Source organism: Salvelinus alpinus, chromosome 29 (genome assembly GCF_045679555.1).
Source record: "Salvelinus alpinus chromosome 29, SLU_Salpinus.1, whole genome shotgun sequence".
Classification (NCBI taxonomy): Eukaryota; Metazoa; Chordata; class Actinopteri; order Salmoniformes; family Salmonidae; genus Salvelinus; species Salvelinus alpinus.
The window spans coordinates 2,882,238-2,954,326 of NC_092114.1; positions in this window are offsets into that span (position 1 = coordinate 2,882,238).

Below are 72,089 nucleotides of genomic sequence, written 5' to 3' on the forward strand. Positions count from 1 at the left end.
AAGAAGGGCTATATAAAAACATTTGATTTGATACTGTAGACCTCTTACTAAGATACATAATGATCAGTAAACTTGTTGAACAATTACACACACAAGCACACATCATACAGTATGTTTTTTTAACCTGCTCTCTTGTCAGTGGAGACTTCATGTTAACATATTGTTAAGTGCTGCTCTTCAGAAGTCTGACTGACAACTAACACTTATGCCCAACGTATCATTGAAATTCTTCTCAGAATATCCTACTAGCTTTTAGACTTTTTGAGCTGCATGTCTGTCTTGTATTTGATTTGCCTTTGTGGAACCAATCCACTGAAGAAAACTGTCTATACCAGCTCTCTCTCTCTCTCTCTCTCTCTCTCTCTCTCTCTCTCTCTCTCTCTCTCTCTCTCTCTCTCTCTCTCTCTCTCTCTCTCTCTCTCTCTCTCTCTCTCTCTCTCTCTCTCTCTCTCTCTCTCTCTCTCTCTCTCTCTCTCTCTCTCTCTCTCTCTCTCACTCTCTCTCTCTCTCTCTCTCTCTCTCTCTCTGTGTCTCTCTCTCTGTCTTTATCTCTCTCTCTCTCTCTCTCATCAAATTGATGCCTCTCTCCCCCTGAGCATATGATCAATTACACTGCATAAGTTTCATTTTCAGGTTGTCTTCAATTGAGAAACATTCATTCATATTCTCCATGCACCACCCAGGCACATCAGGGCTTATATTGAATAGTATTAACATTGACTTCTAATATAAAAGCTCTTTCCTTCTCCCCATTCTCACACTCTGGTAGGCAGAGCTCTTCCCTTCTCCCCACATTCTGGTGGGCAGAGCTCTTTCCTTCTCCCCACATTCTGGTGGGCAGAGCTCTTTCCTTCTCCCCATTCTCACATTCTGGTGGGCAGAGCTCTTTCCTTCTCCCCATTCTCACATTCTGGTGGGCAGAGCTCTTTCCTTCTCCCCATTCTCACATTCTGGTGGGCAGAGCTCTTTCCTTCTCCCCATTCTCACACTCTGGTAGGCAGAGCTCTTCCCTTCTCCCCACATTCTGGTGGGCAGAGCTCTTTCCTTCTCCCCATTCTCACATTCTGGTGGGCAGAGCTCTTTCCTTCTCCCCATTCTCACATTCTGGTGGGCAGAGCTCTTTCCTTCTCCCCATTCTCACATTCTGGTGGGCAGAGCTCTTTCCTTCTCCCCATTCTCACATTCTGGTGGGCAGAGCTCTTTCCTTCTCCCCATTCTCACATTCTGGTGGGCAGAGCTCTTTCCTTCTCCCCATTCTCACATTCTGGTGGGCAGAGCTCTTTCCTTCTCCCCATTCTCACACTCTGTTGGGCAGAGCTCTTTCCTTCTCCCCATTCTCACACTCTTTCCTTCTCCCCATTCTCACACTCTTTCCTTCTCCCCATTCTCACACCCCTCTCCATGCCACCTTGCTGTTGGGGAACCCGTTGAAATCTCTCCGGGTACTCATTGACTCTAAGGCCGATGAGAGTTTTATGGACACTACCATGGTGTCAGAGCTGGTCATCCCCACTCAGCCATGCATACAGATGTTACAGTACTGGACGGGTGCTCTATAGGCAGGGTCACCCACAATCCCACTCCCATCAAACTGCAAGTGTCAGGGAACCACAGCGAGGCTATACAGGTCATGCTTAATAAGTTTCCTCAGGTTCCCGTGGTACGTGATCATCTGATGATTTATCACTCCAGTGTTAATCTGCTAAATTGTAATTATTCGATTTATTGCCTACCTCCTCATGCCTTTTGCACACATTGTATATAGATTCTCTTTTTTTCTACCATGTTATTGACTTGTTTATTGCTTACTCCATGTGTAACTCTGTGTTGTTGTCTGTTCACACTGCTATGCTTTATCTTGGCCAGGTCGCAGTTGCAAATGAGAACTTGTTCTCAACTAGCCTACCTGGTTAAATAAAGGTGAAATAAAAAATAAAAAACGTCTTGTTGTGGGCTTGAAAGTAGCCTCGAACCTCTCCGCCGTTCCTGCGGAATACCAGGACCTCCAGGAGGTTTTCAGTACTTGCTTCTACACCTGCATTACTAGCTGTTTGGGGTTTTAGGCTGGGTGTCTGTACAGCACTTCGAGATATTAGCTGATGTACGAAGGGCTATATAAAATAAAATTGATTGATTGATTGATTGATTGAGTAAGGCCCGGGCCACTTCGCTTCATTCGCATCGACCCTATGACTCCGGGATCGATCTTCTCCCGGGCTGCAGGGTGTATCCGTCCCTCTTCCTCCCCTGCCGGCGCAGGGTACTTCTTTGTGGAGAAGAGGGACAAAACCCTGTGCCCATGCATCGACTACCGGGGCCTCAACGACATCACGGTTAAGAGCCGCTACCCTCTACCACTCATCGTCTCGACCTCCAGGGGTCCATCATTTTCTCCAAGTTGGTGCGGATATAGGAAGGGGGGCGCCAGGTAGCCTAGTGGTTAGAGCGTTTGGCCAGTAACCGAAAGGTTGCTAGATCGAATCCTCTAGCCGACAAGGTAAAACTCTGTCGTTCTGCCCCTGAACAAGGCAGTTCACTGTTCCTAGGCCGGCATTGTAAATAAGACTTTCTAACTGACTTGCCTAGTTAAATAAAGCTTAAATAAATTTTAAAAAAAAATTAAAAAAAGGGGACGAGTGTAAGACAGCCTTCAACACGGCCAGTGAACACTACAAATGTCTGGTTGTGCCATTTTGTCTGACCAACGCTCTAGCCATATTCCAGGCCCTGGTTAACGACGTTCTCCGCGACATGTTGAATCGGTTCGTGTTCGTCTACCTCGACGACATCCTCGTCAGCCCAAGAACACGTCCGACAGGTCCTCCAGCACCTACTGGAGAAACATCTTTTTGTGAAAGCGGATAAGTGCGAATTCTATCACACCACCATCTCCTTCCTTGGTTACATCATTGCTGCGTGTTAATGCGCAGATCGATTCCGGAAAGGTAAGAGTGGTGGTGGATTGGTGATGGCAGATCCTGGAATATCTCCGCACCGCCAAACATCTCAATTCCAGGCTAGCTCGGTGGGCCCTGCTTTTCACCCGGTTCAACTTCTCCATCTCCTACCGCCTGGGGTCCAAGAATGTCGAGCCGGATGTGCTTTCATGTCGCTATAGCCCCGCGGCCACACCCTCACCCCGAGACCATCCTTTCTACCTCGTGTCTGACGGTGCCACTCATCTGGGGAATAGAGAACCAGGTCCTTGAGGCGCGGAGTTCCCAGCCAAACCCCGGTGGGGCCCGGATAACTGGATGTTTGTTCCAGACGCTGTCCGCTCCTTGGTCCTGGAGTGGGCTCACTCCTCCAGGCTTGCCTGCCACCCAGGTTCCCATCGAACCCTGGCCTTTGTGCGACAACGCTTTTGGTGGCCCACCATGGTCCCTCACGTCTTCGCCTTTGTCACCGCCTGCACTATCTGTGCTCAGAAAAAGACTCCTTCAACCACTTCCTGTCCCTCAACATCCCTGCTCACATATATCCCTGGACTTTAACACTGGTCTACCCCCGTCTGATGGCAACACCGTTATCCTTACAGTTGTGAACCGGTTTTCCAAAGCCACCCATTTCATTCCTCTCCCCAAGCTACCCTCAACCAAGGAGACGGCCCAGCTCATGGTCTTCCGGATCCATGGACTTCTGGTGGACATGGTCTCCGACCAGGGTCCTCATTTCTCATTCCGGTTCTGGAAGGCGTTCTGCACGCTCATTGGGTCGTCGGCCATCCTGTCCTCCGGGTTCCACCCCCAGTCTAACGGCCAGTTGGAGCGAGCCAATCAGAACCTGGAGATGACTCTTTGCTGCCTGGTCTCCGCCAACCCCACCGTCTGAAACCAGCAACTCGTGTGAGCAGAGTACACGCAGAGTACACCTCAATCGCATTTTGAGTGCTCCCTGGGATATCAGCCCCCGTTCTTCCCGGAGCAAGTGGAAGAGGTCAGCATTCCCTCGACTCAAATGTTCATCCGCCGTTGTCACCTGGAAGAGAGCCAGGTCGGCTCATCTTAAGACCACCTCCAGGTATCGAAGACAGACAGACCGCCACTGGCCCCCTGTATCTGGGTCTTATCCTGAGCCGTGATAGTGAATCTGTTCACTTCAGTTTGATCAGTGAAAAAAAGGAATGGCAACGTAATAAAATGGTGGTCCGATAGTCCAGGATTATGAGGAAAAACATTAAGATCTACAACATTTATTCCATGGGACAAAACTTGTTAATCTCTTTCTCTGAGAAAATGTATTAGCGTACAATATTTACAAAACAAGTCAAGGTTTATCATCTGTTTGCATGTATTTAGTTTCCTATCATGTCTATGTGCAAGTCTGAGAAACCTGTGTGTATGGATGAGTGAGTCTGTGTGTCTGACTACAATAGAGTGGGATTGAGGGGTCTGTCACACCCATCACTGTCACCTTTAATGATGCACTACCTGCAGCCAGTCAGCCAGTCAGTCAAACAGCCAACCAGCCAGCCAGTCAGTCAGTCAGTCAAACAGCCAACCAGCCAGCCAGTCAGTCAGTCAGTCAAACAGCCAACCAGCCAGCCAGTCAGTCAGTCAGTCAAACAGCCAACCAGCCAGCCAGAAAAACACACACCTCTACACCGCTAGCCAGCCAGCCACCCACAGATCCACAGAGAGAGAGAGAGAGAGAGAGAGGTGACCTGGGCTGTTCATTTACCTGTCAGCTTGCCTCTCCCCCTCAGGCATTCTTCCTTTCACGCTGCCCAGCCATCCATGCAGCCGCCTGCTCCCCACCTCCCCTGCTCCCACCGCCCGGCTCAGCCTCCGATGAGGGATGAAGCCCATGCTATGGATGATGAATCACCCAGGAAAAGTGGATACCTGTTGGGTAGAGTGGTGGCGGAGGTGAGGGGGCGAGAGCTGTGTATGAGTGTGTATGTATTTGTAGAGGACAAGTGGCTGCATCACAGAAGGCTCAGCCCGGGGAATGCCAAGTCAAGCCCTGTCCATGATGAACCTGTTGCTTCAGACTATTACAGAAGAAGTGAAGTGTGAATGTCGAGAGATAGAGAGAGATAGTACCTTGTCTCCAGCCCCTCTGGGCCTGTTTTCTCCTATTCCTCTTTCCAGAGTCCACCCCTAGGCCCTCCTTCACTACATTTATATCCCTATACAGCTGGTAAAACTACAGCTGGTATAGATACAGCTGGAATAACTACAACTGGTATAACTACAGCTGGAATAACTACAACTGGAATAACTACAGCTGGAATAACTACAGCTGGAATAACTACAACTGGAATAACTACAGCTGGAATAACTACAGCTGGAATAACTACAGCTGGTATAACTACAGCTGGAATAACTACAACTGGAATAACTACAGCTGGAATAACTACTGGTGGAATAACTACAGCTGGTATAGATACAACTGGAATAACTACAACTGGAATAACTACAGCTGGAATAACTACAGCTGGTATAACTACAGCTGGAATAACTACAACTGGAATAACTACAGCTGGAATAACTACAGCTGGTATAACTACAGCTGGTATAACTACAGCTGGAATAACTACAACTGGAATAACTACAGCTGGAATAACTACAGCTGGAATAACTACAGCTGGAATAACTACAGCTGGAATAACTACAGCTGGAATAACTACAGCTGGTATAACTACAGCTGGAATAACTACAACTGGAATAACTACAGCTGGAATAACTACAGCTGGAATAACTACAGCTGGTATAACTACAGCTGGAATAACTACAACTGGAATAACTACAGCTGGAATAACTACCGGTGGAATAACTACAGCTGGTATAACTACAGCTGGAATAACTACAGCTGGAATAACTACCGGTGGAATAACTACAGCTGGTATAGATACAACTGGTATAGATACAGCTGGTATAACTTCAGCTGGTATAACTACAGCTGGTATAGATACAGCTGGTATAACTTCAGCTGGAATAACTACCGGTGGAATAACTACAGCTGGTATAGATACAACTGGTATAACTACAGCTGGAATAACTACCGGTGGAATAACTACAGCTGGTAAAACTACAGCAGGTATAGATACAGCTGGTATAACTACAGCTGGAATAACTACAGCTGGTACAACTACAGCTGGAATAACTACAGATGGAATAACTACAGCTGGTATAACTACAGCTGGTATAACTACAGCTGGAATAACTACAGCTGGTATAACTACAGCTGGTATAACTACAGCTGGTATAACTACAGCTGGTATAACTACAGCTGGTATAACTACAGCAGGTATAACTACAGCTGGAATAACTACAGCTGGTATAACTACAGCTGGAATAACTACAGCTGGTATAACTACAGCTGGTATAACTACAGCTGGTACAACTACAGCTGGAATAACTACAGCTGGAATAACTACAGCTGGTATAACTACAGCTGGTATAACTACAGCTGGAATAACTACAGCTGGTATAGATACAGCTGGTATAACTACAGCTGGTATAGATACAGCTGGTATAACTACAGCTGGTATAACTACAGCTGGTATAACTACAGCTGGTATAACTACAGCTGGTATAACTACAGCTGGAATAACTACAGCTGGAATAACTACAGCTGGTATAACTACAGCTGGTATAACTACAGCTGGTATAGATACAGCTGGTATAACTACAGCTGGTATAACTACCGGTGGAATAACTACAGCTGGTATAACTACAGCTGGAATAACTACAGCTGGTACAACTACAGCTGGTATAACTACAGCTGGTATAACTACAGCTGGTATAACTACAGCTGGTATAACTACAGCTGGTATAACTACAGCTGGTACAACTACAGCTGGTATAACTACAGCTGGAATAACTACAGCTGGTATAACTACAGCTGGTATAACTACAGCTGGTATAACTACAGCTGGTATAACTACAGCTGGTACAACTACAGCTGGTATAACTACAGCTGGTATAACTACAGCTGGTATAACTACAGCTGGAATAACTACAGCTGGTATAACTACAGCTGGTATAACTACAGCTGGTATAGATACAGCTGGTATAACTACAGCTGGTATAACTACAGCTGGTATAACTACAGCTGGAATAACTACAGCTGGTATAACTACAGCTGGTATAACTACAGCTGGTATAACTACAGCTGGTATAACTACAGCTGGTATAGATACAACTGGTATAACTACAGCTGGTATAACTACAGCTGGTATAACTACAGCTGGTACAACTACAGCTGGTACAACTACAGCTGGTATAACTACAGCTGGTATAACTACAGCTGGTACAACTACAGCTGGTACAACTACAGCTGGTAAAACTACAGCTGGTATAGATACAACTGGTATAACTACAGCTGGAATAACTACAGCTGGTATAACTACAGCTGGTACAACTACAGCTGGTACAACTACAGCTGGTATAACTACAGCTGGTATAGATACAACTGGTATAACTACAGCTGGAATAACTACAGCTGGTATAACTACAGCTGGTATAACTACAGCTGGAATAACTACAGCTGGTATAACTACAGCTGGTATAACTACAGCTGGTATAACTACAGCTGGTATAACTACAGCTGGAATAACTACAGCTGGTATAACTACAGCTGGTATAACTACAGCTGGTATAACTACAGCTGGTATAACTACAGCTGGAATAACTACAGCTGGTATAACTACAGCTGGTATAACTACAGCTGGTATAACTACATCTGGTATAACTACAGCTGGAATAACTACAGCTGGAATAACTACAGCTGGTATAACTACAGCTGGTATAACTACAGCTGGTATAACTACAGCTGGAATAACTACAGCTGGTATAACTACAGCTGGTATAACTACAGCTGGAATAACTACAGCTGGTATAACTACAGCTGGAATAACTACAGCTGGTATAACTACAGCTGGTATAACTACAGCTGGTATAGATACAGCTGGTACAACTACAGCTGGTATAACTACAGCTGGTATAACTACAGCTGGTATAACTACAGCTGGAATAACTACAGCTGGAATAACTACAGCTGGAATAACTACAGCTGGTATAACTACAGCTGGAATAACTACAGCTGGAATAACCACAGCTGGTATAACTACAGCTGGAATAACTACAGCTGGTATAACTACAGCTGGTATAACTACAGCTGGTATAACTACAGCTGGTATAACTACAGCTGGAATAACTACAGCTGGTATAACTACAGCTGGTATAACTACAGCTGGTATAGATACAGCTGGAATAACTACAGCTGGAATAACCACAGCTGGTATAACTACAGCTGGTATAACTACAGCTGGTATAACTACAGCTGGTATAACTACAGCTGGTATAGATACAGCTGGTACAACTACAGCTGGTATAACTACAGCTGGTATAACTACAGCTGGTATAACTACAGCTGGAATAACTACAGCTGGAATAACTACAGCTGGAATAACCACAGCTGGTATAACTACAGCTGGTATAACTACAGCTGGTATAACTACAGCTGGTATAACTACAGCTGGTATAGATACAGCTGGTACAACTACAGCTGGTATAACTACAGCTGGTATAACTACAGCTGGAATAACTACAGCTGGAATAACTACAGCTGGTATAACTACAGCTGGTATAACTACAGCTGGTATAACTACAGCTGGTATAGATACAGCTGGTACAACTACAGCTGGTATAACTACAGCTGGTATAACTACAGCTGGTATAACTACAGCTGGAATAACTACAGCTGGTATAACTACAGCTGGAATAACTACAGCTGGAATAACTACAGCTGGAATAACTACAGCTGGTATAACTACAGCTGGAATAACTACAGCTGGAATAACCACAGCTGGTATAACTACAGCTGGTATAACTACAGCTGGTATAACTACAGCTGGAATAACTACAGCTGGTATAACTACAGCTGGAATAACTACAGCTGGAATAACTACAGCTGGAATAACTACAGCTGGTATAACTACAGCTGGTATAACTACAGCTGGAATAACTACAGCTGGTATAGATACAGCTGGAATAACTACAGCTGGTATAACTACAGCTGGTATAACTACAGCTGGAATAACTACAGCTGGAATAACTACAGCTGGTATAACTACAGCTGGTATAACTACAGCTGGAATAACTACAGCTGGTATAACTACAGCTGGTATAACTACAGCTGGTATAACTACAGCTGGTATAACTACAGCTGGTATAACTACAGCTGGTATAACTACAGCTGGAATAACTACAGCTGGAATAACTACAGCTGGAATAACTACAGCTGGTATAACTACAGCTGGTATAACTACAGCTGGTATAACTACAGCTGGTATAGATACAGCTGGAATAACTACAGCTGGTATAACTACAGCTGGTACAACTACAGCTGGAATAACTACAGCTGGTATAACTACAGCTGGTATAACTACAGCTGGTATAACTACAGCTGGTATAGATACAGCTGGTACAACTACAGCTGGTATAACTACAGCTGGTATAACTACAGCTGGTATAACTACAGCTGGAATAACTACAGCTGGTATAACTACAGCTGGAATAACTACAGCTGGTATAACTACAGCTGGTATAACTACAGCTGGTATAACTACAGCTGGTATAACTACAGCTGGAATAACTACAGCTGGTATAACTACAGCTGGTATAACTACAGCTGGTATAACTACAGCTGGAATAACTACAGCTGGAATAACTACAGCTGGTATAACTACAGCTGGTATAACTACAGCTGGTATAACTACAGCTGGTATAACTACAGCTGGAATAACTACAGCTGGTATAACTACAGCTGGTATAGATACAACTGGTATAACTACAGCTGGAATAACTACAGCTGGTATAACTACAGCTGGAATAACTACAGCTGGTATAGATACAACTGGTATAACTACAGCTGGAATAACTACAGCTGGTATAACTACAGCTGGAATAACTACAGCTGGTATAACTACAGCTGGAATAACTACAGCTGGTATAACTACAGCTGGTATAACTACAGCTGGAATAACTACAGCTGGTATAACTACAGCTGGAATAACTACAGCTGGAATAACTACAGCTGGAATAACTACAGCTGGTATAACTACAGCTGGTATAACTACAGCTGGAATAACTACAGCTGGTATAGATACAGCTGGAATAACTACAGCTGGTATAACTACAGCTGGTATAACTACAGCTGGAATAACTACAGCTGGAATAACTACAGCTGGTATAACTACAGCTGGTATAACTACAGCTGGAATAACTACAGCTGGTATAACTACAGCTGGTATAACTACAGCTGGTATAACTACAGCTGGTATAACTACAGCTGGTATAACTACAGCTGGTATAACTACAGCTGGAATAACTACAGCTGGAATAACTACAGCTGGAATAACTACAGCTGGTATAACTACAGCTGGTATAACTACAGCTGGTATAACTACAGCTGGTATAGATACAGCTGGAATAACTACAGCTGGTATAACTACAGCTGGTACAACTACAGCTGGAATAACTACAGCTGGTATAACTACAGCTGGTATAACTACAGCTGGTATAACTACAGCTGGTATAGATACAGCTGGTACAACTACAGCTGGTATAACTACAGCTGGTATAACTACAGCTGGTATAACTACAGCTGGAATAACTACAGCTGGTATAACTACAGCTGGAATAACTACAGCTGGTATAACTACAGCTGGTATAACTACAGCTGGTATAACTACAGCTGGTATAACTACAGCTGGAATAACTACAGCTGGTATAACTACAGCTGGTATAACTACAGCTGGTATAACTACAGCTGGAATAACTACAGCTGGAATAACTACAGCTGGTATAACTACAGCTGGTATAACTACAGCTGGTATAACTACAGCTGGTATAACTACAGCTGGAATAACTACAGCTGGTATAACTACAGCTGGTATAGATACAACTGGTATAACTACAGCTGGAATAACTACAGCTGGTATAACTACAGCTGGAATAACTACAGCTGGTATAGATACAACTGGTATAACTACAGCTGGAATAACTACAGCTGGTATAACTACAGCTGGAATAACTACAGCTGGTATAACTACAGCTGGAATAACTACAGCTGGTATAACTACAGCTGGTATAACTACAGCTGGTATAACTACAGCTGGAATAACTACAGCTGGTATAACTACAGCTGGAATAACTACAGCTGGTATAACTACAGCTGGTATAACTACAGCTGGTATAACTACAGCTGGAATAACTACAGCTGGTATAACTACAGCTGGTATAACTACAGCTGGTATAGATACAGCTGGAATAACTACAGCTGGAATAACCACAGCTGGTATAACTACAGCTGGTATAACTACAGCTGGTATAACTACAGCTGGTATAACTACAGCTGGTATAGATACAGCTGGTACAACTACAGCTGGTATAACTACAGCTGGTATAACTACAGCTGGTATAACTACAGCTGGAATAACTACAGCTGGAATAACTACAGCTGGAATAACCACAGCTGGTATAACTACAGCTGGTATAACTACAGCTGGTATAACTACAGCTGGTATAACTACAGCTGGTATAGATACAGCTGGTACAACTACAGCTGGAATAACTACAGCTGGTATAACTACAGCTGGAATAACTACAGCTGGTATAACTACAGCTGGAATAACTACAGCTGGTATAACTACAGCTGGTATAACTACAGCTGGTATAACTACAGCTGGAATAACTACAGCTGGTATAACTACAGCTGGAATAACTACAGCTGGTATAACTACAGCTGGTATAACTACAGCTGGTATAACTACAGCTGGAATAACTACAGCTGGTATAACTACAGCTGGTATAACTACAGCTGGTATAGATACAGCTGGAATAACTACAGCTGGAATAACCACAGCTGGTATAACTACAGCTGGTATAACTACAGCTGGTATAACTACAGCTGGTATAACTACAGCTGGTATAGATACAGCTGGTACAACTACAGCTGGTATAACTACAGCTGGTATAACTACAGCTGGTATAACTACAGCTGGAATAACTACAGCTGGAATAACTACAGCTGGAATAACCACAGCTGGTATAACTACAGCTGGTATAACTACAGCTGGTATAACTACAGCTGGTATAACTACAGCTGGTATAGATACAGCTGGTACAACTACAGCTGGTATAACTACAGCTGGTATAACTACAGCTGGAATAACTACAGCTGGAATAACTACAGCTGGTATAACTACAGCTGGTATAGATACAGCTGGTACAACTACAGCTGGTATAACTACAGCTGGAATAACTACAGCTGGTATAACTACAGCTGGAATAACTACAGCTGGAATAACTACAGCTGGAATAACTACAGCTGGTATAACTACAGCTGGAATAACTACAGCTGGAATAACCACAGCTGGTATAACTACAGCTGGTATAACTACAGCTGGTATAACTACAGCTGGAATAACTACAGCTGGTATAACTACAGCTGGAATAACTACAGCTGGAATAACTACAGCTGGAATAACTACAGCTGGTATAACTACAGCTGGTATAACTACAGCTGGAATAACTACAGCTGGTATAGATACAGCTGGAATAACTACAGCTGGTATAACTACAGCTGGTATAACTACAGCTGGAATAACTACAGCTGGAATAACTACAGCTGGTATAACTACAGCTGGTATAACTACAGCTGGAATAACTACAGCTGGTATAACTACAGCTGGTATAACTACAGCTGGTATAACTACAGCTGGTATAACTACAGCTGGTATAACTACAGCTGGTATAACTACAGCTGGAATAACTACAGCTGGAATAACTACAGCTGGAATAACTACAGCTGGTATAACTACAGCTGGTATAACTACAGCTGGTATAACTACAGCTGGTATAGATACAGCTGGAATAACTACAGCTGGTATAACTACAGCTGGTACAACTACAGCTGGAATAACTACAGCTGGTATAACTACAGCTGGTATAACTACAGCTGGTATAACTACAGCTGGTATAGATACAGCTGGTACAACTACAGCTGGTATAACTACAGCTGGTATAACTACAGCTGGTATAACTACAGCTGGAATAACTACAGCTGGTATAACTACAGCTGGAATAACTACAGCTGGTATAACTACAGCTGGTATAACTACAGCTGGTATAACTACAGCTGGTATAACTACAGCTGGAATAACTACAGCTGGTATAACTACAGCTGGTATAACTACAGCTGGTATAACTACAGCTGGAATAACTACAGCTGGAATAACTACAGCTGGTATAACTACAGCTGGTATAACTACAGCTGGTATAACTACAGCTGGTATAACTACAGCTGGAATAACTACAGCTGGTATAACTACAGCTGGTATAGATACAACTGGTATAACTACAGCTGGAATAACTACAGCTGGTATAACTACAGCTGGAATAACTACAGCTGGTATAGATACAACTGGTATAACTACAGCTGGAATAACTACAGCTGGTATAACTACAGCTGGAATAACTACAGCTGGTATAACTACAGCTGGAATAACTACAGCTGGTATAACTACAGCTGGTATAACTACAGCTGGTATAACTACAGCTGGAATAACTACAGCTGGTATAACTACAGCTGGAATAACTACAGCTGGTATAACTACAGCTGGTATAACTACAGCTGGTATAACTACAGCTGGAATAACTACAGCTGGTATAACTACAGCTGGTATAACTACAGCTGGAATAACTACAGCTGGTATAACTACAGCTGGTATAACTACAGCTGGTATAACTACAGCTGGTATAACTACAGCTGGTATAACTACAGCTGGTATAACTACAGCTGGTATAACTACAGCTGGAATAACTACAGCTGGAATAACTACAGCTGGAATAACTACAGCTGGTATAACTACAGCTGGAATAACTACAGCTGGTATAACTACAGCTGGTATAACTACAGCTGGTATAACTACAGCTGGTACAACTACAGCTGGTATAACTACAGCTGGTACAACTACAGCTGGTATAACTACAGCTGGTATAACTACAGCTGGAATAACTACAGCTGGTACAACTACAGCTGGTATAACTACAGCTGGTATAACTACAGCTGGAATAACTACAGCTGGTATAACTACAGCTGGTATAACTACAGCTGGTATAGATACAGCTGGTATAACTTCAGCTGGAATAACTACCGGTGGAATAACTACAGCTGGTATAGATACAACTGGTATAACTACAGCTGGAATAACTACCGGTGGAATAACTACAGCTGGTAAAACTACAGCTGGTATAACTACAGCTGGAATAACTACAGCTGGTAAAACTACAGCATGTATAACTACAGCTGGAATAACTACAGCTGGAATAACTACAGCTGGAATAACTACAGCTGGTATAACTACAGCTGGTAAAACTACAGCAGGTATAACTACAGCTGGAATAACTACAGCTGGAATAACTACAGCTGGAATAACTACAGCTGGTATAACTACAGCTGGTATAACTACAGCTGGAATAACTACAGCTGGTATAACTACAGCTGGAATAACTACAGCTGGTATAACTACAGCTGGTATAACTACAGCTGGTATAACTACAGCTGGTACAACTACAGCTGGTACAACTACAGCTGGTATAACTACAGCTGGTATAACTACAGCTGGTATAACTACAGCTGGAATAACTACAGCTGGTATAACTACAGCTGGAATAACTACAGCTGGTATAACTACAGCTGGTATAACTACAGCTGGTATAACTACAGCTGGAATAACTACAGCTGGAATAACTACAGCTGGTATAACTACAGCTGGTATAACTACAGCTGGTATAACTACAGCTGGAATAACTACAGCTGGAATAACTACAGCTGGTATAACTACAGCTGGTATAACTACAGCTGGTATAACTACAGCTGGTATAACTACAGCTGGAATAACTACAGCTGGTATAACTACAGCTGGTATAGATACAACTGGTATAACTACAGCTGGAATAACTACAGCTGGTATAACTACAGCTGGAATAACTACAGCTGGTATAGATACAACTGGTATAACTACAGCTGGAATAACTACAGCTGGTATAACTACAGCTGGAATAACTACAGCTGGTATAACTACAGCTGGAATAACTACAGCTGGTATAACTACAGCTGCTATAACTACAGCTGGTATAACTACAGCTGGAATAACTACAGCTGGTATAACTACAGCTGGAATAACTACAGCTGGTATAACTACAGCTGGTATAACTACAGCTGGTATAACTACAGCTGGAATAACTACAGCTGGAATAACTACAGCTGGTATAACTACAGCTGGTATAACTACAGCTGGAATAACTACAGCTGGTATAACTACAGCTGGTATAACTACAGCTGGTATAACTACAGCTGGTATAACTACAGCTGGTATAACTACAGCTGGTATAACTACAGCTGGTATAACTACAGCTGGTATAACTACAGCTGGTATAACTACAGCTGGAATAACTACAGCTGGAATAACTACAGCTGGAATAACTACAGCTGGTATAACTACAGCTGGAATAACTACAGCTGGTATAACTACAGCTGGTATAACTACAGCTGGTATAACTACAGCTGGTACAACTACAGCTGGTATAACTACAGCTGGTACAACTACAGCTGGTATAACTACAGCTGGTACAACTACAGCTGGTATAACTACAGCTGGTATAACTACAGCTGGAATAACTACAGCTGGTATAACTACAGCTGGTATAACTACAGCTGGTATAGATACAGCTGGTATAACTTCAGCTGGAATAACTACCGGTGGAATAACTACAGCTGGTATAGATACAACTGGTATAACTACAGCTGGAATAACTACCGGTGGAATAACTACAGCTGGTAAAACTACAGCTGGTATAACTACAGCTGGAATAACTACAGCTGGTAAAACTACAGCAGGTATAACTACAGCTGGAATAACTACAGCTGGAATAACTACAGCTGGAATAACTACAGCTGGTATAACTACAGCTGGTAAAACTACAGCAGGTATAACTACAGCTGGAATAACTACAGCTGGAATAACTACAGCTGGAATAACTACAGCTGGTATAACTACAGCTGGTATAACTACAGCTGGAATAACTACAGCTGGTATAACTACAGCTGGAATAACTACAGCTGGTATAACTACAGCTGGTATAACTACAGCTGGTATAACTACAGCTGGTATAGATACAGCTGGTACAACTACAGCTGGTATAACTACAGCTGGTATAACTACAGCTGGTATAACTACAGCTGGAATAACTACAGCTGGTATAACTACAGCTGGAATAACTACAGCTGGTATAACTACAGCTGGTATAACTACAGCTGGTATAACTACAGCTGGTATAACTACAGCTGGAATAACTACAGCTGGTATAACTACAGCTGGTATAACTACAGCTGGTATAACTACAGCTGGAATAACTACAGCTGGAATAACTACAGCTGGTATAACTACAGCTGGTATAACTACAGCTGGTATAACTACAGCTGGTATAACTACAGCTGGAATAACTACAGCTGGTATAACTACAGCTGGTATAGATACAACTGGTATAACTACAGCTGGAATAACTACAGCTGGTATAACTACAGCTGGAATAACTACAGCTGGTATAACTACAGCTGGAATAACTACAGCTGGTATAACTACAGCTGGAATAACTACAGCTGGTATAACTACAGCTGGAATAACTACAGCTGGTATAACTACAGCTGGTATAACTACAGCTGGTATAACTACAGCTGGAATAACTACAGCTGGTATAACTACAGCTGGAATAACTACAGCTGGTATAACTACAGCTGGTATAACTACAGCTGGTATAACTACAGCTGGAATAACTACAGCTGGTATAACTACAGCTGGTATAACTACAGCTGGAATAACTACAGCTGGTATAACTACAGCTGGTATAACTACAGCTGGTATAACTACAGCTGGTATAACTACAGCTGGTATAACTACAGCTGGTATAACTACAGCTGGTATAACTACAGCTGGTATAACTACAGCTGGTATAACTACAGCTGGTATAACTACAGCTGGAATAACTACAGCTGGAATAACTACAGCTGGAATAACTACAGCTGGTATAACTACAGCTGGAATAACTACAGCTGGTATAACTACAGCTGGTATAACTACAGCTGGTATAACTACAGCTGGTACAACTACAGCTGGTATAACTACAGCTGGTACAACTACAGCTGGTATAACTACAGCTGGTATAACTACAGCTGGAATAACTACAGCTGGTACAACTACAGCTGGTATAACTACAGCTGGTATAACTACAGCTGGAATAACTACAGCTGGTATAACTACAGCTGGTATAACTACAGCTGGTATAGATACAGCTGGTATAACTTCAGCTGGAATAACTACCGGTGGAATAACTACAGCTGGTATAGATACAACTGGTATAACTACAGCTGGAATAACTACCGGTGGAATAACTACAGCTGGTAAAACTACAGCTGGTATAACTACAGCTGGAATAACTACAGCTGGTAAAACTACAGCAGGTATAACTACAGCTGGAATAACTACAGCTGGAATAACTACAGCTGGAATAACTACAGCTGGTATAACTACAGCTGGTAAAACTACAGCAGGTATAACTACAGCTGGAATAACTACAGCTGGAATAACTACAGCTGGAATAACTACAGCTGGTATAACTACAGCTGGTAAAACTACAGCAGGTATAACTACAGCTGGAATAACTACAGCTGGAATAACTACAGCTGGAATAACTACAGCTGGTATAACTACAGCTGGTATAACTACAGCTGGTATAACTACAGCTGGAATAACTACAGCTGGTAAAACTACAGCAGGTATAACTACAGCTGGAATAACTACAGCTGGAATAACTACAGCTGGAATAACTACAGCTGGTATAGATACAACTGGTATAACTACAGCTGGAATAACTACAGCTGGTATAGATACAACTGGTATAACTACAGCTGGAATAACTACCGGTGGAATAACTACAGCTGGTAAAACTACAGCTGGTATAACTACAGCTGGAATAACTACAGCTGGTAAAACTACAGCAGGTATAACTACAGCTGGAATAACTACAGCTGGAATAACTACAGCTGGAATAACTACAGCTGGTATAGATACAACTGGTATAACTACAGCTGGAATAACTACAGCTGGTATAACTACAGCTGGAATAACTACAGCTGGTATAACTACAGCTGGAATAACTACAGCTGGTATAACTACAGCTGGTATAACTACAGCTGGTATAACTACAGCTGGAATAACTACAGCTGGTATAACTACAGCTGGAATAACTACAGCTGGTATAACTACAGCTGGTATAACTACAGCTGGTATAACTACAGCTGGAATAACTACAGCTGGTATAACTACAGCTGGTATAACTACAGCTGGAATAACTACAGCTGGTATAACTACAGCTGGTATAACTACAGCTGGTATAACTACAGCTGGTATAACTACAGCTGGTATAACTACAGCTGGTATAACTACAGCTGGTATAACTACAGCTGGTATAACTACAGCTGGTATAACTACAGCTGGTATAACTACAGCTGGAATAACTACAGCTGGAATAACTACAGCTGGAATAACTACAGCTGGTATAACTACAGCTGGAATAACTACAGCTGGTATAACTACAGCTGGTATAACTACAGCTGGTATAACTACAGCTGGTACAACTACAGCTGGTATAACTACAGCTGGTACAACTACAGCTGGTATAACTACAGCTGGTATAACTACAGCTGGAATAACTACAGCTGGTACAACTACAGCTGGTATAACTACAGCTGGTATAACTACAGCTGGAATAACTACAGCTGGTATAACTACAGCTGGTATAACTACAGCTGGTATAGATACAGCTGGTATAACTTCAGCTGGAATAACTACCGGTGGAATAACTACAGCTGGTATAGATACAACTGGTATAACTACAGCTGGAATAACTACCGGTGGAATAACTACAGCTGGTAAAACTACAGCTGGTATAACTACAGCTGGAATAACTACAGCTGGTAAAACTACAGCAGGTATAACTACAGCTGGAATAACTACAGCTGGAATAACTACAGCTGGAATAACTACAGCTGGTATAACTACAGCTGGTAAAACTACAGCAGGTATAACTACAGCTGGAATAACTACAGCTGGAATAACTACAGCTGGAATAACTACAGCTGGTATAACTACAGCTGGTATAACTACAGCTGGAATAACTACAGCTGGTATAACTACATCTGGAATAACTACAGCTGGTATAACTACAGCTGGTATAACTACAGCTGGAATAACTACAGCTGGTATAACTACAGCTGGTATAACTACAGCTGGTATAACTACAGCTGGTATAACTACAGCTGGTATAACTACAGCTGGAATAACTACAGCTGGTATAACTACAGCTGGTATAACTACAGCTGGTATAACTACAGCTGGTATAACTACAGCTGGAATAACTACAGCTGGAATAACTACAGCTGGAATAACTACAGCTGGTATAACTACAGCTGGTATAACTACAGCTGGTATAGATACAACTGGTATAACTACAGCTGGAATAACTACAGCTGGTATAACTACAGCTGGTACAACTACAGCTGGTACAACTACAGCTGGTATAACTACAGCTGGTATAGATACAACTGGTATAACTACAGCTGGAATAACTACAGCTGGTATAACTACAGCTGGTACAACTACAGCTGGTACAACTACAGCTGGTATAACTACAGCTGGTATAACTACAGCTGGTACAACTACAGCTGGTACAACTACAGCTGGTATAACTACAGCTGGTATAGATACAACTGGTATAACTACAGCTGGAATAACTACAGCTGGTATAACTACAGCTGGTACAACTACAGCTGGTACAACTACAGCTGGTATAACTACAGCTGGTATAGATACAACTGGTATAACTACAGCTGGAATAACTACAGCTGGTATAACTACAGCTGGTATAACTACAGCTGGAATAACTACAGCTGGTATAACTACAGCTGGTATAACTACAGCTGGTATAACTACAGCTGGTATAACTACAGCTGGAATAACTACAGCTGGTATAACTACAGCTGGTATAACTACAGCTGGTATAACTACAGCTGGTATAACTACAGCTGGAATAACTACAGCTGGTATAACTACAGCTGGTATAACTACAGCTGGTATAACTACAGCTGGAATAACTACAGCTGGTATAACTACAGCTGGTATAACTACAGCTGGTATAGATACAACTGGTATAACTACAGCTGGAATAACTACCGGTGGAATAACTACAGCTGGTAAAACTACAGCTGGTATAACTACAGCTGGAATAACTACAGCTGGTAAAACTACAGCAGGTATAACTACAGCTGGAATAACTACAGCTGGAATAACTACAGCTGGAATAACTACAGCTGGTATAGATACAACTGGTATAACTACAGCTGGAATAACTACAGCTGGTATAACTACAGCTGGAATAACTACAGCTGGTATAACTACAGCTGGAATAACTACAGCTGGTATAACTACAGCTGGTATAACTACAGCTGGTATAACTACAGCTGGAATAACTACAGCTGGTATAACTACAGCTGGAATAACTACAGCTGGTATAACTACAGCTGGTATAACTACAGCTGGTATAACTACAGCTGGAATAACTACAGCTGGTATAACTACAGCTGGTATAACTACAGCTGGAATAACTACAGCTGGTATAACTACAGCTGGTATAACTACAGCTGGTATAACTACAGCTGGTATAACTACAGCTGGTATAACTACAGCTGGTATAACTACAGCTGGTATAACTACAGCTGGTATAACTACAGCTGGAATAACTACAGCTGGAATAACTACAGCTGGAATAACTACAGCTGGTATAACTACAGCTGGAATAACTACAGCTGGTATAACTACAGCTGGTATAACTACAGCTGGTATAACTAGAGCTGGTACAACTACAGCTGGTATAACTACAGCTGGTACAACTACAGCTGGTATAACTACAGCTGGTATAACTACAGCTGGAATAACTACAGCTGGTACAACTACAGCTGGTATAACTACAGCTGGTATAACTACAGCTGGAATAACTACAGCTGGTATAACTACAGCTGGTATAACTACAGCTGGTATAGATACAGCTGGTATAACTTCAGCTGGAATAACTACCGGTGGAATAACTACAGCTGGTATAGATACAACTGGTATAACTACAGCTGGAATAACTACCGGTGGAATAACTACAGCTGGTAAAACTACAGCTGGTATAACTACAGCTGGAATAACTACAGCTGGTAAAACTACAGCAGGTATAACTACAGCTGGAATAACTACAGCTGGAATAACTACAACTGGAATAACTACAGCTGGTATAACTACAGCTGGTAAAACTACAGCAGGTATAACTACAGCTGGAATAACTACAGCTGGAATAACTACAGCTGGAATAACTACAGCTGGTATAACTACAGCTGGTATAACTACAGCTGGAATAACTACAGCTGGTATAACTACAGCTGGAATAACTACAGCTGGTATAACTACAGCTGGTATAACTACAGCTGGAATAACTACAGCTGGTATAACTACAGCTGGTATAACTACAGCTGGTATAACTACAGCTGGTATAACTACAGCTGGTATAACTACAGCTGGTATAACTACAGCTGGAATAACTACAGCTGGTATAACTACAGCTGGTATAACTACAGCTGGTATAACTACAGCTGGTATAACTACAGCTGGAATAACTACAGCTGGAATAACTACAGCTGGAATAACTACAGCTGGTATAACTACAGCTGGTATAACTACAGCTGGTATAGATACAACTGGTATAACTACAGCTGGAATAACTACATCTGGTATAACTACAGCTGGTACAACTACAGCTGGTATAACTACAGCTGGTATAGATACAACTGGTATAACTACAGCTGGAATAACTACAGCTGGTATAACTACAGCTGGTACAACTACAGCTGGTACAACTACAGCTGGTATAACTACAGCTGGTATAACTACAGCTGGTACAACTACAGCTGGTACAACTACAGCTGGTATAACTACAGCTGGTATAGATACAACTGGTATAACTACAGCTGGAATAACTACAGCTGGTATAACTACAGCTGGTACAACTACAGCTGGTACAACTACAGCTGGTATAACTACAGCTGGTATAGATACAACTGGTATAACTACAGCTGGAATAACTACAGCTGGTATAACTACAGCTGGTATAACTACAGCTGGAATAACTACAGCTGGTATAACTACAGCTGGTATAACTACAGCTGGTATAACTACAGCTGGTATAACTACAGCTGGAATAACTACAGCTGGTATAACTACAGCTGGTATAACTACAGCTGGTATAACTACAGCTGGTATAACTACAGCTGGAATAACTACAGCTGGTATAACTACAGCTGGTATAACTACAGCTGGTATAACTACAGCTGGTATAACTACAGCTGGAATAACTACAGCTGGAATAACTACAGCTGGAATAACTACAGCTGGTATAACTACAGCTGGTATAACTACAGCTGGTATAGATACAACTGGTATAACTACAGCTGGAATAACTACAGCTGGTATAACTACAGCTGGTACAACTACAGCTGGTATAACTACAGCTGGTATAGATACAACTGGTATAACTACAGCTGGAATAACTACAGCTGGTATAACTACAGCTGGTACAACTACAGCTGGTACAACTACAGCTGGTATAACTACAGCTGGTATAACTACAGCTGGTACAACTACAGCTGGTACAACTACAGCTGGTATAACTACAGCTGGTATAGATACAACTGGTATAACTACAGCTGGAATAACTACAGCTGGTATAACTACAGCTGGTACAACTACAGCTGGTACAACTACAGCTGGTATAACTACAGCTGGTATAGATACAACTGGTATAACTACAGCTGGAATAACTACAGCTGGTATAACTACAGCTGGTATAACTACAGCTGGAATAACTACAGCTGGTATAACTACAGCTGGTATAACTACAGCTGGTATAACTACAGCTGGTATAACTACAGCTGGAATAACTACAGCTGGTATAACTACAGCTGGTATAACTACAGCTGGTATAACTACAGCTGGTATAACTACAGCTGGAATAACTACAGCTGGTATAACTACAGCTGGTATAACTACAGCTGGTATAACTACAGCTGGTATAACTACAGCTGGAATAACTACAGCTGGTATAACTACAGCTGGTATAACTACAGCTGGAATAACTACAGCTGGTATAACTACAGCTGGTATAACTACAGCTGGTATAACTACAGCTGGAATAACTACAGCTGGTATAACTACAGCTGGTATAACTACAGCTGGAATAACTACAGCTGGTATAACTACAGCTGGTATAACTACAGCTGGTATAACTACAGCTGGAATAACTACAGCTGGTATAACTACAGCTGGAATAACTACAGCTGGTATAACTACAGCTGGAATAACTACAGCTGGTATAACTACAGCTGGTATAACTACAGCTGGTATAACTACAGCTGGTATAACTACAGCTGGTATAACTACAGCTGGTATAACTACAGCTGGAATAACTACAGCTGGTATAACTACAGCTGGAATAACTACAGCTGGTATAACTACAGCTGGTATAACTACAGCTGGTATAACTACAGCTGGTATAACTACAGCTGGAATAACTACAGCTGGTATAACTACAGCTGGTATAACTACAGCTGGTATAACTACAGCTGGAATAACTACAGCTGGTATAACTACAGCTGGAATAACTACATCTGGTATAACTACAGCTGGTATAACTACAGCTGGTATATCTACAGCTGGAATAACTACAGCTGGTATAACTACAGCTGGAATAACTACAGCTGGTATAACTACAGCTGGTATAACTACAGCTGGAATAACTACAGCTGGTATAACTACAGCTGGAATAACTACAGCTGGAATAACTACAGCTGGTATAACTACAGCTGGTATAGATACAGCTGGTACAACTACAGCTGGTATAACTACAGCTGGTATAACTACAGCTGGTATAACTACACCTGGAATAACTACAGCTGGAATAACTACAGCTGGAATAACTACAGCTGGTATAACTACAGCTGGAATAACTACAGCTGGAATAACCACAGCTGGTATAACTACAGCTGGAATAACTACAGCTGGTATAACTACAGCTGGTATAACTACAGCTGGAATAACTACAGCTGGTATAACTACAGCTGGTATAACTACAGCTGGTATAGATACAGCTGGAATAACTACAGCTGGAATAACCACAGCTGGTATAACTACAGCTGGTATAACTACAGCTGGTATAACTACAGCTGGTATAACTACAGCTGGTATAGATACAGCTGGTACAACTACAGCTGGTATAACTACAGCTGGTATAACTACAGCTGGTATAACTACAGCTGGAATAACTACAGCTGGAATAACTACAGCTGGAATAACCACAGCTGGTATAACTACAGCTGGTATAACTACAGCTGGTATAACTACAGCTGGTATAGATACAGCTGGTACAACTACAGCTGGTATAACTACAGCTGGTATAACTACAGCTGGAATAACTACAGCTGGAATAACTACAGCTGGTATAACTACAGCTGGTATAGATACAGCTGGTACAACTACAGCTGGTATAACTACAGCTGGAATAACTACAGCTGGTATAACTACAGCTGGTATAACTACAGCTGGAATAACTACAGCTGGAATAACTACAGCTGGAATAACTACAGCTGGTATAACTACAGCTGGTATAACTACAGCTGGTATAACTACAGCTGGAATAACTACAGCTGGTATAACTACAGCTGGAATAACTACAGCTGGAATAACTACAGCTGGAATAACTACAGCTGGTATAACTACAGCTGGTATAACTACAGCTGGAATAACTACAGCTGGTATAGATACAGCTGGAATAACTACAGCTGGTATAACTACAGCTGGTATAATTACAGCTGGAATAACTACAGCTGGAATAACTACAGCTGGAATAACTACAGCTGGTATAACTACAGCTGGTATAACTACAGCTGGAATAACTACAGCTGGTATAACTACAGCTGGTATAACTACAGCTGGTATAACTACAGCTGGTATAACTACAGCTGGTATAACTACAGCTGGTATAACTACAGCTGGAATAACTACAGCTGGAATAACTACAGCTGGAATAACTACAGCTGGTATAACTACAGCTGGTATAACTACAGCTGGTATAACTACAGCTGGTATAGATACAGCTGGAATAACTACAGCTGGTATAACTACAGCTGGTATAACTACAGCTGGAATAACTACAGCTGGTATAACTACAGCTGGTATAACTACAGCTGGTATAACTACAGCTGGTATAGATACAGCTGGTACAACTACAGCTGGAATAACTACAGCTGGTATAACTACAGCTGGTATAACTACAGCTGGTATAACTACAGCTGGAATAACTACAGCTGGTATAACTACAGCTGGAATAACTACAGCTGGTATAACTACAGCTGGTATAACTACAGCTGGTATAACTACAGCTGGTATAACTACAGCTGGTATAACTACAGCTGGTATAACTACAGCTGGAATAACTACAGCTGGAATAACTACAGCTGGTATAACTACAGCTGGTATAACTACAGCTGGAATAACTACAGCTGGTATAACTACAGCTGGTATAGATACAACTGGTATAACTACAGCTGGTATAACTACAGCTGGAATAACTACAGCTGGTATAACTACAGCTGGAATAACTACAGCTGGTATAGATACAACTGGTATAACTACAGCTGGAATAACTACAGCTGGTTTAACTACAGCTGGAATAACTACAGCTGGTATAACTACAGCTGGAATAACTACAGCTGGTATAACTACAGCTGGTATAACTACAGCTGGTATAACTACAGCTGGAATAACTACAGCTGGTATAACTACAGCTGGAATAACTACAGCTGGTATAACTACAGCTGGTTTAACTACAGCTGGTATAACTACAGCTGGAATAACTACAGCTGGTATAACTACAGCTGGTATAACTACAGCTGGTATAACTACAGCTGGTATAACTACAGCTGGAATAACTACAGCTGGTATAACTACAGCTGGTATAACTACAGCTGGTATAACTACAGCTGGTATAACTACAGCTGGTATAACTACAGCTGGTATAACTACAGCTGGTATAACTACAGCTGGAATAACTACAGCTGGTATAACTACAGCTGGAATAACTACAGCTGGTATAACTACAGCTGGTATAACTACAGCTGGTATAACTACAGCTGGTATAACTACAGCTGGTATAACTACAGCTGGAATAACTACAGCTGGTATAACTACAGCTGGAATAACTACAGCTGGTATAACTACAGCTGGAATAACTACAGCTGGTATAACTACAGCTGGAATAACTACAGCTGGTATAACTACAGCTGGTATAACTACAGCTGGTATAACTACAGTGTAACGGTGGTCCTCCTCCTCTTCAACCGAAAAGGAGGAGTATTGAGGGAACCAAGGCGCAGCGTAGTGAAATGACATACTTTATTAACGAAAACACGAACTTGACTAAACTAACAAAACAATAAACGGTGTAGACAAACCTAGACGACGAACTTACATAAAACAAGAAGAACGCACGAATAGGAAACATAGGCTACACAAAACGAACAAACCGTAAACAGTCCCGCGTGGTGTACAGACACAGACACGGAAGACAATCACCCACAACGAACACTGTGACAACGCCTACCTAAATATGACTCTTAATTAGAGGAACGCCAAACACCTGCCTCTAATTAAGAGCCATACCAGGCAACCCAAAACCAACACAGAAACAGAAAACATAGAATGCCCACCCAACCTCACGTCCTGACCAACTAACACACATAAACTAACAGAAATAGGTCAGGAACGTGACATAACCCCCCCCATAAGGTGCGAACTCCGGGCGCACCAGCACAAAGTCTAGGGGAGGGTCTGGGTGGGCATCTAACCACGGTGGTGGCTCAGGCTCCGGGCGAGGTCCCCACCCCACCATAATCCATCCTAGCCTCCATCTCCCCCTAAGAATGTCCACCCTCCTTTTACCCCCACAAAATCTTCTTAGTAACATCACATATAGGGACAGCACCGGGACAGAGAGATTGATCAAGACAGAGGGATAGCACCAGACAGAGGGATAGATAAGAATAAAGAGGTAGATCAAGATAGAGAGGGAGATCATGATAGAGGGGCAACTCCGGACTGAAAGGCAGCTCCGGACAGAGAGACAGCTCTGGACTGAGGGGCAGTTCTGGGTATATAGCCTTTTCTGGCTGAAGGGCAGCTCATGGCTGACTGACGAATCTGGACGCTCATGGCAGGCTGACGGCTCTCGACGCTCATGGCTGGCTGACGGCTCTCGACGCTCATGGCTGGCTGACGGCTCTCGACGCTCATGGCTGGCTGACGGCTCTCGACGCTCATGGCTGGCTGACGGCTCTCGACGCTCATGGCTGGCTGACGGCTCTCGACGCTCATGGCTGGCTGACGGCTCTCGACGCTCATGGCAGGCTGACGGCTCTCGACGCTCATGGCAGGCTGACGGCTCTCGACGCTCATGGCAGGCTGACGGCTCTCGACGCTCATGGCAGGCTGACGGCTCTCGACGCTCATGGCAGGCTGACGGCTCTCGACGCTCATGGCAGGCTGACGGCTCTCGACGCTCATGGCAGGCTGACGGCTCTCGACGCTCATGGCTCTTTGACGGCTCTGGCAGATCCTGTCTGGTTGGCGGCTCTGGCAGATCCTGTCTGGTTGGCGGCTCTGGCAGATCCTGTCTGGTTGGCGGCTCTGGCAGATCCTGTCTGGTTGGCGGCTCTGGCAGATCCTGTCTGGCGGGCGGCTCTAGCGGCTCCTGTCTGGCGTGCGGCTCTAGCGGCTCCTGTCTGGCAGACGGCTCTGTAGGCTCATGGCAGACGGGCGGCTTAGCAGGCTCATGGCAGACGGGCGGCTTTGCAGGCTCATTGCAGACGGATGGCTCAGACGGCGCTGGGGAGACGGATGGCTCAGATGGCGCTGGGGAGACGGATGGCTCAGATGGCGCTGGTGAGACGGATGGCTCTGGCCGGATACGGCGCACTGTAGACCTGGTGCGTGGTGCCGGAACTGGAGGCACCGGGCTAAGGATAAGCACCTTCCTACTAGTGCGGGGAGCAGGGACAGGGCACACTGGACTCTCAAAGCCCACTCTATACCTGGTGCGTGGTACCGGCACTGGTGACACCGGGCTGAGGGCAAGCACATCAGGATTAGTAGGGGGAGAAGAAACAGTGTGTACAGGGCTCTGGAGACGCACAGGAGGCTTAGTGCGTGGTGCCGGAACTGGAGGCACCGAACTGGATACACGCACTACAGAGAGAGTGCGTGGAGGAGGAACTGGGCTCAGGAGACGCACTGGTAGCCTAGTGCGTAGTGTAGGCACTGTAGGTACTAGGCTGGGGCGGGGAGGTGGCGCCGGAAATACCGGACCGTGGAGGCGTACTGGCACTCTTGAGCATTGAGCCTGCCCAACCTTACCTGGTTGAATACTCCCGGTTGCCCGACCAGTGCGGGGAGGTGGAATAACCCGCACCGGGCTATGTAGGCGAACCGGGGAAACCATGCGTAAGGCAGGTGCCATGTATGCCGGCCCGAGGAGACGCACTGGAGACCAGACGCGTTGAGCCGGCCTCATGACACCTGGCTCAATACCCAATCTAGCCCTCCCAGTGCGGGGAGGTGGAATAACCCGCACTGGGCTATGCACTCGTACAGGAGACACCGTGCGCTCTACTGCGTAACACGGCGCCTGCCCGTACTCCCGCTCTCCACGGTAAGCCTGGGAAGTGGGCGCAGGTCTCCTACCTGCCCTTGGCCCACTACCTTCTAGCCCCCCCCCAAGAAATTTTTGGGAATTACTTACGGGCTTTTTGGGCTTCCGTGCCAGACGCGTTCCCTCATAGCTCCGGTTCCTCTCTCCGGTAGCCTCTGCTCTTCTCAGTGCCTCCAGCTGTTCCCATGGGAGGCGATCCCTACCAGCCAGGATCTCCTCCCAAGTGTAGCAACCCTTTCCGTCCAATATATCGTCCCATGTCCATTGCTCCTTCTTTTCCTGTCCCTTACTCCGTTGACTCCGCTGCTTGGCTCTGGTATGGTGGGTGATTCTGTAACGGTGGTCCTCCTCCTCTTCAACCGAAAAGGAGGAGTATTGAGGGAACCAAGGCGCAGCGTAGTGAAATGACATACTTTATTAACGAAAACACGAACTTGACTAAACTAACAAAACAATAAACGGTGTAGACAAACCTAGACGACGAACTTACATAAAACAAGAAGAACGCACGAATAGGAAACATAGGCTACACAAAACGAACAAACCGTAAACAGTCCCGCGTGGTGTACAGACACAGACACGGAAGACAATCACCCACAACGAACACTGTGACAACGCCTACCTAAATATGACTCTTAATTAGAGGAACGCCAAACACCTGCCTCTAATTAAGAGCCATACCAGGCAACCCAAAACCAACACAGAAACAGAAAACATAGAATGCCCACCCAACCTCACGTCCTGACCAACTAACACACATAAACTAACAGAAATAGGTCAGGAACGTGACATACAGCTGGTATAACTACAGCTGGAATAACTACAGCTGGTATAACTACAGCTGGTATAACTACAGCTGGTATAACTACAGCTGGAATAACTACAGCTGGTATAACTACAGCTGGAATAACTACAGCTGGTATAACTACAGCTGGTATAACTACAGCTGGTATAACTACAGCTGGTATAACTACAGCTGGAATAACTACAGCTGGTATAACTACAGCTGGAATAACTACAGCTGGTATAACTACAGCTGGTATAACTACAGCTGGAATAACTACAGCTGGTATAACTACAGCTGGAATAACTACAGCTGGAATAACTACAGCTGGTATAACTACAGCTGGTATAACTACAGCTGGTATAACTACAGCTGGTATAACTACAGCTGGTATAACTACAGCTGGTATAACTACAGCTGGTATAACTACAGCTGGTATAACTACAGCTGGAATAACTACAGCTGGAATAACTACAGCTGGAATAACTACAGCTGGTATAACTACAGCTGGAATAACTACAGCTGGTATAACTACAGCTGGTATAACTACAGCTGGTATAACTACAGCTGGTACAACTACAGCTGGTATAACTACAGCTGGTACAACTACAGCTGGTATAACTACAGCTGGTATAACTACAGCTGGAATAACTACAGCTGGTACAACTACAGCTGGTATAACTACAGCTGGTATAACTACAGCTGGAATAACTACAGCTGGTATAACTACAGCTGGTATAACTACAGCTGGTATAGATACAGCTGGTATAACTTCAGCTGGAATAACTACCGGTGGAATAACTACAGCTGGTATAGATACAACTGGTATAACTACAGCTGGAATAACTACCGGTGGAATAACTACAGCTGGTAAAACTACAGCTGGTATAACTACAGCTGGAATAACTACAGCTGGTAAAACTACAGCAGGTATAACTACAGCTGGAATAACTACAGCTGGAATAACTACAGCTGGAATAACTACAGCTGGTATAACTACAGCTGGTAAAACTACAGCAGGTATAACTACAGCTGGAATAACTACAGCTGGATTAACTACAGCTGGAATAACTACAGCTGGTATAACTACAGCTGGTATAACTACAGCTGGAATAACTACAGCTGGTATAACTACAGCTGGAATAACTACAGCTGGTATAACTACAGCTGGTATAACTACAGCTGGAATAACTACAGCTGGTATAACTACAGCTGGTATAACTACAGCTGGTATAACTACAGCTGGGATAACTACAGCTGGTATAACTACAGCTGGAATAACTACAGCTGGTATAACTACAGCTGGTATAACTACAGCTGGTATAACTACAGCTGGAATAACTACAGCTGGAATAACTACAGCTGGAATAACTACAGCTGGAATAACTACAGCTGGTATAACTACAGCTGGTATAACTACAGCTGGTATAACTACAGCTGGTATAGATACAACTGGTATAACTACAGCTGGAATAACTACAGCTGGTATAACTACAGCTGGTACAACTACAGCTGGTACAACTACAGCTGGTATAACTACAGCTGGTATAACTACAGCTGGTACAACTACAGCTGGTACAACTACAGCTGGTATAACTACAGCTGGTATAGATACAACTGGTATAACTACAGCTGGAATAACTACAGCTGGTATAACTACAGCTGGTACAACTACAGCTGGTACAACTACAGCTGGTATAACTACAGCTGGTATAGATACAACTGGTATAACTACAGCTGGAATAACTACAGCTGGTATAACTACAGCTGGTATAACTACAGCTGGAATAACTACAGCTGGTATAACTACAGCTGGTATAACTACAGCTGGAATAACTACAGCTGGTATAACTACAGCTGGTATAACTACAGCTGGTATAACTACAGCTGGTATAACTACAGCTGGAATAATTACAGCTGGTATAACTACAGCTGGTATAACTACAGCTGGTATAACTACAGCTGGTATAACTACAGCTGGAATAACTACAGCTGGTATAACTACAGCTGGTATAACTACAGCTGGAATAACTACAGCTGGTATAACTACAGCTGGTATAACTACAGCTGGTATAACTACAGCTGGAATAACTACAGCTGGTATAACTACAGCTGGTATAACTACAGCTGGAATAACTACAGCTGGTATAACTACAGCTGGTATAACTACAGCTGGTATAACTACAGCTGGAATAACTACAGCTGGTATAACTACAGCTGGAATAACTACAGCTGGTATAACTACAGCTGGAATAACTACAGCTGGTATAACTACAGCTGGTATAACTACAGCTGGTATAACTACAGCTGGTATAACTACAGCTGGTATAACTACAGCTGGAATAACTACAGCTGGTATAACTACAGCTGGAATAACTACAGCTGGTATAACTACAGCTGGAATAACTACAGCTGGTATAACTACAGCTGGAATAACTACAGCTGGTATAACTACAGCTGGTATAACTACAGCTGGTATAACTACAGCTGGTATAACTACAGCTGGAATAACTACAGCTGGTATAACTACAGCTGGTATAACTACAGCTGGTATAACTACAGCTGGAATAACTACAGCTGGTATAACTACAGCTGGAATAACTACAGCTGGTATAACTACAGCTGGTATAACTACAGCTGGTATTACTACAGCTGGTATAACTACAGCTGGAATAACTACAGCTGGTATAACTACAGCTGGAATAACTACAGCTGGTATAACTACAGCTGGTATAACTACAGCTGGAATAACTACAGCTGGTATAACTACAGCTGGAATAACTACAGCTGGAATAACTACAGCTGGTATAACTACAGCTGGTATAGATACAGCTGGTACAACTACAGCTGGTATAACTACAGCTGGTATAACTACAGCTGGTATAACTACAGCTGGAATAACTACAGCTGGAATAACTACAGCTGGAATAACTACAGCTGGTATAACTACAGCTGGAATAACTACAGCTGGAATAACCACAGCTGGTATAACTACAGCTGGAATAACTACAGCTGGTATAACTACAGCTGGTATAACTACAGCTGGTATAACTACAGCTGGAATAACTACAGCTGGTATAACTACAGCTGGTATAACTACAGCTGGTATAGATACAGCTGGAATAACTACAGCTGGAATAACCACAGCTGGTATAACTACAGCTGGTATAACTACAGCTGGTATAACTACAGTTGGTATAACTACAGCTGGTATAGATACAGCTGGTACAACTACAGCTGGTATAACTACAGCTGGTATAACTACAGCTGGTATAACTACAGCTGGAATAACTACAGCTGGAATAACTACAGCTGGAATAACCACAGCTGGTATAACTACAGCTGGTATAACTACAGCTGGTATAACTACAGCTGGAATAACTACAGCTGGAATAACCACAGCTGGTATAACTACAGCTGGTATAACTACAGCTGGTATAACTACAGCTGGAATAACTACAGCTGGTATAACTACAGCTGGAATAACTACAGCTGGAATAACTACAGCTGGAATAACTACAGCTGGTATAACTACAGCTGGTATAACTACAGCTGGAATAACTACAGCTGGTATAGATACAGCTGGAATAACTACAGCTGGTATAACTACAGCTGGTATAACTACAGCTGGAATAACTACAGTTGGAATAACTACAGCTGGAATAACTACAGCTGGTATAACTACAGCTGGTATAACTACAGCTGGAATAACTACAGCTGGTATAACTACAGCTGGTATAACTACAGCTGGTATAACTACAGCTGGTATAACTACAGCTGGTATAACTACAGCTGGTATAACTACAGCTGGAATAACTACAGCTGGAATAACTACAGCTGGAATAACTACAGCTGGTATAACTACAGCTGGTATAACTACAGCTGGTATAACTACAGCTGGTATAGATACAGCTGGAATAACTACAGCTGGTATAACTACAGCTGGTATAACTACAGCTGGAATAACTACAGCTGGTATAACTACAGCTGGTATAACTACAGCTGGTATAACTACAGCTGGTATAGATACAGCTGGTACAACTACAGCTGGAATAACTACAGCTGGTATAACTACAGCTGGTATAACTACAGCTGGTATAACTACAGCTGGAATAACTACAGCTGGTATAACTACAGCTGGAATAACTACAGCTGGTATAACTACAGCTGGTATAACTACAGCTGGTATAACTACAGCTGGTATAACTACAGCTGGAATAACTACAGCTGGTATAACTACAGCTGGTATAACTACAGCTGGAATAACTACAGCTGGAATAACTACAGCTGGTATAACTACAGCTGGTATAACTACAGCTGGTATAACTACAGCTGGTATAACTACAGCTGGAATAACTACAGCTGGTATAACTACAGCTGGTATAGATACAACTGGTATAACTACAGCTGGAATAACTACAGCTGGTATAACTACAGCTGGAATAACTACAGCTGGTATAACTACAGCTGGAATAACTACAGCTGGTATAACTACAGCTGGAATAACTACAGCTGGTATAACTACAGCTGGAATAACTACAGCTGGTATAACTACAGCTGGTATAACTACAGCTGGTATAACTACAGCTGGAATAACTACAGCTGGTATAACTACAGCTGGAATAACTACAGCTGGTATAACTACAGCTGGTATAACTACAGCTGGTATAACTACAGCTGGAATAACTACAGCTGGTATAACTACAGCTGGTATAACTACAGCTGGTATAACTACAGCTGGAATAACTACAGCTGGTATAACTACAGCTGGTATAACTACAGCTGGTATAACTACAGCTGGTATAACTACAGCTGGTATAACTACAGCTGGTATAACTACAGCTGGTATAACTACAGCTGGTATAACTACAGCTGGAATAACTACAGCTGGTATAACTACAGCTGGAATAACTACAGCTGGTATAACTACAGCTGGTATAACTACAGCTGGTATAACTACAGCTGGTATAACTACAGCTGGTATAACTACAGCTGGAATAACTACAGCTGGTATAACTACAGCTGGAATAACTACAGCTGGTATAACTACAGCTGGAATAACTACAGCTGGTATAACTACAGCTGGAATAACTACAGCTGGTATAACTACAGCTGGTATAACTACAGCTGGTATAACTACAGCTGGTATAACTACAGCTGGAATAACTACAGCTGGTATAACTACAGCTGGTATAACTACAGCTGGAATAACTACAGCTGGTATAACTACAGCTGGAATAACTACAGCTGGTATAACTACAGCTGGTATAACTACAGCTGGTATAACTACAGCTGGTATAACTACAGCTGGAATAACTACAGCTGGTATAACTACAGCTGGAATAACTACAGCTGGTATAACTACAGCTGGTATAACTACAGCTGGAATAACTACAGCTGGTATAACTACAGCTGGAATAACTACAGCTGGAATAACTACAGCTGGTATAACTACAGCTGGTATAGATACAGCTGGTACAACTACAGCTGGTATAACTACAGCTGGTATAACTACAGCTGGAATAACTACAGCTGGAATAACTACAGCTGGAATAACTACAGCTGGTATAACTACAGCTGGAATAACTACAGCTGGAATAACCACAGCTGGTATAACTACAGCTGGAATAACCACAGCTGGTATAACTACAGCTGGTATAACTACAGCTGGTATAACTACAGCTGGAATAACTACAGCTGGTATAACTACAGCTGGTATAACTACAGCTGGTATAGATACAGCTGGAATAACTACAGCTGGAATAACCACAGCTGGTATAACTACAGCTGGTATAACTACAGCTGGTATAACTACAGCTGGTATAACTACAGCTGGTATAGATACAGCTGGTACAACTACAGCTGGTATAACTACAGCTGGTATAACTACAGCTGGTATAACTACAGCTGGAATAACTACAGCTGGAATAACTACAGCTGGAATAACCACAGCTGGTATAACTACAGCTGGTATAACTACAGCTGGTATAACTACAGCTGGTATAACTACAGCTGGTATAGATACAGCTGGTACAACTACAGCTGGTATAACTACAGCTGGTATAACTACAGCTGGAATAACTACAGCTGGAATAACTACAGCTGGTATAACTACAGCTGGTATAGATACAGCTGGTACAACTACAGCTGGTATAACTACAGCTGGAATAACTACAGCTGGTATAACTACAGCTGGTATAACTACAGCTGGAATAACTACAGCTGGAATAACTACAGCTGGAATAACTACAGCTGGTATAACTACAGCTGGAATAACTACAGCTGGAATAACCACAGCTGGTATAACTACAGCTGGTATAACTACAGCTGGTATAACTACAGCTGGAATAACTACAGCTGGTATAACTACAGCTGGAATAACTACAGCTGGAATAACTACAGCTGGAATAACTACAGCTGGTATAACTACAGCTGGTATAACTACAGCTGGTATAACTACAGCTGGAATAACTACAGCTGGTATAACTACAGCTGGTATAACTACAGCTGGTATAACTACAGCTGGTATAACTACAGCTGGTATAACTACAGCTGGTATAACTACAGCTGGAATAACTACAGCTGGAATAACTACAGCTGGAATAACTACAGCTGGTATAACTACAGCTGGTATAACTACAGCTGGTATAACTACAGCTGGTATAGATACAGCTGGAATAACTACAGCTGGTATAACTACAGCTGGTATAACTACAGCTGGAATAACTACAGCTGGTATAACTACAGCTGGTATAACTACAGCTGGTATAACTACAGCTGGTATAGATACAGCTGGTACAACTACAGCTGGAATAACTACAGCTGGTATAACTACAGCTGGTATAACTACAGCTGGTATAACTACAGCTGGAATAACTACAGCTGGTATAACTACAGCTGGAATAACTACAGCTGGTATAACTACAGCTGGTATAACTACAGCTGGTATAACTACAGCTGGTATAACTACAGCTGGAATAACTACAGCTGGTATAACTACAGCTGGTATAACTACAGCTGGTATAACTACAGCTGGAATAACTACAGCTGGAATAACTACAGCTGGTATAACTACAGCTGGTATAACTACAGCTGGTATAACTACAGCTGGTATAACTACAGCTGGAATAACTACAGCTGGTATAACTACAGCTGGTATAGATACAACTGGTATAACTACAGCTGGAATAACTACAGCTGGTATAACTACAGCTGGAATAACTACAGCTGGTATAGATACAACTGGTATAACTACAGCTGGAATAACTACAGCTGGTATAACTACAGCTGGAATAACTACAGCTGGTATAACTACAGCTGGAATAACTACAGCTGGTATAACTATAGCTGGTATAACTACAGCTGGTATAACTACAGCTGGAATAACTACAGCTGGTATAACTACAGCTGGAATAACTACAGCTGGTATAACTACAGCTGGTATAACTACAGCTGGTATAACTACAGCTGGAATAACTACAGCTGGAATAACTACAGCTGGAATAACTACAGCTGGAATAACTACAGCTGGAATAACCACAGCTGGTATAACTACAGCTGGAATAACTACAGCTGGTATAACTACAGCTGGTATAACTACAGCTGGTATAACTACAGCTGGTATAACTACAGCTGGAATAACTACAGCTGGTATAACTACAGCTGGTATAACTACAGCTGGTATAGATACAGCTGGAATAACTACAGCTGGAATAACCACAGCTGGTATAACTACAGCTGGTATAACTACAGCTGGTATAACTACAGTTGGTATAACTACAGCTGGTATAGATACAGCTGGTACAACTACAGCTGGTATAACTACAGCTGGTATAACTACAGCTGGTATAACTACAGCTGGAATAACTACAGCTGGAATAACTACAGCTGGAATAACCACAGCTGGTATAACTACAGCTGGTATAACTACAGCTGGTATAACTACAGCTGGTATAACTACAGCTGGTATAGATACAGCTGGTACAACTACAGCTGGTATAACTACAGCTGGTATAACTACAGCTGGAATAACTACAGCTGGAATAACTACAGCTGGTATAACTACAGCTGGTATAGATACAGCTGGTACAACTACAGCTGGTATAACTACAGCTGGAATAACTACAGCTGGTATAACTACAGCTGGTATAACTACAGCTGGAATAACTACAGCTGGAATAACTACAGCTGGAATAACTACAGCTGGTATAACTACAGCTGGAATAACTACAGCTGGAATAACCACAGCTGGTATAACTACAGCTGGTATAACTACAGCTGGTATAACTACAGCTGGAATAACTACAGCTGGTATAACTACAGCTGGAATAACTACAGCTGGAATAACTACAGCTGGAATAACTACAGCTGGTATAACTACAGCTGGTATAACTACAGCTGGAATAACTACAGCTGGTATAGATACAGCTGGAATAACTACAGCTGGTATAACTACAGCTGGTATAACTACAGCTGGAATAACTACAGCTGGAATAACTACAGCTGGAATAACTACAGCTGGTATAACTACAGCTGGTATAACTACAGCTGGAATAACTACAGCTGGTATAACTACAGCTGGTATAACTACAGCTGGTATAACTACAGCTGGTATAACTACAGCTGGTATAACTAAAGCTGGTATAACTACAGCTGGAATAACTACAGCTGGAATAACTACAGCTGGAATAACTACAGCTGGTATAACTACAGCTGGTATAACTACAGCTGGTATAACTACAGCTGGAATAACTACAGCTGGTATAACTACAGCTGGTATAACTACAGCTGGTATAACTACAGCTGGAATAACTACAGCTGGAATAACTACAGCTGGTATAACTACAGCTGGTATAACTACAGCTGGTATAACTACAGCTGGTATAACTACAGCTGGAATAACTACAGCTGGTATAACTACAGCTGGTATAGATACAACTGGTATAACTACAGCTGGAATAACTACAGCTGGTATAACTACAGCTGGAATAACTACAGCTGGAATAACTACAGCTGGTATAACTACAGCTGGAATAACTACAGCTGGTATAACTACAGCTGGTATAACTACAGCTGGTATAACTACAGCTGGAATAACTACAGCTGGTATAACTACAGCTGGAATAACTACAGCTGGTATAACTACAGCTGGAATAACTACAGCTGGTATAACTACAGCTGGAATAACTACAGCTGGTATAACTACAGCTGGTATAACTACAGCTGGTATAACTACAGCTGGAATAACTACAGCTGGTATAACTACAGCTGGAATAACTACAGCTGGTATAACTACAGCTGGAATAACTACAGCTGGAATAACTACAGCTGGAATAACCACAGCTGGTATAACTACAGCTGGAATAACTACAGCTGGTATAACTACAGCTGGTATAACTACAGCTGGTATAACTACAGCTGGTATAACTACAGCTGGAATAACTACAGCTGGTATAACTACAGCTGGTATAACTACAGCTGGTATAGATACAGCTGGAATAACTACAGCTGGAATAACCACAGCTGGTATAACTACAGCTGGTATAACTACAGCTGGTATAACTACAGCTGGTATAACTACAGCTGGTATAACTACAGTTGGTATAACTACAGCTGGTATAACTACAGCTGGTATAACTACAGCTGGAATAACTACAGCTGGAATAACTACAGCTGGAATAACCACAGCTGGTATAACTACAGCTGGTATAACTACAGCTGGTATAACTACAGCTGGTATAACTACAGCTGGTATAACTACAGCTGGTATAACTACAGCTGGTATAACTACAGCTGGTATAGATACAGCTGGTACAACTACAGCTGGTATAACTACAGCTGGTATAACTACAGCTGGAATAGATACAGCTGGTACAACTACAGCTGGTATAACTACAGCTGGAATAACTACAGCTGGTATAACTACAGCTGGTATAACTACAGCTGGAATAACTACAGCTGGAATAACTACAGCTGGAATAACTACAGCTGGTATAACTACAGCTGGAATAACTACAGCTGGAATAACTACAGCTGGTATAACTACAGCTGGTATAACTACAGCTGGTATAACTACAGCTGGAATAACTACAGCTGGTATAACTACAGCTGGAATAACTACAGCTGGAATAACTACAGCTGGAATAACTACAGCTGGTATAACTACAGCTGGTATAACTACAGCTGGAATAACTACAGCTGGTATAGATACAGCTGGAATAACTACAGCTGGTATAACTACAGCTGGTATAACTACAGCTGGAATAACTACAGCTGGAATAACTACAGCTGGAATAACCACAGCTGGTATAACTACAGCTGGAATAACTACAGCTGGTATAACTACAGCTGGTATAACTACAGCTGGTATAACTACAGCTGGTATAACTACAGCTGGAATAACTACAGCTGGTATAACTACAGCTGGTATAACTACAGCTGGTATAGATACAGCTGGAATAACTACAGCTGGAATAACCACAGCTGGTATAACTACAGCTGGTATAACTACAGCTGGTATAACTACAGCTGGTATAACTACAGCTGGTATAACTACAGCTGGTATAACTACAGCTGGTATAACTACAGCTGGTATAACTACAGCTGGTATAACTACAGCTGGAATAACTACAGCTGGAATAACTACAGCTGGAATAACCACAGCTGGTATAACTACAGCTGGTATAACTACAGCTGGTATAACTACAGCTGGTATAACTACAGCTGGTATAGATACAGCTGGTACAACTACAGCTGGTATAACTACAGCTGGTATAACTACAGCTGGTATAGATACAGCTGGTACAACTACAGCTGGTATAACTACAGCTGGTATAACTACAGCTGGAATAACTACAGCTGGAATAACTACAGCTGGTATAACTACAGCTGGTATAGATACAGCTGGTACAACTACAGCTGGTATAACTACAGCTGGAATAACTACAGCTGGTATAACTACAGCTGGTATAACTACAGCTGGAATAACTACAGCTGGAATAACTACAGCTGGAATAACTACAGCTGGTATAACTACAGCTGGAATAACTACAGCTGGAATAACCACAGCTGGTATAACTACAGCTGGTATAACTACAGCTGGTATAACTACAGCTGGAATAACTACAGCTGGTATAACTACAGCTGGAATAACTACAGCTGGAATAACTACAGCTGGAATAACTACAGCTGGTATAACTACAGCTGGTATAACTACAGCTGGAATAACTACAGCTGGTATAGATACAGCTGGAATAACTACAGCTGGTATAACTACAGCTGGTATAACTACAGCTGGAATAACTACAGCTGGAATAACTACAGCTGGAATAACTACAGCTGGTATAACTACAGCTGGTATAACTACAGCTGGAATAACTACAGCTGGTATAACTACAGCTGGTATAACTACAGCTGGTATAACTACAGCTGGTATAACTACAGCTGGAATAACTACAGCTGGAATAACTACAGCTGGAATAACTACAGCTGGTATAACTACAGCTGGTATAACTACAGCTGGTATAACTACAGCTGGTATAGATACAGCTGGAATAACTACAGCTGGTATAACTACAGCTGGTATAACTACAGCTGGAATAACTACAGCTGGTATAACTACAGCTGGTATAACTACAGCTGGTATAACTACAGCTGGTATAGATACAGCTGGTACAACTACAGCTGGAATAACTACAGCTGGTATAACTACAGCTGGTATAACTACAGCTGGAATAACTACAGCTGGTATAACTACAGCTGGTATAACTACAGCTGGTATAACTACAGCTGGTATAACTACAGCTGGTATAACTACAGCTGGAATAACTACAGCTGGTATAACTACAGCTGGTATAACTACAGCTGGTATAACTACAGCTGGAATAACTACAGCTGGAATAACTACAGCTGGTATAACTACAGCTGGTATAACTACAGCTGGTATAACTACAGCTGGTATAACTACAGCTGGAATAACTACAGCTGGTATAACTACAGCTGGTATAGATACAACTGGTATAACTACAGCTGGAATAACTACAGCTGGTATAACTACAGCTGGAATAACTACAGCTGGTATAGATACAACTGGTATAACTACAGCTGGAATAACTACAGCTGGTATAACTACAGCTGGAATAACTACAGCTGGTATAACTACAGCTGGAATAACTACAGCTGGTATAACTACAGCTGGTATAACTACAGCTGGTATAACTACAGCTGGAATAACTACAGCTGGTATAACTACAGCTGGAATAACTACAGCTGGTATAACTACAGCTGGTATAACTACAGCTGGAATAACTACAGCTGGTATAACTACAGCTGGTATAACTACAGCTGGTATAACTACAGCTGGAATAACTACAGCTGGTATAACTACAGCTGGTATAACTACAGCTGGTATAACTACAGCTGGTATAACTACAGCTGGTATAACTACAGCTGGTATAACTACAGCTGGTATAACTACAGCTGGTATAACTGCAGCTGGTATAACTACAGCTGGAATAACTACAGCTGGAATAACTACAGCTGGTATAACTACAGCTGGAATAACTACAGCTGGTATAACTACAGCTGGAATAACTACAGCTGGAATAACTACAGCTGGAATAACCACAGCTGGTATAACTACAGCTGGAATAACTACAGCTGGTATAACTACAGCTGGTATAACTACAGCTGGTATAACTACAGCTGGTATAACTACAGCTGGAATAACTACAGCTGGTATAACTACAGCTGGTATAACTACAGCTGGTATAGATACAGCTGGAATAACTACAGCTGGAATAACCACAGCTGGTATAACTACAGCTGGTATAACTACAGCTGGTATAACTACAGCTGGTATAACTACAGCTGGTATAACTACAGCTGGTATAACTACAGTTGGTATAACTACAGCTGGTATAACTACAGCTGGTATAACTACAGCTGGAATAACTACAGCTGGAATAACTACAGCTGGAATAACCACAGCTGGTATAACTACAGCTGGTATAACTACAGCTGGAATAACTACAGCTGGAATAACCACAGCTGGTATAACTACAGCTGGTATAACTACAGCTGGTATAACTACAGCTGGTATAACTACAGCTGGTATAGATACAGCTGGTACAACTACAGCTGGTATAACTACAGCTGGTATAACTACAGCTGGTATAGATACAGCTGGTACAACTACAGCTGGTATAACTACAGCTGGTATAACTACAGCTGGAATAACTACAGCTGGAATAACTACAGCTGGTATAACTACAGCTGGTATAGATACAGCTGGTACAACTACAGCTGGTATAACTACAGCTGGAATAACTACAGCTGGTATAACTACAGCTGGTATAACTACAGCTGGAATAACTACAGCTGGAATAACTACAGCTGGAATAACTACAGCTGGTATAACTACAGCTGGAATAACTACAGCTGGAATAACCACAGCTGGTATAACTACAGCTGGTATAACTACAGCTGGTATAACTACAGCTGGAATAACTACAGCTGGTATAACTACAGCTGGAATAACTACAGCTGGAATAACTACAGCTGGAATAACTACAGCTGGTATAACTACAGCTGGTATAACTACAGCTGGAATAACTACAGCTGGTATAGATACAGCTGGAATAACTACAGCTGGTATAACTACAGCTGGTATAACTACAGCTGGAATAACTACAGCTGGAATAACTACAGCTGGAATAACTACAGCTGGTATAACTACAGCTGGTATAACTACAGCTGGAATAACTACAGCTGGTATAACTACAGCTGGTATAACTACAGCTGGTATAACTACAGCTGGTATAACTACAGCTGGAATAACTACAGCTGGAATAACTACAGCTGGAATAACTACAGCTGGTATAACTACAGCTGGTATAACTACAGCTGGTATAACTACAGCTGGTATAGATACAGCTGGAATAACTACAGCTGGTATAACTACAGCTGGTATAACTACAGCTGGAATAACTACAGCTGGTATAACTACAGCTGGTATAACTACAGCTGGTATAACTACAGCTGGTATAGATACAGCTGGTACAACTACAGCTGGAATAACTACAGCTGGTATAACTACAGCTGGTATAACTACAGCTGGAATAACTACAGCTGGTATAACTACAGCTGGTATAACTACAGCTGGTATAACTACAGCTGGTATAACTACAGCTGGTATAACTACAGCTGGAATAACTACAGCTGGTATAACTACAGCTGGTATAACTACAGCTGGTATAACTACAGCTGGAATAACTACAGCTGGAATAACTACAGCTGGTATAACTACAGCTGGTATAACTACAGCTGGTATAACTACAGCTGGTATAACTACAGCTGGAATAACTACAGCTGGTATAACTACAGCTGGTATAGATACAACTGGTATAACTACAGCTGGAATAACTACAGCTGGTATAACTACAGCTGGAATAACTACAGCTGGTATAGATACAACTGGTATAACTACAGCTGGAATAACTACAGCTGGTATAACTACAGCTGGAATAACTACAGCTGGTATAACTACAGCTGGAATAACTACAGCTGGTATAACTACAGCTGGTATAACTACAGCTGGTATAACTACAGCTGGAATAACTACAGCTGGTATAACTACAGCTGGAATAACTACAGCTGGTATAACTACAGCTGGTATAACTACAGCTGGAATAACTACAGCTGGTATAACTACAGCTGGTATAACTACAGCTGGTATAACTACAGCTGGTATAACTACAGCTGGAATAACTACAGCTGGTATAACTACAGCTGGTATAACTACAGCTGGTATAACTACAGCTGGTATAACTACAGCTGGTATAACTACAGCTGGTATAACTACAGCTGGTATAACTACAGCTGGTATAACTGCAGCTGGTATAACTACAGCTGGAATAACTACAGCTGGAATAACTACAGCTGGAATAACTACAGCTGGTATAACTACAGCTGGAATAACTACAGCTGGTATAACTACAGCTGGTATAACTACAGCTGGTATAACTACAGCTGGTACAACTACAGCTGGTATAACTACAGCTGGTACAACTACAGCTGGTATAACTACAGCTGGTATAACTACAGCTGGAATAACTACAGCTGGTACAACTACAGCTGGTATAACTACAGCTGGTATAACTACAGCTGGAATAACTACAGCTGGTATAACTACAGCTGGTATAACTACAGCTGGTATAGATACAGCTGGTATAACTTCAGCTGGAATAACTACCGGTGGAATAACTACAGCTGGTATAGATACAACTGGTATAACTACAGCTGGAATAACTACCGGTGGAATAACTACAGCTGGTAAAACTACAGCTGGTATAACTACAGCTGGAATAACTACAGCTGGTAAAACTACAGCAGGTATAACTACAGCTGGAATAACTACAGCTGGAATAACTACAGCTGGAATAACTACAGCTGGTATAACTACAGCTGGTAAAACTACAGCAGGTATAACTACAGCTTTAATAACTACAGCTGGAATAACTACAGCTGGAATAACTACAGCTGGTATAACTACAGCTGGTATAACTACAGCTGGAATAACTACAGCTGGTATAACTACAGCTGGAATAACTACAGCTGGTATAACTACAGCTGGTATAACTACAGCTGGTATAACTACAGCTGGTATAACTACAGCTGGAATAACTACAGCTGGTATAGATACAGCTGGAATAACTACAGCTGGAATAACTACAGCTGGTATAGATACAGCTGGAATAACTACAGCTGGTACAACTACAGCTGGAATAACTACAACTGGAATAACTACAGCTGGTATAACTACAGCTGGTATGACTACAGCTGGTATAACTACAGCTGGAATAACTACAGCTGGAATAACTACAGCTGGAATAACTACAGCTGGTACAACTACAGCTGGAATAACTACAGCTGGTATAGATACAGCTGGAATAACTACAGCTGGAAAAACTACAGCTGGAATAACTACAGCTGGTATAACTACAGCTGGAATAACTACAGCTGGTATAACTACAGCTGGTATAACTACAGCTGGAATAACTACAGCTGGAATAACTACAGCTGGAATAACTACAGCTGGTATAACTACAGCTGGAATAACTACAGCTGGTATAACTACAGCTGGTATAACTACAGCTGGTATAACTACAGCTGGAATAACTACAGCTGGTACAACTACAGCTGGAATAACTACAGCTGGAATAACTACAGCTGGAATAACTACAGCTGGTATAACTACAGCTGGTATAACTACAGCTGGTATAACTACAGCTGGTATAACTACAGCTGGAATAACTACAGCTGGTATAACTACAGCTGGTATAACTACCGGGCTGAGGGCACACACCTCAGGGCGAGTCCGGGGAGAAGGAACAGTGCGTACAGGGCTCTGGAGACGCACAGGAGGCTTGGTGCGTGGTGCTGGAACTGGTGGTACCGGGCTGGAGACACGTACCATAGGGCTAGTGCGTGGAGGAGGAACAGGGCTCTGGAGACGCACAGGAAGCCTGGTGCGTGGTGTTGGCACTGGTGGTACTGGGCTGGGGCGGGGCGGGGAGGTGGCGCCGGATATACCGGACCGTGCAGGCGTACTGGCTCCCTTGAGCACCGAGCCTGCCCAACCTTACCTGGTTGTATGCTCCCCGTAGCCCGACCAGTGCGGGGAGGTGGAATAACCCGCACTGGGCTGTGTTGGCGAACCGGGGACATCATGCGTAAGGCTGGTGCCATGTATGCCGGCCCGAGGAGACGCACTGGAGACCAGACACGTTGAGCCGGCTTCATGGCACCTGGCTCAATGCCCAATCTAGCCCTACCAGTGCGGGGAGGTGGAATAACCCGCACCGGGCTATGCACACATACAGGAGACACCGTGCGCTCTTCCGCATAACACGGTGTCTGCCCGTACTCCCGCTCTCCACGGTAATCACACACCTCAGGGCGAGTACCGTGTATACTACGCCAAACCAACATCTCTCTCTCTTCGCTCTCCTCCAATTTCACCAACAACACATCAAATGTCTCAATCTCCCATCCTTTCACTTTCCTCCAATCTGTCCAATAACTCCTCCACATTCTCCGACTCGTACCTCAATTTAGCCAACTGCTCCTTATGGTAAGCACGGGGAACTGGCTCAAGTTTCCCACTTGACCCAGCCACAGTCCCCGTGTGCCACCCCCCAAGACATTTTTGGGGGAGCCTCTCGGGCTTCCAGCCACTCTGCCTTGCTAGCTCCTGCTGCTGCTGCTGCTGCCGCTGCTTCCCGTAGCCACGCTGCTTGGTCCGAGTTTGGTGGGTGGTTCTGTAACGGTTTTCTTCCGTTGATGGAGAGGACCAAAATGCAGCGCGGCTAGTGTTCAACATGTTTAATAAACAAAGAGACGATAACGTGAACACTATACAAAATACAAAATAACAAACGTGAAAACCGATACAGTCCTAACTGGTGCAGAACACAAAGACAGAAGACATCCACCCACAATCCCCAACACAAAACAAGCCACCTATATATGATTCTCAATCAGGGACAACGATTGACAGCTGCCTCTGATTGAGAACCATATTAGGCTGAACACAGAAACAGACAAACTAGACACACAACATAGAATGCCCACCCAGCTCACGTCCTGACCAACACAAAAACAAGCAACACACATAAGAACTATGGTCAGAACGTGACAGCTGGTATAGATACAGCTGGTATAGATACGACTGGTATAGATACAGCTGGTATAGATATATCTGGTATAGATACATCTGGTATAGATACAGCTGGTATAGATATATCTGGTATAGATACAGCTGGTATAGATACAGCTGGTAATACTACAGCTGGAATAGATACAGCTGGTATAGATATATCTGGTATAGATACAGCTGGTATAACTACAGCTGGTATAGATACAGCTGGTATAGATACAGCTGGTATAGATATATCTGGTATAGATACAGCTGGTATAACTACAGCTGGTATAGATACAGCTGGTATAGATACAGCTGGTATAGATACAGCTGGTATAGATATATCTGGTATAGATATATCTGGTATAGATACAGCTGGTAATACTACAGCTGGAATAGATACAGCTGGTATAGATATATCTGGTATAGATATATCTGGTATAGATACAGCTGGTATAGATTCAGCTGGTATAAATACAGCTGGTATAGATACAGCTGGTATAGATACAGCTGGTATAGATACAGCTGGTATAGATATATCTGGTATAGATATATCTGGTATAGATACAGCTGGTATAGATACAGCTGGTATAGATATATCTGGTATAGATATATCTGGTATAGATACAGCTGGTATAGATACAGCTGGTATAGATATATCTGGTATAGATATATCTGGTATAACTACAGCTGGTATAGATTCAGCTGGTATAGATACAGCTGGTATAACTACAGCTGGTATAGATATATCTGGTATAGATACAGCTGGTATAACTACAGCTGGTATAGATATATCTGGTATAGATATATCTGGTATAGATACAGCTGGTATAGATACATCTGGTATAGATACAGCTGGTATAGATATATCTGGTATAGATACAGCTGGTATAGATACATCTGGTATAGATACAGCTGGTATAGATACAGCTGGTATAGATACAGCTGGTATAGATATATCTGGTATAGATACATCTGGTATAGATACAGCTGGTATAGATATATCTGGTATAGATACAGCTGGTATAGATACAGCTGGTAATACTACAGCTGGAATAGATACAGCTGGTATAGATATATCTGGTATAGATACAGCTGGTATAACTACAGCTGGTATAGATACAGCTGGTATAGATACAGCTGGTATAGATATATCTGGTATAGATACAGCTGGTATAACTACAGCTGGTATAGATACAGCTGGTATAGATACAGCTGGTATAGATACAGCTGGTATAGATATATCTGGTATAGATATATCTGGTATAGATACAGCTGGTATAGATTCAGCTGGTATAAATACAGCTGGTATAGATACAGCTGGTATAGATACAGCTGGTATAGATACAGCTGGTATAGATATATCTGGTATAGATATATCTGGTATAGATATATCTGGTATAGATACAGCTGGTATAGATACAGCTGGTATAGATATATCTGGTATAGATATATCTGGTATAGATACAGCTGGTATAGATACAGCTGGTATAGATATATCTGGTATAGATACAGCTGGTATAGATATATCTGGTATAGATACAGCTGGTATAGATACAGCTAATATAGATGTGTGAATGAATAGACTTGTTTATAATAATGCTGAATAACAACTTTCAGGCGACAACTGTCTCTCTTTTCTGTTTCTATATTCAGTTGTGAAAGATTAGCTCCATGAGCATCCTAGTCACGTAGAGACAGTAGGTGTTGTTTGTATCCTGAAAACAGCCACACAGCCCTCATTCCTCCCAGAGCAATCAGACAGTGTACCACAAGCATCCACAGGTCGATTTTCTGCCCGTGGTGAAATTGTTGTCAACAGTTTACCCCTCTTGTGTGTGTGTGTGTGTGTCTGTGTGTGTGTGTGTGTGTGTGTGTGTGTGTGTGTGTTGTGTGTGTGTGTGTGTGTGTGTGTGTGTGTGTGTGTGTGTGTGTGTGTGTGTGTGTGTGTGTGTGTGTGTGTGTGTGTGTGTGTGTGTGTGTGTGTGTGTGTGTGTGTGTGTGTGTGTGTGTGTGTGTGTGTGTGTGTGTGTGTGTGTGTGTGTGTGTACCTGGGTGTGTGAGTGTCTCTCCAGCGGGTGGCTCTGACTACATCCCCCTGACCACTGAACTGCCTGTGGAGCTGGACGCCTCACTGCATCCACACCCAGACCATTTACTTCCTCCATGGACCACAGAAAAACAGTGTTTTATCGTCTTTATCCCTGTCACTCTCCATCCCTCTCTCTCCATCCCTCTCTCTCTCTCTCTCTCTATCCCTCTCTCTCTCTATCCCTCTCTCTCTCTATCCCTCTCTCTCTCCATCCCTCTCTCTCTCTATCCCTCTCTTTCTCTATCCCTCTCTCTCTCTCTCTATCCCTCTCTCTATCCCTCTCTCTCCATCCCTCTCTCTCTCTCTCTCCATCCCTCTCTCTCTCTCTCTCCATCCCTCTCTCTCTCTATCCCTCTCTTTCTCTATCCCTCTCTCTCTCTATCCCTCTATCCATCCATCCCTCTCTCTCTATATCCCTCTCTCTCTCAATCCCTCTCTCTCTCTATCCCTCTCTCTCTCCATCCCTCTCTCTCTATCCCTCTCTCTCTCCATCCCTCTCTCTCTCTCTCCATCCCTCTCTCTCTCTATCCCTCTCTCTCTATCCCTCTCTCTCTCCATCCCTCTCTCTCTCCATCCCTCTCTCTCTCTATCCCTCTCTCTCACTATCCCTCTCTCTCTCTATCCCTCTCTCTCCCTATGCCTCTCTCTCCATCCCTCTCTCTCTCTATCCCTCTCTCTCTCTATCCCTCTCTCTCTCCATCCCTCTCTCTCTCCATCCCTCTCTCTCTCCATCCCTCTCTCTCTCCATCCCTCTCTCTCTCTCCCTCTCTCTCTCTATCCCTCTCTCTCTCTCCCTCTCTCTCTCTATCCCTCTCTCTCTCTATCCCTCTCTCTCTCCATCCCTCTCTCTCTATCCCTCTCTCTCCATCCCTCTCTCTCATCCCTCTCTCTCCATCCCTCTCTCTCCATCCCTCTCTCTCTCTCCCTCTCTCTCTCTATCCCTCTCTCTCTCTCCCTCTCTCTCTCTATCCCTCTCTCTCTCTATCCCTCTCTCTCTCCATCCCTCTCTCTCCATCCCTCTCTCTCTCTCAATTGAATTTCAATTCAATTTAAGAGATTTATTAGCATGGGAAACATATGTTTACATTGCCAAAGCAAGTGAAATAGATAATAAACAAAAGTGAAATAAACAATAATAAATTAACAGTAAATATTACACTCACAAGTTTCAAAAGAATATACACATTTCAAATGTCATATGTCTATATACAGTGTTGTAACGATGTGAAAATAGTTAGCAAGATAGCCAGATTAATACTATAATAATATGATTAATAGCAAGATTTGTGACTTGTTGCCACAAGAAAAGGTCAACCAATGAAGAACAAACCACAAATACAACACATATTTATGCTTATTTATTTTCCCTTTTGTACTTTAACTATTTTCACATCGTTACAACACTGTATATATACATAATATGACATTTGAAATGTGTGATTTTTATTGAATATAACTATGTCCCACCCCTTATATCTTAATGTAATATCATTCATATTTTTATGCAGACTATTATCAATGATTTATCAACAGCTGTAACAAGTTGTCCAGCGTAGGAAATCCTCACTGGTACCCTAAAGTAGCTTCTAGAAAGACCCATACGGGATGCAGATTATTCCTCTTCGTCACTTTACTGCCTCATCATCTTGGAACATTTTGCAGAAGTCAAACTAGATAATTCGATTCTGATTGACGATTTGAAATCCCAGAGGATTGGCCATGTTTTTTAAAATCTCTCATTTACTCTGTTTTAACGTCCAGTGATGGTTGTGTTTTATGTTGTTTGCTGTGCATGCTGCTATCTTGACCAGGGCTCACTTGGAAGGAGAGGGCAATCTCCATATGATTTTGCGGCTAAATAAAGGATTAAAATAAAAGAGGAGAAAAGGTATAGTTAGTTAGGATAAGCTAATACTGTCTGTTCCCCCACTATTCCCTGTGAGGAATTCTACCAGACCTGGGAGCTCACGTGGGAATCATTTGAAATATTCATATAAATGTTTTTACCCCAGTAAGTTAATCACATTTCATATGGTCATTTGAATTAGCCACGCTCTTCCTCTCTCTCTCTCTGAGCAAGTCGACTTTAATCCCAATCTAATTAGTAATTATATGCTTGGAGATTGATTGAAAGAACCAAGGCATCCCAGCTAACAACAAAACGTTCCCACAACTTTAGAGAACGTTCCAATAAGAGTCACATTTTCATAGGAATGTTTTCTGTGATGTGCAAGGATTGTTTCCAAGAGACCATTCCCTTAAAGGAATACTTTATGAGGCCCTTTATCTATCTATTTATTTATTTTTCTCCAGAGTCAGATGAACTAGTGGAGAAGCTGTTTCTAGACCCAGTGTTGGTCTGTACGGTTCTCCTCAACCGTGTCTTATTAGAGAAGCTGTTTCTAGACCCAGTGTTGGTCTGTACGGTTCTCCTCAACCGTGTCTTATTAGAGAAGCTGTTTCTAGACCCAGTGTTGGTCTGTCCGGTTCTCCTCAACCGTGTCTTATTAGAGAAGCTGTTTCTAGACCCAGTGTTGGTCTGTACGGTTCTCCTCAACCGTGTCTTATTAGAGAAGCTGTTTCTAGACCCAGTGTTGGTCTGTACGGTTCTCCTCAACCGTGTCTTATTAGAGAAGCTGTTTCTAGACCCAGTGTTGGTCTGTACGGTTCTCCTCAACCGTGTCTTATTAGAGAAGCTGTTTCTAGACCCAGTGTTGGTCTGTACGGTTCTCCTCAACCGTGTCTTATTAGAGAAGCTGTTTCTAGACCCAGTGTTGGTCTGTCCGGTTCTCCTCAACCGTGTCTTATTAGAGAAGCTGTTTCTAGACCCAGTGTTGGTCTGTACGGTTCTCCTCAACCGTGTCTTATTAGAGAAGCTGTTTCTAGACCCAGTGTTGGTCTGTCCGGTTCTCCTCAACCGTGTCTTATTAGAGAAGCTGTTTCTAGACCCAGTGTTGGTCTGTCCGGTTCTCCTCAACCGTGTCTTATTAGAGAAGCTGTTTCTAGACCCAGTGTTGGTCTGTACGGTTCTCCTCAACCGTGTCTTATTAGAGAAGCTGTTTCTAGACCCAGTGTTGGTCTGTCCGGTTCTCCTCAACCGTGTCTTATTAGAGAAGCTGTTTCTAGACCCAGTGTTGGTCTGTCCGGTTCTCCTCAACCGTGTCTTATTAGAGAAGCTGTTTCTAGACCCAGTGTTGGTCTGTACGGTTCTCCTCAACCGTGTCTTATTAGAGAAGCTGTTTCTAGACCCAGTGTTGGTCTGTCCGGTTCTCCTCAACCGTGTCTTATTAGAGAAGCTGTTTCTAGACCCAGTGTTGGTCTGTACGGTTCTCCTCAACCGTGACTTATTAGAGAAGCTGTTTCTAGACCCAGTGTTGGTCTGTACGGTTCTCCTCAACCGTGTCTTATTAGAGAAGCTGTTTCTAGACCCAGTGTTGGTCTGTACGGTTCTCCTCAACCGTGTCTTATTAGAGAAGCTGTTTCTAGACCCAGTGTTGGTCTGTACGGTTCTCCTCAACCGTGTCTTATTAGAGAAGCTGTTTCTAGACCCAGTGTTGGTCTGTCCGGTTCTCCTCAACCGTGTCTTATTAGAGAAGCTGTTTCTAGACCCAGTGTTGGTCTGTCCGGTTCTCCTCAACCGTGTCTTATTAGAGAAGCTGTTTCTAGACCCAGTGTTGGTCTGTACGGTTCTCCTCAACCGTGTCTTATTAGAGAAGCTGTTTCTAGACCCAGTGTTGGTCTGTACGGTTCTCCTCAACCGTGTCTTATTAGAGAAGCTGTTTCTAGACCCAGTGTTGGTCTGTCCGGTTCTCCTCAACCGTGTCTTATTAGAGAAGCTGTTTCTAGACCCAGTGTTGGTCTGTACGGTTCTCCTCAACCGTGTCTTATTAGAGAAGCTGTTTCTAGACCCAGTGTTGGTCTGTCCGGTTCTCCTCAACCGTGTCTTATTAGAGAAGCTGTTTCTAGACCCAGTGTTGGTCTGTACGGTTCTCCTCAACCGTGTCTTATTAGAGAAGCTGTTTCTAGACCCAGTGTTGGTCTGTACGGTTCTCCTCAACCGTGACTTATTAGAGAAGCTGTTTCTAGACCCAGTGTTGGTCTGTACGGTTCTCCTCAACCGTGTCTTATTAGAGAAGCTGTTTCTAGACCCAGTGTTGGTCTGTACGGTTCTCCTCAACCGTGTCTTATTAGAGAAGCTGTTTCTAGACCCAGTGTTGGTCTGTACGGTTCTCCTCAACCGTGACTTATCAGTGTAACTACTGTATGTCTGTGTGTGTCTGGCACTGAATTGGATACAACAGGAGGAAACATGATCGCAATACTAGAGCATCGTATATTTATTTTACATTTTTTATTTCACCTTTATTTAACCAGATAGGCTAGTTGAGAACAAGTTCTCATTTACAACTGCGACCTGGCCAAGATAAAGCAAAGCAGTACGACACAAACAACAACACAGAGTTACACATGGAATAAACAAAACATAGAGTCAATAATACAGTAGAAAAAAAGAAAACAAAAAGTCTGTATACAGTATGTGCAAATGAGGTAAGATAAGGGAGTTAAGGCAATACTCGTAGCACGCGCTACGAGCCATAGTGGCCATAGTGGCGAAGTAACTACAAAATAGCAATTAAACACTGGAATGGTAGATGTGCAGAAGACGAATGTGCAAGTAGAGATACTGGGGTGCAAAGGAGCAAGATAAATAAATAGATACAGTATGGGGATGAGGTAGTTGGATGGGCTTGTTTACATATTGGCTATGTACAGGTACAGTGATCTGTGAGCTGCTCTGACAGCTGGTGCTTAAAGCTAGTTGCAGTTTGTTCCAGTCATTGGCAGCAGAGAACTGGAAGGAAAGGCGGCTTTTTGAGGTGACCAGTGAGATATACCTGCTGGAGCGCCTGCTACGAGTGGGCGCTGCTATGGTGACCAGTGAGATATACCTGCTGGAGCGCGTGCAACGAGTGGGCGCTGCTATGGTGACCAGTGAGCTGAGATAAGGCGGGGCTTTACCTAGGAGAGACTTGTGGATGACCTGGAGCCAGTGGGTTTGGCGACGAGAGTGAAGCGAGGGCCAGCCAACGAGAGCATACAGGTCGCAGTGGTGGGTAGTATATGTAGCTTTGGTGACAAAACGGATGGCACTGTGATAGACTGCATCCAATTTGTTGAGTAGGGTATATGAACCAAGTGTTCTCTGTATGATCTGAAAGCCTACCAAGGCAGGGAGAATCAACACAGTAGTAAAACTAATGTCACAAAGAAACTGTTTTACAAAGGAGTATGCTGACACCATGAGTGATGATGAAAGAGATCTCCTGCCGTCTCATTGGTTAACGAAGGGACACCTGATTTAATAAATTAACCAATCAGTCATATCTGAAAATCAACTCTGATTAAGGAGCTGTATCACTCTGATTTTAAACACTTTTATTCATGATTTATTCTGATTAAAACACTTTATTCATTATTTATTCTGATTAAAACACTTTATTCATTATTTATTCTGATTAAAACACTTTATTAATGAATGATTCTGATTAAAACACTTCATTAATTAATGATTCCGATAATCTTTTGCTAGAGGGACATTGCATAAAAACAGTTTAGAAATATCTGATTGGGATAAAGAGGACGAGAAAACGAATCAAACCCAATGTTGCGTTTAAAGGTGAAGTTCACTCAAAAACACTTCTGGGCCTTTTCTACCCCAGACCGTTTTTAGGTCCATTGTTTGAGTACTAGATTTCTGTGTTTTTATATCAAAATGCAGAATTTCAGAAATTACCTAAAAATCAATTTTAAAAAATGTATCAACAAAGCATTGTATTACCAAGTAAATGTGTTGTTTTAATGTAAAAAGTATTAAAAAAAAAGCAAATACCTACTTTCTGCGCAAAGGTCTTCCATTTAAATCTGTAATCTGGCAAAAACTCTTCTTCATGGTTCTAAAATGTATAATTATAGGAGGCTGGGCTAGCAGTTAGTAATCTCTGAAGTAAGGCTAGCTGGGCTAGCAGTTAGTAATCTCTGAAGTAAGGCTAGCTGGGCTAGCAGTTAGTAATCTCTGAAGTAAGGCTAGCTGGGCTAGCAGTTAGTAATCTCTGGAGTAAGGCTAGCTGGGCTAGCAGTTAGTAATCTCTGAAGTAAGGCTAGCTGGGCTAGCAGTTAGTAATCTCTGAAGTAAGGCTAGCTGGGCTAGCAGTTAGTAATCTCTGAAGTAAGGCTAGCTAGGCTAGCAGTTAGTAATCTCTGAAGTAAGGCTAGCTGGGCTAGCAGTTAGTAATCTCTGAAGTAAGGCTAGCTGGGCTAGCAGTTAGTAATCTCTGAAGTAAGGCTAGCTGGGCTAGCAGTTAGTAATCTCTGAAGTAAGGCTAGCTAGGCTAGCAGTTAGTAATCTCTGAAGTAAGGCTAGCTGGGCTAGCAGTTAGTAATCTCTGAAGTAAGGCTAGCTGGGCTAGCAGTTAGTAATCTCTGAAGTAAGGCTAGCTAGGCTAGCAGTTAGTAATCTCTGAAGTAAGGCTAGCTGGGCTAGCAGTTAGTAATCTCTGAAGTAAGGCTAGCTAGGCTAGCAGTTAGTAATCTCTGAAGTAAGGCTAGCTGGGCTAGCAGTTAGTAATCTCTGAAGTAAGGCTAGCTGGGCTAGCAGTTAGTAATCTCTGAAGTAAGGCTAGCTGGGCTAGCAGTTAGTAATCTCTGAAGTAAGGCTAGCTGGGCTAGCAGTTAGTAATCTCTGAAGTAAGGCTAGCTGGGCTAGCAGTTAGTAATCTCTGAAGTAAGGCTAGCTGGGCTAGCAGTTAGTAATCTCTGAAGTAAGGCTAGCTGGGCTAGCAGTTAGTAATCTCTGAAGTAAATTAAGGCTAGGCAAATAACGTTTGTAGTCAAGTAGCTGAGTGACGTTGGGCAAAATGAAGTGCATTAATGTTTCCGGTCTGATACAAATACACTACACATTTCCAATATTTTCCTGACCGCTATGGAGCTTTCAAATCAAATCAAATCAAAGTGTATTTGTCACGTGCGCCGAATACAACAGGTGTAGTAGACCTTACAGTGAAATGCTTACATACTACTAACCAACAGTGCAATCAGACTGTTCGTGTGTGTGCTTGTGTGTTTAGTCCTGATGTGAGTTTCAGTGTGATGTGAATGATCTTTCTCTCCCTGTCTCTCCATCCCCCACCACTAACCCCAGCAGTCGTACCACAGATCTGTCTCTCCGTCCCCCACCACTAACCCCAGCAGTCGTACCACAGATCTGTCTCTCCATCCCCACCACTAACCCCAGCAGTCGTACCACAGATCTGTCTCTCCATCCCCACCACTAACCCCAGCAGTCGTACCACAGATCTGTCTCTCCATCCCCCACCACTAACCCCAGCAGTCGTACCACAGATCTGTCTCTCCATCCCCCACCACTAACCCCAGCAGTCGTACCACAGATCTGTCTCTCCATCCCCACCACTAACCCCAGCAGTCGTACCACAGATCTGTCTCTCCATCCCCACCACTAACCCCAGCAGTCGTACCACAGATCTGTCTCTCCATCCCCACCACTAACCCCAGCAGTCGTACCACAGATCTGTCTCTCCATCCCCACCACTAACCCCAGCAGTCGTACCACAGATCTGTCTCTCCATCCCCACCACTAACCCCAGCAGTCGTACCACAGATCTGTCTCTCCATCCCCACCACTAACCCCAGCAGTCGTACCACAGATCTGTCTCTCCACCCCCCACCACTAACCCCAGCAGTCGTACCACAGATCTGTCTCTCCACCCCCCACCACTAACCCCAGCAGTCGTACCACAGATCTGTCTCTCCATCCCCCACCACTAACCCCAGCAGTCGTACCACATATCTGTCTCTCCATCCCCACCACTAACCCCAGCAGTCGTACCACAGATCTGTCTCTCCATCCCCACCACTAACCCCAGCAGTCGTACCACAGATCTGTCTCTCCATCCCCACCACTAACCCCAGCAGTCGTACCACAGATCTGTCTCTCCATCCCCACCACTAACCCCAGCAGTCGTACCACAGATCTGTCTCTCCATCCCCACCACTAACCCCAGCAGTCGTACCACAGATCTGTCTCTCCATCCCCACCACTAACCCCAGCAGTCGTACCACAGATCTGTCTCTCCATCCCCACCACTAACCCCAGCAGTCGTACCACAGATCTGTCTCTCCACCCCCCACCACTAACCCCAGCAGTCGTACCACAGATCTGTCTCTCCATCCCCACCACTAACCCCAGCAGTCGTACCACAGATCTGTCTCTCCATCCCCACCACTAACCCCAGCAGTCGTACCACAGATCTGTCTCTCCATCCCCACCACTAACCCCAGCAGTCGTACCACAGATCTGTCTCTCCATCCCCACCACTAACCCCAGCAGTCGTACCACAAATCTGTCTCTCCATCCCCACCACTAACCCCAGCAGTCGTACCACAGATCTGTCTCTCCATCCCCACCACTAACCCCAGCAGTCGTACCACAGATCTGTCTCTCCATCCCCACCACTAACCCCAGCAGTCGTACCACAGATCTGTCTCTCCATCCCCACCACTAACCCCAGCAGTCGTACCACAGATCTGTCTCTCCATCCCCACCACTAACCCCAGCAGTCGTACCACAGATCTGTCTCTCCACCCCCCACCACTAACCCCAGCAGTCGTACCACAGATCTGTCTCTCCATCCCCACCACTAACCCCAGCAGTCGTACCACAGATCTGTCTCTCCATCCCCACCACTAACCCCAGCAGTCGTACCACAGATCTGTCTCTCCATCCCCACCACTAACCCCAGCAGTCGTACCACAGATCTGTCTCTCCACCCCCCACCACTAACCCCAGCAGTCGTACCACAGATCTGTCTCTCCATCCCCACCACTAACCCCAGCAGTCGTACCACAGATCTGTCTCTCCATCCCCACCACTAACCCCAGCAGTCGTACCACAGATCTGTCTCTCCATCCCCCACCACTAACCCCAGCAGTCGTACCACAGATCTGTCTCTCCATCCCCCACCACTAACCCCAGCAGTCGTACCACAGATCTGTCTCTCCATCCCCACCACTAACCCCAGCAGTCGTACCACAGATCTGTCTCTCCATCCCCCACCACTAACCCCAGCAGTCGTACCACAGATCTGTCTCTCCATCCCCCACCACTAACCCCAGCAGTCGTACCACAGATCTGTCTCTCCATCCCCACCACTAACCCCAGCAGTCGTACCACAGATCTGTCTCTCCATCCCCCACCACTAACCCCAGCAGTTGTAACACAGTAGGATAACATCTATCTGTTGATTATTATTTATTTCCCCCAGCGGTGGCACCCGGTGAATCAGACCTGTCAATCCAGTGTCAGGCTGCGTCCCAAATGGCACCCTATTCCTTAGGGGCTCTAGTCCAAATTAGTAGGGAATAGGCTGCCTCAGCCTCAGTCTCAAACACGGAGAGGGAGGCCATGTTTATTTTGTTTATTTAGACCCAGAGCATATGTGTGAAAGTTGTTCAGCGTAGAAACCGAGCCGAAGTTGCAGAGTTCACTGCTACTCCACTTGGCAACCGTTCAGTTGTCAGGAAGAGAAGTAACACTGTGAGAGCTCACACACACACGACACACACAAATCAAGACCTCACTGACCTCATTGGGCCACCAAGGACCTCTATACCAGGCGGTGTCAGAGGAAGGCTCCTGCCATCCAGGACCTCTATACCAGGCGGTGTCAGAGGAAGGCTCCTGCCATCCAGGACCTCTATACCAGGCGGTGTCAGAGGAAGGCTCCTGCCATCCAGGACCTCTATACCAGGCGGTGTCAGAGGAAGGCTCCTGCCATCCTGGACCTCTATACCAGGCGGTGTCAGAGGAAGTCTCCTGCCATCCAGGACCTCTATACCAGGCGGTGTCACAGGAAGGTTCCTGCCATCCTGGACCTCTATACCAGGCGGTGTCACAGGAAGGTTCCTGCCATCCTGGACCTCTATACCAGGCGGGTTTAGAGGAAGGCTCCTGCCATCCATGACCTCTATACCAGGCGGTGTCACAGGAAGGTTCCTGCCATCCAGGACCTCTATACCAGGCGGTTTTAGAGGAAGGCTCCTGCAATCCAGGACCTCTATACCAGGCGGTGTCAGAGGAAGGCTCCTGCCATCCAGGACCTCTATACCAGGCGGTGTCACAGGAAGGTTCCTGCCATCCTGGACCTCTATACCAGGCAGGTTTAGAGGAAGGCTCCTGCAATCCAGGACCTCTATACCAGGCGGTGTCAGAGGAAGGCTCCTGCCATCCAGGACCTCTATACCAGGCGGTGTCACAGGAAGGTTCCTGCCATCCTGGACCTCTATACCAGGCGGTGTCACAGGAAGGTTCCTGCCATCCTGGACCTCTATACCAGGCGGTGTCAGAGGAAGGCTCCTGCCATCCAGGACCTCTATACCAGGCGGTGTCAAAGGAAGGTTCCTGCCATCCTGGACCTCTATACCAGGCGGTTTTAGAGGAAGGCTCCTGCCATCCAGGACCTCTATACCAGGCGGTGTCAAAGGAAGATTCCTGCCATCCAGGACCTCTATACCAGGCGGTGTCAAAGGAAGGTTCCTGCCACCCAGGACCTCTCTACCAGGCGGTGTTAAAGGAAGGCTCCTGCGACCGAGGACCTCTCTACCAGGGGGTGTCAAAGGAAGGCTCCTGCCATCCAGGAATTCTATTACAAGCGGTGTCAGAGGAATGCCCTAAAATTTGTCAAAGACTCCAGTCACCCAAGTCGCAATCTGTTCTCTCTGCTACTGCACGGCAAGCTGTACCAGAGCGCCAAGTCTAGATCCAAAAGGCTCCTGAAAAGCTTCAACCCCCTATGGGAAAAATGTATGCTGTAAAAACGATTGGAACCATTTCCTTATTTGACCGCCAGGTTTTATGGGTATTATGACACCTCCACTGTGGTGCTCCATTGGTGCTCTTCTTTGTGAGACATTGGAAAACCTCCCTGGTCTTTGTGGTTGAATCTGTGTTTGAAATTCACTGCCTGACTAAGGGACCTTATAGATAATTGTTTGTGTGGGGTACAGAGATGAGGAAGTCATTCAGAAATCATGTTAAACACTATTATTGCACACAGAGTTAGTCGTTGCAAATTCCTATGTGACTCAACCCCATAACAAAGGGGTTGAATACTTATTGACTCAAGACATTTAAGCTTTTTAAAAACCTAATTCCACTTTGACATTATGGGGTATTGTGTGTACAAACAATGTCAATATAATCTGTTTTAAATTTGTCACGTTCCTGACCTGTTTTCCTTTGTCTTGTATTTATTTTAGTTGGTCAGGGCGTGAGTTGGGTGGGTTGGTCTATGGTTTATTTTCTATGTTGGGATTTGGTGTTCGGCCTGGTATGATTCTCAATCAGAGACAGCTGTCAATCGTTGTCCCTGATTGAGAATCATACTTAGGCAGCCTGGGTTTCACTTGTGTTTTGTGGTTGTTTGTTCCTGTGACTGTGTTTGGGCCACACAGGACTGTTTCGGGTTTGTCACGTTTGTTGGTTTTGTATTTTGAAGTGTTTTGTTGATTTTTCATTAAATAATGAACACTAACTACTCTGCATCTTGGTCCGATCCATGCTCCTCCTCGTCTGAGGAGGAGAACGACTACGACAGCCGTTACAAAATTGAGCCTGTAAAACAGCAAAATGTGGGAAAAGTCAAGGAGTGTGAATACTTTCTGAATGCACTGTAGCCTTGCTAATCTTATTTTATTGTGTTATTATTTTATATATTTTTTTTGCAAATGTTTGTACTTTTTAACTGTTGGGAAAGGTTTTTAAGTCATTGTTGGGAAAGGTTTTTAACTCATTGTTGGGAAAGGTTTTTAAATCATTGTTGGGAAAGGTTTTTAACTCATTGTTGGGAAAGGTTTTTAACTCATTGTTGGGAAAGGTTTTTAACTCATTGTTGGGAAAGGTTTTTAACTCATTGTTGGGAAAGGTTTTTAACTCATTGTTGGGAAAGGTTTTTAACTCATTGTTGGGAAAGGTTTTTAATTCATTGTTGGGAAAGGTTTTTAACTCATTGTTGGGAAAGGTTTTTAATTCATTGTTGGGAAAGGTTTTTAACTCATTGTTGGGAAAGGTTTTGAATTCATTGTTGGGAAAGGTTTGTAACTCATTGTTGGGAAAGGTTTTTAACTCATTGCTGGGAAAGGTTTTTAACTCATGTTTGGGAAAGGTTTTTAAATCATTGCTGGGAAAGGTTTGTAACTCATTTTGACAACAGATCTGGGACCAGGCTATAGAAGGAGACTACAGATCTGGGACCAGGCTATAGGAGACAACAGATCTGGGACCAGGCTATAGAATGAGACTACAGATCTGGGACCAGGCTATAGGAGGAGACTACAGATCTGGGGACCAGGCTACAGGAAGAGACTACAGATCTGGGACCAGGCTATAGGAGACTACAGATCTGGGACCAGGTTATAGGAGGAGACTACAGATCTGGGACCAGATTGAAGTACCTCAGAGATGTAGGCTAGCCCATGAAACTAAAGTGTGAAAAGAAAATAAGAGTTGGTAGAAGGAGAAAATGAGTCACGGTGGAAATAAATACAGCAGCTGGCAGTGATTAGCAGCCATTAATTAGTGTTATCTTGGGCTTTAAAAAATATATATATATATTTAACCTTTATTTCACTACACAAGTCAGTTAACAAAAAAATCTTATTTAGATTGATGGCCTAGGAACAGTGGGTTAACTGCCTTGTTCAAGGGAGGAATAACAGTTGTTTTACCTCGTCAGCTCGGGGATTCGATCCAACGACCTTTCGGTTACAGGGCCAACGCTCTAATCACTAGGATTCCACAGGCTATGAAGCTGAAGGGCAATTAGCTCACAGGTCTCTTCAGAAGATAAATGAAAATGTCAGCTTAACATTCATGGTCTCATGACAGCTGTGTGTGTGTGTGTGTGTGTGTGTGTGTGTGTGTGTGTGTGTGTGTGTGTGTGTGTGTGTGTGTGTGTGTGTGCGTGTGCGTCTCGGTCTCCTGACAGCTAATGAGGGTCAGACAGCGTAGCAGCTAACTGGCTGCCTGGCTGCACTATACTAGAGGGCCTGTGTGGAGGAGCCTAATATGGCATGTGTCTGTAGTGGAGCCTAATACGGCATGTGTCTGTAGTGGAGCCTAATACGGCATGTGTCTGTAGTGGAGCCTAATACGGCATGTGTCTGTAGTGGAGCCTAATACGGGATGTGTCTGTAGTGGAGCCTAATACGGGATGTGTCTGTAGTGGAGCCTAATACGGGATGTGTCTGTAGAGGAGCCTAATATGGCATGTGTCTGTAGTGGAGCCTAATACGGGATGTGTCTGTAGTGGTCTGTAGAGGAGCCTAATACGGCATGTGTCTGTAGTGGAGCCTAATATGGCATGTGTCTGTAGTGGAGCCTAATATGGCATGTGTCTGTAGTGGTCTGTAGAGGAGCCTAATACGGCATGTGTCTGTAGTGGAGCCTAATATGGCATGTGTCTGTAGTGGAGCCTAATATGGCATGTGTCTGTAGTGGTCTGTAGAGGAGCCTAATACGGCATGTGTCTGTAGTGGAGCCTAATATGGCATGTGTCTGTAGTGGAGCCTAATATGGCATGTGTCTGTAGTGGTCTGTAGAGGAGCCTAATATGGCATGTGTCTGTAGTGGAGCCTAATACGGCATGTGTCTGTAGGGGAGCCTAATATGGCATGTGTCTGTAGTGGTCTGTAGAGGAGCCTAATACGGCATGTGTCTGTAGTGGTCTGTAGAGGAGCCTAATACGTTATGTGTCTGTAGTGGAGCTTAATATGGCATGTGTCTGTAGTGGAGCCTAATATGGCATGTGTCTGTAGTGGTCTGTAGAGGAGCCTAATACAGCATGTGTCTGTAGTGGAGCCTAATATGGCATGTGTCTGTAGAGGAGCCTAATATGGCATGTGTCTGTAGTGGAGCCTAATACGGCATGTGTCTGTAGTGGAGCCTAATATGGCATGTGTCTGTAGTGGTCTGTAGAGGAGCCTAATATGGCATGTATCTGTAGTGGAGCCTAATACGGCATGTGTCTGTAGTGGAGCCTAATACGGCATGTGTCTGTAGTGGAGCCTAATACGGTATGTGTCTGTAGTGGAGCCTAATATGGCATGTGTCTGTAGTGGAGCCTAATACGGCATGTGTCTGTAGAGGAGCCTAATACGGCATGTGTCTGTAGTGGAGCCTAATATGGCATGTGTCTGTAGTGGAGCCTAAAATTGCATGTGTCTGTAGAGGAGCCTAATACGGCATGTGTCTGTAGTGGAGCCTAATATGGCATGTGTCTGTAGTGGAGCCTAAAATGGCATGTGTCTGTAGAGGAGCCTAATACGGCATGTGTCTGTAGTGGAGCCTAATATGGCATATGTCTGTAGTGGAGCCTAATATGGCATGTGTCTGTAGTGGAGCCTAAAATGGCATGTGTCTGTAGAGGAGCCTAATACGGCATGTGTCTGTAGAGGAGCCTAATATGGCATGTGTCTGTAGTGGTCTGTAGAGGAGCCTAATACAGCATGTGTCTGTAGTGGAGCCTAATATGGCATGTGTCTGTAGTGGTGTGTGGAGGAGCCTAATATGGCATGTGTCTGTAGTGGTCTGTAGAGGAGCCTAATACGGCATGTGTCTGTAGTGGAGCCTAATACGGCATGTGTCTGTAGTGGAGTCTAATATGGCATGTGTCTGTAGATGAGCCTAATATGGAATGTGTCTGTACTGGAGCCTAATACGGCATGTGTCTGTAGTGGAGCCTAAAATGGCATGTGTCTGTACTGGAGCCTAATATGGCATGTGTCTGTAGTGGAGCCTAAAATGGCATGTGTCTGTAGAGGAGCCTAATACGGCATGTGTCTGTAGTGGAGCCTAATATGGCATGTGTTTGTAGTGGTCTGTAGTGGAGCCTAATACGGCATGTGTCTGTAGTGTAGCCTAATACGGCATGTGTCTGTAGTGGAGCCTAATATGGCATGTGTCTGTAGTGGAGCCTAAAATGGCATGTGTCTGTAGAGGAGCCTAATACGGCATGTGTCTGTAGTGGAGCCTAATATGGCATGTGTCTGTAGTGGTCTGTAGTGGAGCCTAATACGGCATGTGTCTGTAGTGGTGTGTGGAGGAGCCTAATATGGCATGTGTCTGTAGTGGAGCCTAATACGGCATGTGTCTGTAGATGAGCCTAATATGGCATGTGTCTGTAGATGAGCCTAATATGGCATGTGTCTGTAGTGGAGCCTAATACGGCATGTGTCTGTAGTGGTCTGTAGTGGAGCCTAATATGGCATGTGTCTGTAGTGGTGTGTGGAGGACCCTAATATGGCATGTGTCTGTAGTGGTGTGTGGAGGAGCCTAATATGGTATGTGTCTGTAGAGGAGCCTAATATGGCATATGTCTGTAGAGGAGCCTAATATGGCATGTGTCTGTAGAGGAGCCTAATATGGCATGTGTCTGTAGAGGAGCCTAATATGGCATGTGTCTGTAGAGGAGCCTAATATGACATGTGTCTGTAGTGGAGCCTAATATGGCATGTGTCTGTAGTGGAGCCTAATACGGCATGTGTCTGTAGTGGAGCCTAATACGGCATGTGTCTGTAGAGGAGCCTAATATGGCATGTGTCTGTAGTGGAGCCTAATATGGCATGTGTCTGTAGAGGAGCCTAATACTGTATGTGTCTGTAGTGGAGCCTAATATGGCATGTGTCTATAGAGGAGCCTAATACGGCATGTGTCTGTAGTGGAGCCTAATATGGCATGTGTCTGTAGAGGAGCCTAATATGGCATGTGTCTGTAGTGGAGCCTAATACGGCATGTGTCTGTAGTGGAGCCTAATACGGTATGTGTCTGTAGTGGTCTGTAGAGGAGCCTAATATGGCATGTGTCTGTAGTGGAGCCTAATACGGTATGTGTCTGTAGTGGAGCCTAATACGGCATGTGTCTGTACTGGAGCCTAATACGGCATGTGTCTGTAGTGGAGCCTAATACGGCATGTGTCTGTAGTGGTGTGTGGAGGAGCCTAATATGGCATGTGTCTGTAGTGGATCCTAATACGGCATGTGTCTGTAGTGGTGTGTGGAGGAGCCTAATATGGCATGTGTCTGTAGTGGTGTGTGGAGGAGCCTAATATGGCATGTGTCTGTAGTGGTCTGTAGTGGAGCCTAATACGGCATGTGTCTGTAGTGGTGTGTGGAGGAGCCTAATATGGCATGTGTCTGTAGTGGTGTGTGGAGGAGCCTAATATGGCATGTGTCTGTAGTGGTCTGTAGTGGAGCCTAATACGGCATGTGTCTGTAGTGGTGTGTGGAGGAGCCTAATATGGCATGTGTCTGTAGTGGTGTGTGGAGGAGCCTAATATGGCATGTGTCTGTAGTGGTCTGTAGTGGAGCCTAATACGGCATGTGTCTGTAGTGGTGTGTGGAGGAGCCTAATATGGTATGTGTCTGTAGTGGAGCCTAATACGGCATGTGTCTGTAGTGGAGCCTAATATGGCATGTGTCTGTAGTGGAGCCTAATACGGTATGTGTCTGTAGTGGAGCCTAATATGGCATGTGTCTGTAGTGGAGCCTAATACGGTATGTGTCTGTAGTGGAGCCTAATACGGCATGTGTCTGTAGAGGAGCCTAATATGGCATGTGTCTGTAGTGGAGCCTAATATGGCATGTGTCTGTAGTGGAGCCTAATACGGGATGTGTCTGTAGTGGAGCCTAATACGGGATGTGTCTGTAGAGGAGCCTAATATGGCATGTGTCTGTAGTGGAGCCTAATACGGGATGTGTCTGTAGTGGAGCCTAATATGGCATGTGTCTGTAGTGGAGCCTAATACGGGATGTGTCTGTAGTGGAGCCTAATACGGGATGTGTCTGTAGAGGAGCCTAATATGGCATGTGTCTGTAGTGGAGCCTAATACGGGATGTGTCTGTAGTGGAGCCTAATATGGCATGTGTCTGTAGTGGAGCCTAATATGGCATGTGTCTGTAGTGGTCTGTGGAGGAGCCTAATACGGCATGTGTCTGTAGAGGAGCCTAATACGGCATGTGTCTGTAGTGGAGCCTAATATGGCATGTGTCTGTAGTGGAGCCTAATACGGGATGTGTCTGTAGTGGAGCCTAATACGGGATGTGTCTGTAGAGGAGCCTAATATGGCATGTGTCTGTATTGGAGCCTAATACGGGATGTGTCTGTAGTGGAGCCTAATATGGCATGTGTCTGTAGTGGAGCCTAATACGGGATGTGTCTGTAGTGGAGCCTAATACGGGATGTGTCTGTAGAGGAGCCTAATATGGCATGTGTCTGTAGTGGAGCCTAATACGGCATGTGTCTGTAGTGGTGTGTGGAGGAGCCTAATATGGCATGTGTCTGTAGTGGTGTGTGGAGGAGCCTAATATGGCATGTGTCTGTAGTGGTCTGTAGTGGAGCCTAATACGGCATGTGTCTGTAGTGGTGTGTGGAGGAGCCTAATATGGCATGTGTCTGTAGTGGTGTGTGGAGGAGCCTAATATGGCATGTGTCTGTAGTGGTCTGTAGTGGAGCCTAATACGGCATGTGTCTGTAGTGGTCTGTAGAGGAGCCTAATACGTTATGTGTCTGTAGTGGAGCTTAATATGGCATGTGTCTGTAGTGGAGCCTAATATGGCATGTGTCTGTAGTGGTCTGTAGAGGAGCCTAATACAGCATGTGTCTGTAGTGGAGCCTAATATGGCATGTGTCTGTAGAGGAGCCTAATATGGCATGTGTCTGTAGTGGAGCCTAATACGGCATGTGTCTGTAGTGGAGCCTAATATGGCATGTGTCTGTAGTGGTCTGTAGAGGAGCCTAATATGGCATGTGTCTGTAGTGGAGCCTAATACGGCATGTGTCTGTAGTGGAGCCTAATACGGCATGTGTCTGTAGTGGAGCCTAATACGGTATGTGTCTGTAGTGGAGCCTAATATGGCATGTGTCTGTAGTGGAGCCTAATACGGCATGTGTCTGTAGAGGAGCCTAATACGGCATGTGTCTGTAGTGGAGCCTAATATGGCATGTGTCTGTAGTGGAGCCTAAAATGGCATGTGTCTGTAGAGGAGCCTAATACGGCATGTGTCTGTAGTGGAGCCTAATATGGCATGTGTCTGTAGTGGAGCCTAAAATGGCATGTGTCTGTAGAGGAGCCTAATACGGCATGTGTCTGTAGTGGAGCCTAATATGGCATGTGTCTGTAGTGGAGCCTAATATGGCATGTGTCTGTAGTGGAGCCTAAAATGGCATGTGTCTGTAGAGGAGCCTAATACGGCATGTGTCTGTAGAGGAGCCTAATATGGCATGTGTCTGTAGTGGTCTGTAGAGGAGCCTAATACAGCATGTGTCTGTAGTGGAGCCTAATATGGCATGTGTCTGTAGTGGTGTGTGGAGGAGCCTAATATGGCATGTGTCTGTAGTGGTCTGTAGAGGAGCCTAATACGGCATGTGTCTGTAGTGGAGCCTAATACGGCATGTGTCTGTAGTGGAGTCTAATATGGCATGTGTCTGTAGATGAGCCTAATATGGAATGTGTCTGTACTGGAGCCTAATACGGCATGTGTCTGTAGTGGAGCCTAAAATGGCATGTGTCTGTACTGGAGCCTAATATGGCATGTGTCTGTAGTGGAGCCTAAAATGGCATGTGTCTGTAGAGGAGCCTAATACGGCATGTGTCTGTAGTGGAGCCTAATATGGCATGTGTCTGTAGTGGTCTGTAGTGGAGCCTAATACGGCATGTGTCTGTAGTGTAGCCTAATACGGCATGTGTCTGTAGTGGAGCCTAATATGGCATGTGTCTGTAGTGGAGCCTAAAATGGCATGTGTCTGTAGAGGAGCCTAATACGGCATGTGTCTGTAGTGGAGCCTAATATGGCATGTGTCTGTAGTGGTCTGTAGTGGAGCCTAATACGGCATGTGTCTGTAGTGGTGTGTGGAGGAGCCTAATATGGCATGTGTCTGTAGTGGAGCCTAATACGGCATGTGTCTGTAGATGAGCCTAATATGGCATGTGTCTGTAGATGAGCCTAATATGGCATGTGTCTGTAGTGGAGCCTAATACGGCATGTGTCTGTAGTGGTCTGTAGTGGAGCCTAATATGGCATGTGTCTGTAGTGGTGTGTGGAGGACCCTAATATGGCATGTGTCTGTAGTGGTGTGTGGAGGAGCCTAATATGGTATGTGTCTGTAGAGGAGCCTAATATGGCATATGTCTGTAGAGGAGCCTAATATGGCATGTGTCTGTAGAGGAGCCTAATATGGCATGTGTCTGTAGAGGAGCCTAATATGGCATGTGTCTGTAGAGGAGCCTAATATGACTTGTGTCTGTAGTGGAGCCTAATATGGCATGTGTCTGTAGTGGAGCCTAATACGGCATGTGTCTGTAGTGGAGCCTAATACGGCATGTGTCTGTAGAGGAGCCTAATATGGCATGTGTCTGTAGTGGAGCCTAATATGGCATGTGTCTGTAGAGGAGCCTAATACTGTATGTGTCTGTAGTGGAGCCTAATATGGCATGTGTCTATAGAGGAGCCTAATACGGCATGTGTCTGTAGTGGAGCCTAATATGGCATGTGTCTGTAGAGGAGCCTAATATGGCATGTGTCTGTAGTGGAGCCTAATACGGCATGTGTCTGTAGTGGAGCCTAATACGGTATGTGTCTGTAGTGGTCTGTAGAGGAGCCTAATATGGCATGTGTCTGTAGTGGAGCCTAATACGGTATGTGTCTGTAGTGGAGCCTAATACGGCATGTGTCTGTACTGGAGCCTAATACGGCATGTGTCTGTAGTGGAGCCTAATACGGCATGTGTCTGTAGTGGTGTGTGGAGGAGCCTAATATGGCATGTGTCTGTAGTGGATCCTAATACGGCATGTGTCTGTAGTGGTGTGTGGAGGAGCCTAATATGGCATGTGTCTGTAGTGGTGTGTGGAGGAGCCTAATATGGCATGTGTCTGTAGTGGTCTGTAGTGGAGCCTAATACGGCATGTGTCTGTAGTGGTGTGTGGAGGAGCCTAATATGGCATGTGTCTGTAGTGGTGTGTGGAGGAGCCTAATATGGCATGTGTCTGTAGTGGTCTGTAGTGGAGCCTAATACGGCATGTGTCTGTAGTGGTGTGTGGAGGAGCCTAATATGGCATGTGTCTGTAGTGGTGTGTGGAGGAGCCTAATATGGCATGTGTCTGTAGTGGTCTGTAGTGGAGCCTAATACGGCATGTGTCTGTAGTGGTGTGTGGAGGAGCCTAATATGGTATGTGTCTGTAGTGGAGCCTAATACGGCATGTGTCTGTAGTGGAGCCTAATATGGCATGTGTCTGTAGTGGAGCCTAATACGGTATGTGTCTGTAGTGGAGCCTAATATGGCATGTGTCTGTAGTGGAGCCTAATACGGTATGTGTCTGTAGTGGAGCCTAATACGGCATGTGTCTGTAGAGGAGCCTAATATGGCATGTGTCTGTAGTGGAGCCTAATATGGCATGTGTCTGTAGTGGAGCCTAATACGGGATGTGTCTGTAGTGGAGCCTAATACGGGATGTGTCTGTAGAGGAGCCTAATATGGCATGTGTCTGTAGTGGAGCCTAATACGGGATGTGTCTGTAGTGGAGCCTAATATGGCATGTGTCTGTAGTGGAGCCTAATACGGGATGTGTCTGTAGTGGAGCCTAATACGGGATGTGTCTGTAGAGGAGCCTAATATGGCATGTGTCTGTAGTGGAGCCTAATACGGGATGTGTCTGTAGTGGAGCCTAATATGGCATGTGTCTGTAGTGGAGCCTAATATGGCATGTGTCTGTAGTGGTCTGTGGAGGAGCCTAATACGGCATGTGTCTGTAGAGGAGCCTAATACGGCATGTGTCTGTAGTGGAGCCTAATATGGCATGTGTCTGTAGTGGAGCCTAATACGGGATGTGTCTGTAGTGGAGCCTAATACGGGATGTGTCTGTAGAGGAGCCTAATATGGCATGTGTCTGTAGTGGAGCCTAATACGGGATGTGTCTGTAGTGGAGCCTAATATGGCATGTGTCTGTAGTGGAGCCTAATACGGGATGTGTCTGTAGTGGAGCCTATTACGGGATGTGTCTGTAGAGGAGCCTAATATGGCATGTGTCTGTAGTGGAGCCTAATACGGCATGTGTCTGTAGTGGTGTGTGGAGGAGCCTAATATGGCATGTGTCTGTAGTGGTGTGTGGAGGAGCCTAATATGGCATGTGTCTGTAGTGGTCTGTAGTGGAGCCTAATACGGCATGTGTCTGTAGTGGTGTGTGGAGGAGCCTAATATGGCATGTGTCTGTAGTGGTGTGTGGAGGAGCCTAATATGGCATGTGTCTGTAGTGGTCTGTAGTGGAGCCTAATACGGCATGTGTCTGTAGTGGTGTGTGGAGGAGCCTAATATGGTATGTGTCTGTAGTGGAGCCTAATACGGCATGTGTCTGTAGTGGAGCCTAATATGGCATGTGTCTGTAGTGGAGCCTAATACGGTATGTGTCTGTAGTGGAGCCTAATATGGCATGTGTCTGTAGTGGAGCCTAATACGGTATGTGTCTGTAGTGGAGCCTAAAATGGCATGTGTCTGTAGAGGAGCCTAATACGGCATGTGTCTGTAGAGGAGCCTAATATGGCATGTGTCTGTAGTGGTGTGTGGAGGAGCCTAATATGGCATGTGTCTGTAGTGGTCTGTAAAGGAGCCTAATATGGCATGTGTCTGTACTGGAGCCTAATACGGCATGTGTCTGTAGATGAGCCTAATATGGCATGTGTCTGTAGAGGAGCCTAATACGGTATGTGTCTGTAGTGGATCCTAATATGGCATGTGTCTGTAGTGGAGCCTAATACGGTATGTGTCTGTAGTGGAGCCTAATATGGCATGTGTCTGTACTGGAGCCTAATATGGCATGTGTCTGTAGAGGAGCCTAATACGGCATGTGTCTGTAGTGGAGCCTAATATGGCATGTGTCTGTAGTGGAGCCTAATACGGTATGTGTCTGTAGTGGAGCCTAATATGGCATGTGTCTGTAGTGGAGCCTAATACGGTATGTGTCTGTAGTGGAGCCTAATATGGCATGTGTCTGTAGTGGAGCCTAAAATGGCATGTGTCTGTAGAGGAGCCTAATACGGCATGTGTCTGTAGTGTAGCCTAATACGGCATGTGTCTGTAGTGGAGCCTAATACGGGATGTGTCTGTACAGGAGCCTAATACGGTATGTGTCTGTAGTGGAGCCTAATATGGCATGTGTCTGTAGTGGAGCCTAAAATGGCATGTGTCTGTAGAGGAGCCTAATACGGCATGTGTCTGTAGTGGAGCCTAATATGTCATGTGTCTGTAGTGGTCTGTAGTGGAGCCTAATACGGCATGTGTCTGTAGTGGTGTGTGGAGGAGCCTAATATGGCATGTGTCTGTAGTGGAGCCTAATACGGCATGTGTCTGTAGTGGTCTGTAGTGGAGCCTAATATGGCATGTGTCTGTAGTGGTGTGTGGAGGACCCTAATATGGCATGTGTCTGTAGTGGTGTGTGGAGGAGCCTAATATGGTATGTGTCTGTAGTGGTG